The 60,948-nt window shown below is 46.5% G+C and overlaps 1 protein-coding gene across 1 annotated transcript; it reads left to right on the top strand.

Annotated features, from left to right (window-relative positions):
- Positions 1-21,731: 21,731 nt before the first annotated feature.
- On the top strand, positions 21,732-40,906 carry LOC127046408 (5-hydroxytryptamine receptor 7-like). Its single transcript, XM_050943405.1, has 3 exons — positions 21,732-21,853; positions 22,775-23,346; positions 38,558-40,906. The coding sequence occupies exons 2-3, from the start codon at positions 22,838-22,840 to the stop codon at positions 39,327-39,329; spliced, it is 1,281 nt and encodes a 426-aa protein (XP_050799362.1). The 5' UTR covers positions 21,732-21,853; positions 22,775-22,837; the 3' UTR covers positions 39,330-40,906.
- The last annotated feature ends 20,042 nt before the right edge of the window (positions 40,907-60,948 follow it).

Genomic DNA, 60,948 nt, shown 5'->3' with positions numbered 1-60,948 from the left:
TGGCGAGTGAGCATGTCAGGCAGTGCCCCCTGGGCAGAAAGGGAAGATCCAGAGTGGTCAGGGAAGCTGAGCCCAGAAGCAAGAGGGTTGTTGCGGGAGGGTGGCTCTCCCTGACAGGCCTGGAGGAGAGGAACATTATAGGAGGGGGAGCCCTTGGGGCAGAGAGCTGCAGGAAGACTGGTCAAGTTCAGGCAGGGAGGGTTGGGGAGTGGTACCCTGGAATCAGGGTGATGCTATTAATTCTCAGGGGGGTGACCTGGAGGTGGTATCCCCAGAGAGGGCAATGGAAAATCTGCTGTACTTCGCATGATTACTGTGGAAAATTGTTCTACCAGGCTTCCAGGGAACTGCTGAACTGGTGTGTACCAATAAATTACACCCAGAGGTGGGCTTTGAGTCTGACACTGAGAGTATTCTTTTCAGGGGAGGACAAAGGGAAACTGAGACAGGCTCTGTCACAACCTGACTCCTGACTGCGACTCCAACACCACCCCCAGCTCCGACCACTAGGTAAGACTGCCCTGTTATGGGCCCTGAGAGCTCCAGAGAGATCTATTATGCATTCACTGGCAGGACAAATGCAGCTCCTAGCTGAGTTCTTCTGAGTGCCAGGGATTTGTAGTTGAATTCTTCTGTGCCTAGGCTCCATGGAAATGAGACCTTGCCACCAAGCTTCATCCCAGGCTGCCTTTGTCCTCTGCCCGACATTCCCCAACAGGATTTTCTCCTCCCTAGTGCATCACCCCGCCTGCCATTAGGCACTGCCATGTCTTTACTACCCGTAACCCTCCTTTGTTCTGAATCCGAGATCCGTTGACGTCAGTGTTGGGGGGCTTTATTCTTTGCATCTTGCAGAAGGCCCCTATATTAAATTGTTGCTCTAAACCTATTTACCATCGTGGGTTGCATCCAATACTATCTGTATGGCCCTGAGGATGCCACATGGGCCGCAGCTGTGCTCTGACTGGGCCACAGGTTGAGAACCGCTGCTCTAAAATATTTCTCTTACTCCCACCAGTGCAGGCGGAGAAAGGTAGAGAAAACTATCAAGGCAAATGTTTGCCTTAAGGGTGCAAGGTCGGGCTCTAAATGCCTAGGTTACATATAACGAACAAGCTAAGGAAGACAGGGTTGGGTTGGAAGGGAGGCAGGGTTGGGTTGGAAGGGCTCTTGGATGTGTGACCTCTAAGAACCATTGAGGTTCTGCAGGAATTTGGTACAGGTAGTGCAACAGCTGGCATTCTTCTCTCTGAATCAGCACTCAGAGCTCCAGCTTTGGGCCAGTGGAGGGGCTGCCTTTCAGACGAGTCATTAAGCTGTGGTCCTGACCAGTTGTCCTCAAAGACCCCTGGGCAATGTTTGTAAGAGTACAAATATGAACTAGCACTCTTAGTCACATTCCAGTGCAGGTGATTCACGGCATACAGTCTGTTATAATTCCCCTGGCAGTTTCAGCTGGACACAACACTAGTCTTTCGTTTCTATCCTGACCTATTGTATAGTGTCGCTCGGCTTTATTGACCCCAGTGCTGGGCAAAATGATTGCTTTTATCACTTGCCTTGTAGGTTTAGCTTTAACCTGCTTTCAAAGTGGGTGAAGCTGAACAGGAACAAGACACTGTTATTCTGGAATCAGAGTGTCCACACATGAAATTAATCAGGAACAGTGAAGCAGGAATAATGCCATATGTAAAGGAGCCCGTAGGGCCTGTCTATGCAAGACAGGCGTTGCAAATTCCATTGTGGTGTGAATTTGACGTGTAATAGCTATTTCCTACTAACTCCCTGTGGGGACACTCTTATTCTGCTCGCCGACTGCTTTTGAGCTTAATCTGCTTCCAAAGCAGACAAGCCCTTGGTTAATGTCAGCAAAGCGCTTTGAGATCCTCACTTCAGAAGTGTTATAGAAATGCAAAGTAGGAGTAGATCAAAGGCAGTGGAAATGAGACGCTTGGTAAATTTCAGGGAGAGGCTCCTCTGTCTGGAAAAAATGCCATCAAATGGGGAGACAGAGAAGATTGCTTTTGAAGACTAATCCTAAAAACGTTGGGAGGTTAAAGACTTGGGAGTTAATGAGATTTTTTTCAGAATTTGCATATTAATAACTATGCACATGACTTTGTCATTAAAATGGCTAAACCCTATTACCTCTAATGTATTTATTTATCTAAAGTGTAACAAGGGGACTGCACGGAAAGAACCAATGCTGGCAGAAGACCGCATCTCCTGGAGGATGCCCCATTTGTGTAGCAAGAGCTCTCAACTCTTATCCGAAAATGAACACAGGAACCAGCATTTGCTGAAGAGTCTGATTCTGCCCACCCTGTGGCACGAGGCTGCTGCAGAGTAGAAAAGACTACAGACTAAACCGGAATCAATCAGGATTAGTGCCACTTGGTGGGCCCGTGAGATAATTGACTTGGTAACATGGCAGGAACAGGCAGTAATGGAGATAGTGAGCTGGATGGAGGAGGGAAGCTGCAGGCTATGTTCTGCCCTGTTTGGAAGCCTAGGATTGAAGGTCCTGTGGTGGAAAAGAAACAGAATGTGTGCATTTGGGACAATTCCTTTCAGTGGAAGGTGAAAAGATCACCCAGACAGTCCTCTTACGCTGTTTATCTTAGTTAGTGTGAGTTGTGGCCTAATGGATAAATCATAGAATATTAGGTTTGGAAGAGACCTCAGGAGGTCATCTAGTCCAACCCCCGGTTCAAAGCAGGACCAGGACCAACCCCAACTAAATCATCCCAGCCAGGGCTTTGTCAAGCCTGAGGCCATGTCTACATCTAAAATTTTGCAGCGCTGGTTGTTACAGCTGTATTAGTACAGCTGTATAGGGCCAGCGCTGCAGAGTGGCCACACTTACAGCAACCAGCGCTGCAAGTGGTGTTAGATGTGGCCACACTGCAGCGCTGTTGGGCGGCTTCAAGGGAGGTTCGGGGAACGCGAGAGCAAACCACGGGGAAGCTGGTCTCCTTTCCCGGTTTGCTCTCTCGTTCCCCGAACCCCCGAGCAAGCAGGTCTCCTTCCCTGCGGTTTGCAGGGTGGTTCGGCGAACGCAAGAGCAAACCGGGAAAGGAGACCAGCTTCGCCGCGGTTTGCTCTCGCGTTCCCCGAACAAGCAGGTCTCCTTCCCTGCGGTTTGCAGGGTGGTTCGGGGAACGCGAGAGCAAACCGCGGCGAAGCTGGTCTCCTTCCCCGGTTTGCTCTCGCGTTCGCCGAACCACCCAGCAAACCGCAGGGAAGGAGACCTGCTTGCTCGGGGGTTCCGGGAACGCGAGAGCAAACCGGGAAAGGAGACCAGCTTCGCCGCGGTTTGCTCTCGCGTTCCCGGAACCCCCCTGCAAACCGCAGGGAAGGAGACCTGCTTGCTCGGGGTTCGGGGAACGCGAGAGCAAACCGGGGAAGGAGACCAGCTTGATTACCAGAGGCTTCCTCAGGTATGCTGGGATACCTGCTTATTCCACGGAGGTCAAGAAAAGCGCTGGTAAGTGTCTACACTTGATTACCAGCGCTGGATCACCAGCGCTGGATCCTCTACACCCGAGACAAAACGGGAGTACGGCCAGCGCTGCAAACAGGGAGTTGCAGCGCTGGTGGTGCCCTGCAGATGTGTACACCTCCTAAGTTGCAGCTCTGTAACTCCCTCACCAGCGCTGCAACTTTCTGATGTAGACAAGCCCTGAGCTTAAAAACCTCTAAGGATGGAGATTCCACCATTTTCCTAGGTAACCCATTCTAGTGCCTCACCACCCTCCTAGTGAAAAAGTGTTTCCTAATATCCAACCTAGACCTCCCCAACTGCAACTTGAGACCATTGCTCCTTGTTCTGTCATCTGCCACCACTGAGAACAGCCAAGCTCCATCCTCTTTGGAACCCCCCCTCCATGTAGCTGAAGGCTGCTATCAAATCCCCCCTCACTCTTCTCTTCTGCAGACTAAACAATCCCAGTTCCCTCAGCCTCTCCTCATAAGTCATGTTCCCCAGCCCCCTAATCATTTTTGTTGCCCTCCACTGGTCTCTCTCCAATTTGTCCACATCCCTTCTGGACCCCCGCCCATCCCAAGGGGGAGCTGTGGAGGGACTAGGCCTATGACAGTGCGTGGCACAGCCACCTTGCCCCATCCCATCCCACTTGCTCCTGACCACCTGCCTAGGAGAAGGATGTTGTGGCAACAAGCCTGAGCCTGCTTCTCCTTGTCCCTGCCTGCAGGTATATGGGATCTTGGGGAGCAATTACCATACAGCTGGGGTTCCAATTAATTTCTTTATTAAAGAAAAAAAAGGAAGTGGTGGGAATTTAATAATGAAATACGATGGGATGGGGTGTATAGGGTGTTTACAATAGACAACGATGTGAGGGGGGGTTTCTTATTGAACAGTGTAGGGAGTTCTAATAGTGGGGTACAGCAAGTGGGGTTCAGCACAATGGGATACAGTACAATCAATAAGCAACTCTAGGTACAGTGTGGAAATGCAAAGCGTACCCAAAAGAAATGCAAAATAAAATGGTAGCTTCTATATGAGTTAATAGCTAGATACACAATGTAACACAGTGGCATCAATGTAAATACAAAGTATATCAGAAAAGTGGAGGCAACCAATGGGGTGTTATAATCACAAGTAAAATGTGAGTTACAGTACAACAATACAATATCAATATAAAGGCTGGGTTAAGAAACAGGAGGGGGGGGTGAATGATTAGTGGTATGCAGACGAGCGGCTGGAAGCAGCGAGAGACTCTGAAGCCCTGCAGGGTGAGGACAACGGAGCAGTGTGATGGTGATCTTTGGTAGGGGAGGGGCAGCGGAGAAGCGTAAAGAAGGGCTAGAGAGAGGTTTAAGCAACAAGCGGACACCAAAAACAAAGGTAAAAAAAACAGCAAAGGGTTTGGGAAGTTTCACAGGGGGAGAAGCAGCAAGGGGTTTGGGAAGTTCGGAGGGTGATGCAGACGCGGGGGGGGGGAGCAGCAAGGAGTTGGGAAGTTCGGAGAGAGTGCAGATGCAGGGGGAAAAGCAGCAAAGGGTTGTAACAGGGAGACACGGAGGAGCACACAGAGGGGGAGATTGGAGCGAGGGAAAAACAGACACGGGAAAGTTCAGGGAGAGATCGGGACAGCAGGAAGGCAAATTTAAGCAGCAAAAAACCTTATCTATCTTAACCAACGACTAGGCAAAACAACAAATATCACAATTCTAAGCAAAGCTATAACAAGCAACTATACGGAGCAACAAAACAGTAAACTATAACAAGGCAGTTGAAACTTACAAGCTCTACAATCTTAACAAACTATGACTTATTAAACTAAAAAAACCAAGACGTATGGTGCACCTTATGCTATGGGGAGGTTACAGAGGGCAGAGTGGTATGTGTCCAGGACCCAGCTCCCAAGGAAGCCAAGGGATGGTGGCTACAGCGGTGGATATAGCTGAAAGCAGAGAGCCCCAAGGCAAAGCCCACAGGAGCAGAGCTTAGCAGCGGCACAAACTTATTTTTAGCGGCAAAGAGCCCTGGAGTTTAAGAGAGGTTTTAAGACACAGACCAAGGTTTAGCTTGAGTCTGTGTGCTGGGGAAACAGAGCCAGCAGCTAAAATAATAAAATAAAAGTATAGAAAGTTTTACAGAGGGATTCTTACCAGTCCCCAAGGCAGCAGCAAAGGCAGAAGCAGCAGCAACATCAGAAGAGGCAAGGAGGGCTCGGTACAGTCTCAATAATCAGGAGATCTCTCAGGTAGCAATTCGTTCTTCGTGGGGGGGGGGGCGTTCAAAAAATGAGGGTACCTCAAAAGTAAAAAGAGAGCGGAGAAAGGACCCCTCAGAACCACTGGCTGATCAGACCAGGCAGCAATGCAGGAACCTTTCTGAGGTGTGTTTCAAAAATGTCTCGTTTTAAAGGCAAACTTGGGCTGTTTCCCGCCAGTAATCCTGATAGGCTCCCTCTGTCACAGGGGAGGGTGCACAGGGAAAAAACTGAAGGTAAGCCCAGAGACATGCCTGGACATAGTCCTGTGCAATAGGTGACTCAAGAGCACATGAGGCCTATGACTCATGCCCAGGATCTTAAAAACACATTAGGTCTTGCAGCTCTGGACATTGCCTACCCTACACCAAGCCCAGGCTTAACGAGGTGATAACAGGACTAACCCTTTGAACAGGGCAGTGGTCCCACTTAGCACGCAGCACAAGTGGCCATCCCTTTGAGAAGGGCAATGGCTCTTGTTAAACAACTTAAGGGGCCCTCCCTTTGAGAAGGGCAGTGGCCCTGGTAAACAACTTAACAGCCAGGGAAGGGCGACCACAGGAGAACAGAAAACAAAATGGAGTCTGGGGACAGCTGTAAGAAACAAAATGGAATAGAGGATAGCTGTAACAGACACTCCTGCTGTGCTGGTGCTCGGGACATGGAAAGCCTATCCCCAAGAGTGAAGAGTGTCTTAGAATCATAGAATGTAGGGCTGGAAGGGACCTCAAGGTCATCTAGACCATCCCTTGCACTGAGGCAGGACCAAGTAAACCTAGATCATCCCTGACAGGTGTTTGTCCCACCTGTTCTTAAAACCTCCAATGACGGGGATTCCACAACCTCCCTTGGAAGCCTATTCCAGAGCTTAACTTCCCTTAGAGTTAGAGAGTTTTCCCTAATATCAAACCTAAATCTCCCTTGCTGCAGATTAAGCCCATTACTTCTTGTCCTACCTTCAGTGCTATGGAGAACAAGTGATCCTCATCCTCTTTATAACAGCCCTGAACATACTTGAAGACTGTTATCAGGTACCCTCCAGTTTCCTTTTCTCAAGACCAAACTTGACCAAGGTTTTTAACCTTTCTTCAGAAGCCAGGATTTCTAAACTTTATTCTAAACTTTATTTCTCTAATGAGGAGAGAAATTAAGACAAAGAAGAGAGATGTCCAAATGAGGTTTGAAAATTGATGGAAAGAGACCAGTGCTGCTGCTTAGAAGAATTCTGGAAAACAGAGCCATGCCCTGCACTGCCAATGCTATAATGTTGCTTTGCAATGGCTGTTCGGTGGATTAGATGAGATGATTTGTGGGGGGTCTCAGGTAAGTACCTAACTGTGGACAGGTGTCTGGAGTGCCAAAAATAATCCCAACCTCACCACCAGTATAGCATCATTACTGGCATTCTCAGCAGAGGCGCAGAGGACTGAATGGGTCACAGAAATCAAATCCTGCTCTTGTGTTGGTAGTGCAGGAGATGCTTGCTGTATTGAGGCCTACGCTGTTCCTGTTCTGTGGGATAAATACAGGACACCAGCTCCCTGGGGCTGTCAATCTGACTCCATTAAAGATGATGAAAATTTGCAGTAAAAACATGCCCCCCCCGCCCCCAGCCATTTATCTACAGTTCAGAAAATAGCAATCAAACTGATTGCAGCCTCACTATGCTGGTCTTCGCAAAGGGAATACACAGAGGTCTGTCCCGTGTTCCTGTTCAGCCCGCTATGTGCGTGTCACATGCTTTTTATTATGCACCAAAATCCCTTCAATGGACTCTTTTGAAAAGAGCTCTTCCTAAAAGTCATTTACATACAATTATGCGTAGTTCAGACAGTGGACAATGTGGACGTTGAGAGTAGTTTTGCTTCATGAAAGGCAATAATGGGGAAGCATTTACCTTCCTTTATGGAGACTGAGAGCCTATTCTTCAGGGATGCAGGGCCAGATTCTGCAATCTAGCGGTTACATTACCCTCGAGTTAACAAGTGAATTTGTATAAGTAATACTGGGTGCAGAAATGGTGAAATGCGCCTGTCCTTGCCCAGTATATGCAGGAAATGGATATTCTCGAATGAGGATTTTTATTTTTTTTCTTTTTACTGTGCTATCAGAGGCCTTTCTGTAGGTTGTGACAGACCCAGGCCAGCTGGAAACAGCAGAGTAGTAGAAGGGAGATATACTGGCCACCGGATAAGCAGTTTTCTGTTCCCTGATTGACCAGAGCAGGGGCTGCTCCAGGCTAATGAGAACACCTGACTCCAATTAACCTGCTAAGAGTCAGATGAGGCCGTTAAGCACCTGACTCTAATTAAGGCCCCTCTGATGCTATAAAAGGGCTCACTCCAGTCAGGCCAGAACGGGCCAGAGGAGAAGAAGTGTGTGTGAGGAACTGGGTGCAAGAGGCACAAGAAGCTGAGAGTGAGTAGACACACTTCAGGAGGACTGAGAAGTACAAGCGTTATCAGACATCAGGAGGAAGGTTCTGTGGTGAGGACAAAGAAGGTGTTGGGAGGAGGCCATAGGGAAGTAGCCCAGGGAGTTGTAGCTGTCATGCAGCTGTTACAGGAGGCACTCTAGACAGCTGCAATTCACAGGGCCCTGGGCTGGAACCAGGAGTAGAAGGTGGGCCCGGGTTCCCCCCAAACCTCCCGACTCCTCATCAAACACAGTCATGAGGATTCTCATCCTTGGTTGTTTATTTTTCTATTACAGTGGCACCTAGAGGCAGGAATTTACCAGGGAAGGCCACTTCATGGCCAGTGATCACATGGTCTCCAGAAAATTTGGTGGCATAAGATTGCCAATGATCAACATAAATTAGATATCCAACCAGAGCACCTTAAGGATCTAACTAGAGATGGAGCTGGGTTGCACACAATTTTCAGAGAGTCTTTGGCCCTTTAGGGTTTGCATGATGATGATGGTGAGCACATAGAAGCCTTAACTGTGATCAGGGCCATATGGCGCCGTATAAACCCAGTGTGTGAGGCAGTCCATGTCTTGTCAAGCTGATGATCTAAATAGACTAGAGGGATGCAGGAAGGATGTACTGTCTCCATTTTACTGCTGGAGAATGGAGGCTCAGGCAAGATTGTGATTGGCCCAAGGTCAGACAGGGAGTCTGTTCCAGAGCTTGGAATAGAAGCCAGATCTTCTGTATCCAGTGTCTTAACCATAAGGCTGTCCTTCCTCTCACCTCTAATGAATGCCTCTTTTCTATATCACTTGTAGCTGCTGATCATCTCTGCCAGTTTTCCAGGATTACACCGCCCTTCTGATTCCATGTCAGAGAAAGTTCACACTGTGCAACCATCTCCATTGTGTAGATTCCTTCTCCTTACATTGCTCCCAATGACCCTTCTATTCTGGCTAGTCATCCTGGAAGCTGGGCCAGCTTGAAAGTTGAACCTGCCATGAACATAGTTTCCAATATCCCCCTGGGACTGCAACTCAGCTTAATGGGCTTTGCTTTAGTAAATGTACCGTAAAGTTCACCAGTTTTTAAAAACAACTCTTTCCTCCTGCCTTTTCTGTGAGATGCTGACAGCTTTACTTCACGCCATGAACTCTGCAGCCTTGAGCTACCTGGAATCACAGCTGTTGTTTGCAAATGGTGCATTTAAAAAAAAAAATAATCCACAGCCACTCAATGTGTAGTCCCCTCAAAATACAGGCAGTGCTGTCTCCTCCAATACTACATTGGCTGCAATAGGAGACTCCAAGGCTCTGGGGGATGGGAGGAGATGGAATATTATTCTGAGCATCCTATAAACCTCTGGCCAAAAATAATCTCACAAGAGAAAAGCAAAGCGGAAGCTTGCATTGTGTATGTGTGAGACTTTGTCCTGTTCTTTTCATCATTGGTGAAGTCAGAGCCTTTGCCACCTGCTCTCACTCTCTCCTAACATCACCACTAAAACAACCCTTCCTAGAACTTCAGGGAAGCAGAACAGAACCCGGTGTGGCTGTGCCTTTCATGGAGAATGTTGTGCATGTAGCATGTTCAAATGACAAGCTGTCACTTTTATTCGTAAGTGGTTTCCTGGTCCTGCTTGCAGGCAGGGGCCTGTGTAGGGAAGCCTGCAATTAGAATCAGTTCTGCAGAGAGCCAGCTTCAAGTAAAGTGGGGGTGAGTTGTACCTCTGTTTTAGGGAGCAGTCTGCTTTGTCTCTCTCTGCTTATTGTTCTGAATTCTATGAAATAAAGTGGTGTTATGGCCAGGGCGGGCACAACCCATTAGGCGACCTAGGTGGTTGCCTAGGGCACTAACATTTGGGGAGCAGTGACCGTGGCGGCCAGATCTTTGGCCGCCCCATTTGTCATCAGTATTTCGGGGGTGGGACCTTCCGCCGCTTCTGTCGGGGGCACCATTTTGGGGGCGGGACCTTCCGCCGCCTAGGGCACCAAAAAAGCTGGCGGCGCTCCTGGTTATGGCACAAGCTTTCAGCAAGAATAGTTTGTTTTTATCTAACTACTTGGTGTGTATACTGTGAATGTAACAATGTGAATGTGAGCAGCTATAATCTTGGGCCTGGATAAAGCCGGCATGAACACTTAAGGGACAGATTTGTGAATACCTTTGTGAACTAATGCGTTGAGTTTGATTTGCGGATCTTCACAGGGTCATTTTTACCGCTAGCGAATATTAGGAAAATGTTTGTGAAACCCCCAAGTTATATCTGGAAGAGCATCATTTTCTATTTATCAGTCATTATTCTCATGTTTGGAAAAATTTCTTCTGCCTCGTTGGAGAGCAGGAAATATAACCTGTGACCAATCACCCACCACAGACCATGACTATTAGAAATGAACTGTTTGGGAAACAGCCAATAGCATGGAATGTACATAGTCAAGTTAGTTAGCACATACTTCTGAATAACAAATACAGTCACAGGAATGGCTCATGAGCCAAAAGCAAGGCCTAAATTTCTCAAATGTTCAACAATACTGTTTGACCAGCTTTACCTCTTCCATGCATTAGCGATGGGCACTCTAGACATACGTGTGAATGATGGAAAACCGTTCTCCAGTATGCCAGCCAAACCAGTGCTTAGGAGCACTTTCTATCTACTATAAGTATAATCAACTTAGGTAGAGAGATTAAATGTTTGACCATCGTTAGTGTGCCAGACTGCTAGGCGTGCTTACAGCAAGCTGCATCTTTAGGCAATGTTAATGGAAAACTCCACTGTCCTGAGAAGCTGAAGTAAAATAGAACTTTCTCTGCTTTGTGAAGGAAAGATACACCCCCTGAAAGAGGATCTGCCCTTGATTCTGTAGGCAATGAGAATGCTACCGAACATCCATGGTGGTGGGGCACGTTGTTTATTCTGCAGAAATGAGGCTGCCGGTTAAGAAAAGCAGGTGTAGTTGCTGATCAGTAGCAGGTCTTTAACTGAGACTGTCTGCTCTTTGCCTGTCTCTAATCAGAGCACAGGAAACACAGGAGACATTGCACAAATAGGTTCCTAGGCAAAATCTTGCAGCAATGAAGAGCCTTCCTGTGGCTTGAAGTCCCACTCTTACAATCTCCTAAGAGGTGAACAACTGCATCTCAGTGATAGCTGGGCCGCCCAGAGGATTCAGGGGGCCTGGGATCTTCAGCAGTGGGGGGCCCTTGCGGCCGAAGACCCAGCACTGCAGCAAGGAGTCCTTCCAAGCTAGGACCCACCGCGGGTCTTTGGGGCACTTCGGCGGCAGGTCCCGGAGTGGAAGGACTGTCCTAGATTGTGTCATGTAACGTGCACTGTTAACCACTCAAACACTATATATGTTCATCATTAGCTGGACATCCATCCAGCACTCCAGCTATTGTTCCCCAGCTATAGGGCAATTGCATGATGCTCTTAAGCTACGATTGTCGCATTGTAAACTGATGTGCATGTCTCTCCCCCTTTTATCCACATGTATTTCTGTGTCCCAAGAATGGTGCTATTGGCTGCTCGGTATATTTTGTCTCCCACATGCTCGCAAAAGCTGTTGGGCTCAGCAAACCTACGAGACAGAAATCCTGTGTGTTTTCACCACAGTGTCCCAGGACAGTCACTAGCAGTGCAGGCTTTTCCACGCCACCCTGTGACTCCACAACCAGCTCTTATGGGGTGGGATTATAGTGTCACTGTGCCAGCATTCGTGACCCAATCCTCCTCCGCCCTGGATGTCTCTGAGGAGACAACCAACGAGGATGATTGTTTTAAGGCTGCAAACCCCTTTTCATTATGAAGTAGGACGAGGGCACCCACTCAGTTAGTGTTCATTTCGCACTCGCCATCATTACCCACACAGGCAGCATTTGAACCAGCCACCATGAGGTGAACACCTCTAATGGCCATGCCCAAACATTTTACCATCCAGTCTTCCAGTAATACGCACCCCGAAGGCGTATTTGATGTGGATTTCAAAGCTGTCCTCTATTTTACATCATCGAAGGGAAGAGCATGTGTCTCACTGTAAAATAGTCAGTGCTCTCCCACGAGAAGCCACCTCTAGCAGGAGGTAGGGCACCGGACCTTCCAAGAAGATGAACAGTAAAATTGCCTCAATGGATCCCACATCTCCTTTGCTCAGATACTTGCACATTCTTGGGGAAAAAGAAGCAGAACACACCCTGGATATTCCCACCATCAGCATGCTTGGTGTGTACAAAAAGCCCAAGCCACGGGAAGTGCACCAGACTCTGTCCACTGCCCTGACATGGCTGGCCAGGAAATGGGTTTCATTGACTTTAAACCCTTCCCCTGCTCAGGATCGTAAAATGACTGAAGACATTGCAGCATGGATCTTCGAAGGTATCCAGGCACCTAACTCCCATTGAAATGGATGGGAATTAGATGCCTAAATACCTTTTGAGGAGCTGGGCCTATTTCTCGAGCCAGGAATCTTTGGAGAGATGGTTGTTCAGTGGCCCTCTGGGCACCTGGTTCTATTATCTAGCTGCTCTTTTTTAGTTTCACAGACAAATCCTGCTCTCAGCTATGCCCCGTCTTTGTTCGGAGTTGCCTGGGTGTAACTGAGTGAGCGTGGTCCATAAAACACTTCCTCCCGTTTAACCTGAATTTTCCCGGCTGCATCTGAAGCCCATTTCAGCTGTGTTTTGTGCACATCTTGCTGAATGACAATAATGGTGCCCTGTCCTCTGTATCACAGCTGGACAGCTTCATGTATCCCCCTCTGTCTTTCTCCAAACTGCACCTGCTCAATTCTTCCTAACCTCCCATGGCAGGTTGTTTTTCCGGCCCCTTGATCATTTTTGTCTCTCGCCTCGGAAACCTCTCCAATTTGTCAGGCTTGTATCTGGTGAGCTGCGGAGCTCCATATTCTAATGGCATCGTAGTGAGGCTGCCTAGAGTGGAATAACTCCCTCACTTGTTTTACACATAATACAACCCAGTGTAGCATTTGCCTTTTTGTGCAGCAGCGTTGCCTGCTTAATGCAACATCCTTTCTGTGGGCCATTTCTCCAGCATTGTTTTCCTTTTCCATTGTCTCCAGTCACACTGACTCCCGTAGTCCATCCAAAGGGCAGCCGTCAACATTATCTTCCTCACCTGTCCATCTGACCACGTCCCACCCCCTCTCTGGATCCTTTCACTTGCATGAGCACTGCTTCCAGGCCAGCTGAAAGTTCTCAGCCTTCTCCCCATTGCCAACAGCTCAGAGCGGGTCTCTCATCAGGTCTCCTCGCCCCCTGAGCCCTCCACTCCATCCCTGATGTTGATCTTAATGCTCAATTTTGTTTTTTCCTCCACACTCATTATTCAAATTCTAGTGGGGCCAGCTGAGGTCCAGGCTCTATTGCACCAGAAGCTGTGCTAACTCATAGTAAAAGACAGCACCTCTCTGCATTTTTTCCGTGCTGTCTTTTAATCTCCTCTCACCCCAGGCCACTGGGCCACCATCCTTCTCCATTCAACTCCCTGCTAGTCATTTAATATTTTTCTTAAAAGACATATGTCGATTGTATGTTCTGTCCTTGTCTCCTCAGACTGTGAGCTCTCAAGGGCAGTGACAATTATCCTGTGTGTGGACAGTATCTAGTAGATTGCGGGTGCAGCTGGAATCCATGGTTAATAGCGCCCTGCAAAAAACAAAGCAGCGTCTTTTGCAATGTTCACCAGCAGCAGCGTTAAAATAAAATAGAAACCCCATCCTAGGGCTTCCCACTTGAGCCTGTCTTCTCCATCTTCGGTCATTCTAAGGAGGCCATTACCAAGGTATTTGAGCACCTCACAATCTTTGATGGCTTTATCCTCATCCACTGTGAGATTTGACAGACGGGAAACTGAGGCACAGAAAAACAGAGTGATTTCTACAAGGTCGCAAAGAAAGTCCCTGGGGCAACAGAGATGAACTGAGATCTCGCAGGCCCTAGACTAGTGCCCTAACCACTGGTCCATCCTTCCTTTGTCTAACTCCTAGGGCTTGTCTGCATGGGGCATTATTCCTGATTGACTCCATAGATGGACGCTGTAATTCCAAAATAAGAGCATCTTATTCTGAACTAGCTTAATCCACAGTGCTTTTACCTAATTCAGAATAAGGCACTCTTATAGACTCATAGACTTTAAGATCAGAAGGGACCATTATAATCATCTAGTCTGACCTCCTGCCCAATGCAGGCCACAGAATCTCACCCACCCACTCCTGTAACAAACCCCTAACCTATGTCTGAGTTACTGAAGTCCTCAAATTGTGGTTTAAAGACCTCAAGCTGCAGAGAATCCTCCAGCAAGTGACCCATGCCCCATGCTGCAGAGGAAGGCGAAAAACCTCCAGGGCCTCTGCCAATCTGCCCTGGAGGAAAATTCCTTCCTGACCCCAAATATGGCGATCAGCTAAATCCTGAGCATGTAGGCAAGACTCACCAGCCAGCACCCAGGAAACAATTCTCTGTAGTAACTCAGATCCCACCCCATCTAACATCCCATCACAGGTCACTGGGCATATTTACCTGCTAATAATCAAAGATCAATTAATTGCCAAAATTAGGCTATCCCATCATACCATCCCTTCCATAAACTTATCAAGTTTAGTCTTAAAGCCAGATATGTCTTTTGCCCCCACCACTCCCCTTGGAAGGCTGTTCCAGAACTTAACTCCTCTGATGGTTAGAAAACTTTGTCTAATTTCAAGTCTAAACTTCCTGATAGCCAGTTTATATTCATTTCTTCTTGTGTCCACGTTGGTACTAAACTTAAATAATTCCTCTCTCTCCCTAATATTTATCCCTCTGATATATTTTATGAAGAGTAATCATATCCCCCCTCAACTTTCTTTTGGTTAGGCTAAACACGCCAAGCTCTTTGGGTCTCATAAGACAGGTTTTCCATTCCTCAGAACATTCTAGTAGCCATTCTCTGTACCTGTTCCAGTTTGAATTCATCCTTCTTAAACATGAGAGACCAGAACTGCACACAGTATTCCAGATGAGGTCTCACTAGTGCCTTGTATAACGATACTAACACCTCCTTATCTCTGCTGGAAATACCTCGCCTGATGCATCCCAAGACCGAATTAGCTTTTTTAATGGTCATATCACATTGGCAGCTCATAGTCATCCTGTGATCAACCAATACTCCAAGGTCCTTCTCCACCTCTGTTACTTCCAACTGATGCCTCCCAAGCTTATAACAATAATTCTTGTTATTAATCCCTAAATGCATGACCTTGCACTTTTCACTATTCAATTTCATCCTATTACTATTACTCCAGTTTACAAGGTCATGCCCAAGCTGTATCAATGGGCAAAAATTGTCTGGGCAGTTTGAGCAACACAAGTGAGTGTTGAAAGAAAGTTCCCAGGCCTCAAAAGTATCTTTTCACTGCTGAGTCCAATAGGAAGAAGCAAATGTTTAAAGATGTTATTTTAGGTGATTCAAACAAATTGCTCATTACAAAAATCATGTTTTTCTGACAACACAAAACACTCGGAAAACTCTCATGTAAAGTTAAAGTTAAAAATAAACAAACAGTCAAAATCAAACCCATTTTCATTTGAAGTTGCAGCTCTCTTTTATCAGTTTACCTCCACCGAGATTAAAATAGGATTTAAACCAGTGCCTGAACTTCTGTTTGTGTTTCTTTGGGTGGCCAGAACTGGAAATGAAACGGAACATATTGAATGTAACTGAATCTGAACCTGAACCAAATCAAAACAACCAGCAGCAGGGCTCCTTGCCTGCTGTTGCTCTCAGTGACTCTGGTGGGACACAGAATCCTGCTCAGTCCTGTCAGCCTCAAACACATCACATTCAGGAGTCAGACCCCAGAATAATGAGATTATCTGGAAAAAAAATCAGAGACTAAACTGGGAGCAGTGAGAGGGGAGGGGGGTGATGGGATATTTGCCTTGTTGGGAATAAGAGCATCCACATGTGACATTAATCAGGAATAGTTAATCTGCTTTAAATTCACACCCTACCTTCCTCTGGAAAATGCCGATGTGTAGACAAGCCCTAGAGAGTAGCCCATTCAGCACACAGCCTACACTAACCAAATCTATAATAGGCTTCACTGAAAGGGAAGGGAATAGTAATTAAAAAAACTGGAGTGGTATCACGGGCCAGTCTCTGTGACCTTGTTCAGCAAGTGCTTCAGTTCATCCCAGTTCAGCAAAGCACTTAAGTATATGTTTAACCTGAAGTCCCATTGAAGTCATTACAACTTAAGCAAAGGCATAAATGCTTTGCTGGATCAAAATTAGATACCTGCCATTGTTGTTTGCAGTGCAGCTGTAGCCCTGCCAGTCCCAGGATATCAAAGAGAAACAATTGTTTCTCTCACCATCAGAAGCTGATCCAATAAAAGCTATTACCTTGCCCACCTTGTCTTGCTGAATCAAGACCCGTAAAACCAAAGGCGTTACCCTGGTCATCAGGCTAAATTATATCTTCCGGCTGTAGCTTCACTAGGATCAAGTGTTCGTAATATCCCAGGGAACTTCCCCCTGCAGCCTGGGGTACAGATAAAAGAGAGACTCCATCCTACAGCTGCTGTCTTCGAGCACAGTATAAATAGAAAGAGAGAGTTTATACCCTGCCCCCCGTGCATGTTGGGATATATCTTTGAGCGTTTGGCTAGTGCAGTGTGAATGCTGCTCACATCTGCACTGCATGAGTATGGCTCAGAGTCTCAGTGCTCGCCTGCTAGTCTTCTTCCCTTTCTGCCCTAAACTCCCTAGGTGGTTTTGCCATGTGCTGTTACGCAGCTGCTGTTTTTCAGCCGCTCTGGACATGGCTCCACTGCAGCAGTGAATGAAGGGATCTCGGTGCACGTCTGGCCAAATGCCACTTTTTTATCAAACTTTTACAGCGCACATGAGGCCTGGTCTACAGGTGGCACATATCTAAAACATAGCTTGAGCTAGCCACATCGCTCAGGGGAGAGAAATTGATACCCCTGAGAGATATAGTTAAGCCCCTGTATAAACACCGGTGGGGCAATGGAAGAATTCTTCCATCAACCTAGCTATCGCTGCTCTAGGGGATGGATTTACTACAGTGGCCAAAAACCCTTCTGGTGCTGTAGCAAATGACTGCAAACAGTCTACACTAAGTAAATCTACAATGGCATAGTTGCAGTCCTGCCACTGTAATGTTTGTAGTACGGATATGCCCTGAGTTTCACCCAGTTTGGTCCAGTGTTTGTACAGCTATTTGTTCTGTTGGCAAAGTGCTGTGGGATTCTTTATGGTTCAGAAGTGTCCCATTTGCACCCCTGGACTGGGCAAGAATCGTACTGCAGTGAATGGGCATGTTGGCTGAGTAAGAACTGCAGGACTGGGCCCATGGATTTCTGATGGAGCTTGACGAGTTTATGAATATGATGGGGTTGCCTGTGATAGTTGGTGCCTGGACTTCTGATGACCTTTCCTGTCCCATGTTCCTAAACGTAAGGTCAGGCTCATTTCCTGGGAAAATGCAGCAGATCCCCAGCTAATCCCACATTAGTTCACTTCCGTAACAATCAACTGCAGCAACAGCTCAAGGGTGCTATGTTCAAGCAGAAAAAGAGTTAAGTTACAGCTGCATTTCTCATGCACTGATTTCTTGCTGTGGTTAAGTACGGTGGCAATCTCAGGCTCAGTCAAAATGCATGTGAAATGTCTGACAGAAAGGGAAGGTGGGTAAATCAGATCTTTATTCACTTGACTGATTCATTTGTTCTACTTGTTAAGATTTAAAGAACACCCATTAACGAGCACCTACCCCAGGCTCTAGATTCCCTTCCCATCTGTTCTCATTACTGGATCAAACCTACAGCACCTTCCCCCACCGCTTCAGTCAAACAATTAAAAACCTTCCAATTCCCATAGGTAACCCCACCCCCAACTCTCTCAACTGTGCAGCTCAACCACAAGGACTATGCAGCACGCGGCGAAGGTCAGCACAGTTGGGCTATTTCTGCCCAGCGTGCAAAATGAAGTACAGAGTGGAGTGGGTCTCATAGCCAATACCTGCCATCATCTCTCCTCTGTGCCAGGGGAGCTCAGGTGCCTCTGCTGTGGCAGCAGGGCAGGGGCAGAAGGGCATCTCTCAGACTATTTTAGGACGTTGTAGGACAATTGCAACACCTTAAACTCCACCTGGAGGCCAGCAAGGCTCCAGGTGGGCTTAGGGTCTGTTAAAATGGGTCTAACTGCAGGAGCAGGGCCTAAATTGAGACAAGATGTAATGACTGGGTGTAACAGACTTGGAAGGCATGGAAGAGGGAGGCCTAGTGGATAGACTCAGGAGAACTGGGTGGATAGACTTAGGAGTACCGGGTTCTACCCCTAGCTCTTCTGCTGCCCTGCTGGGTGATCTTGGGCAACAGGGCCGGCTTTAGGCCAATTCACCCAATTCCCCTGAATCGGGCCCCGCGCTGCTGCCTAAAAGGGCCCCACGCTGGTGCCTTTTTAATTTTTACTCACCTGGTGGTGCTCCAGGTCTTCGGCAGCACTTCGGCGATGGTCCCTTCACTCTCTCCAAGTCTTCGGCAGTGGGTCCTTGAGTGCCACCAAAGATCTGGAGAAAGTGAAGGACCTGCTGCCAAAGTGTCGCCGAAGACCCAGAACGCTGTTGGGTGAGTACAAATTGGGCCCCACACTTGCTAAAGCCGGCCCTGTTGGGCAAGTCACTTCACTGCCTTGTGCCTCAGTTTTCCCATCTGTAAAATGGGGATAATGATACTGAGGACCTTTGCGAGATGCTTTGAGACCTACTGATGAAAAGTGCCGTATAATAGCTAGGTGGTATTATGAGGGTAGCAAGGACAGGAACAACTGGCTACATAGACTCTGCACAATTAGCAGGTTTCAAGTCAGAAGAATTATTTTATAACCAAGAAATATTCAAGTGCTCAGTAAGCCCTACTGGCCGCCAGCCTTGGCAGTGTGGTCCAGGGGCCAGAGCAGTGGTCTGGGATTCAGGAGAGCTGTATTCAGTTCTCACCTCTGCCACTCACCAGCTGGGTGACCTTGGCCAAGTTACTTCTTTTCTCTAGGCCTCTGATGCCCCTCACGTACGTTGCTTACCTTGTCTATTTAAATTTTAAGCTCTTTGGGGCAGGGAGTGTGTCTTACTGGGTGTATGTACAGCACCAAGCACAGTGGGGCCTGTAGGCACTACTGTAATTATCATAAAGGTACCGATTTTAGAATCATCAATGAAATGTGGATGGGTCCTTGAGAGATCATCACATCCGGCCACTTGTGCAGGCCCAAGTAAACCTAGACCATCCCTGACAGGTATTTGTCCAGCCTGTTCTTAAACACTTCCCATGACAGAGATCCCACAACCTCTCTTGGAAGCCTGTTCCAGAGCTTAACTCAGGGCCGCCCAGAGGCGGGGGCAAGTGGGGCAATTTGTCCCGGGCCCCACAGGGGTCCCCATGAGAGTTTTTTGGGGCCCCTGGACCGGGGTCCTTCACTCACTCCGGGGGCCCTGGAAAACTCTCGCAGGGCCCAGGCCTATGGAGCTTCTTCCGATCCAGGTCTTAGGCGGCAATTTGGCGGCAGGGGGTCCTTCTGTTCCGGGATCCCCCATCAAAGTGCCAGGTCTCGGGGTCAATTTGGTGACAGGGAGCCCCCAGGTCCCCTGAATCCTCTGGGCGGCCCTGGCTTAACTCCCCTTACAGTTGGAACGTTTTTCCTAATATCCAGCCTAAATCTCCCTTGTGGTCGGGGAGGCCCATTACTCCTTGTCCTACCTTCACTGGACAGGGAGAAGGATTGATCCCTGTCCTCTTTATAACAGCCCCTACCGTATCTGAAGACTGTCATCAGGTCCCCTCTTGGTCTTTTCTCAAGACTAAAGGCTCAGTTTTTTTAACCTTTCTTCAGAGGTCAGGTCTTCTAAACCTTTTCTCATTTTTCTTGCTCTCCTCCAGATTCGCTCCAGTTTATCCACATCTTTCCTCGAGTGTGGCACTCAGTACTGGACATAGTCCTCCAGCTGTAGCCTCACCAGTGTCAATTACCTTCTATGTCTTGCATACAACATTCCTGTTAACACACCCCAGATTATAAGCCCTTTTCACGGCTGCATCACATTGCTGAGTCTCAGTCATTCCGTGGTCCACTGTAACCCCCAGATCCTTAGCAGTACCACAACCTACCCAATTATTCCCCATGCTGGGGTTGTGCATTTGCTTTTTCCTTCCTAAGGGATTTTGATGCAGAGGTCACGTTTTCAGGGTAAGTGTGAATTTTAATAAAATCTGTGATCCCCGCAGTGGCAGCTCTCGTAGGCCCGGAACCCTGCTCCAAGCATCACAACCTAGCACCTGGGTTGCAACGCCACTCGGGCTTGGCGTGTCCGCCTCTCCATAGATGGGGGCTTTCCCCCCACTCCTCTGCCATGAGGTTTGCATGACAAAATCACAGCCTTAATTATTACATAACACACAGTCAAGTAGTAAAACATACCTAGAAAAGGACAAACACGTTTTAACCTGCACCATCAGTGAGACGCTGTGTCAGTCAGAGCTGCCTGAACTGATTTTCATTTATCTAAACTGGCTTCTGCTTGATCTGCAGTCACTTCCAAGCAGTGATGCTCTCCCACAGAACAGCTAATACTGCCGCACTGATTGTAAGTCTGCTCTTTTCCTAGAGTTGTGTTGGTTTTTTTTTTTTTAAAAAAGACATCATCAAACCCTTCTGGGTCTTGCTTTGCTGGCCCAGGGATTATCCACCAGGATAATGCTCTGAGCCTCCAGCCTTGCTTCTGATGAGATGTCTGCGAGCAGCTTCACTTAACAGACATACGCTGTGCTCCCTGGGGCAGTTTTAGTAAAAGCTTTTCCTTTAATAGTCAAAGAAGCTGCTATTCCTTACGTCCATTGCTTCTTTTACCTTGCTCCTCTTTGCAGCCCCTCCCCACACCCTGCAGGCTTAGAGGTCAAGAAGGGGCTAAAAAACATCCTTAGATACCATCATCCTCATGGCATGATTGTGTCTCTCCCTAGCCTCAGCTAAACCTGCAGCAAACCCAGCCGGATCAGGGATCCACCTGTGTAAGCCTTTCTCCTGCTGCCCCCTCTCTTCAGATCCCAACCGCCCCCAGCTCCCCCAGGCCTGGCCCTTGCAGAGGAACCTGTGCTGGTTTCAAAGCAAGGCACTTTTCTCGGCGTGTTTAAGGAGGGCTGAGGTGGGGAAAGGGAAGAGAGCCTCCCACCTCCCACTCGGATCGCTGGGAAGGCACCGGTAAGAGGGGGGATTTTTTTTTTTTTTGCAAGATCCCCCTCCCTGTACAATGTCTTCCCCTGCTGGGGGGTCCAAGAGGAGGCTGGTAGAGCAGGGGGCGTGGGTGAGGGGGGAGGAGTTTAAGCACCACCCCAGAAGTGCTCTGCAGGGCGGTGAAATTGACACGTCCCCTCGGCTCACCAGCCGCCGCTGGGGCTGGCTCTGGGGCGCGTGGCGGGTTTCTCGGGGGGCTGGAGAGCGCGGCGGGGGCGGCTGCTGAGCGGCGCTCCAGGGTCCCTCGCCCTGCCCGGGGAGCGAGGCTGGGACCAGCCGGGCTGCCCAGCAAGGAGCCGGGGGGACCTGGCAGGCGGCTCCAGCGAGCGTCCGGCCCGTGGCTGGAAGATGTCCCCGGCAGGGGGGCGCAGCAGGCTCGTCTCTCTCCGCAGAGGTAAAGCGCTGGGGCGGGGGTTCAGCCTCTGAGCTGCGCGGGGTGTAGGGGTTGCAAGCTTCACCTGGGGCTGGCACTGTAAGGGGGGAAGGAGGAGGTCTCCCTCCTGGACCCGGGCCCGATCGCAGGGACTGCTCAGCTCAAGCCAAGCCCCCAGGGTTACCCTGGGTGGGGGGGTGTTAACCCGCCGGGGGGGGGTGGTTACCCTGTGGAAAGCAGAGGGAAAGTCAGTAAGTGAGCAGAGGTGCGCGGCAGCGGATGCAAAGCGCTGTGTGTTGGCATAGAGCGCATAGGACTTTGTGTGTGTGTGTGAGAGAGAGAGAGAGAGAGACAAAGATGCGATTTAATCAATCTCCCTCTGTGTAGCACATGGGATTTAATCTGTGTGTGCGTGTGTTAGTGCATAATACTTTTCATATATTTGTACACACACACACACACACACACACAGTGTATTGGTTGCAGTGTCTTTTAGAGACACATTCGAATGCCAGAAATTGACCTATGGAGTAAGAGGTTGACAATTATGCAGCCTTTGCATAGTAAATGGTAAGGTTTCTATTCGTTATTAATTTAGCATTAACAACAAGGAGTCCTTGTGGCACCTTAGAGACTAACAAATGTATTTGGGTATAAGCTTTTGTGGGCTACAGCCCACTTCATCGGATAGAAAATACAGAAGGAAGATAGATATACAGAGTATGTGAAAAGATGGGGGTTTCCTTTAACAATTTTACAGTTTAGCATTAACTCCCGTTCTTGCAGGCTAGCTGGAGGATAACCTTTTCCAAAGCAGGGGATGACTTGGGCTCCCAAGTCCCACTGCAAGTCATTAATCAATACTAGTGAACGTTGCAGATTTAAAGGCAAAGGAGAGATTTTTTTAAAAAATCATGTGGACTAAAATGCTGTGCTTTGTAGGTGATGCCCGTGAGAGCTGTGGGAGAAAATCTGGGTTGCTCCTCCTTGCCATGAGCCGAAAGAATGATGCTGAGGGTCATCCCCAATCAGATGCAGGAGCAGCATCCTCTCTTTGTGGAGAATTCGGAGCACGAGTATCCCACCCCGAAGTCACTCCCAGATCCATCCATGACTGAGGAACCCTCTGCGCCAGCTGAGCCAGACCTGCTGTCCTCCAACCTAACTAACTCTACAGACTGTGGAGAGGAGATCCTGCTCTATGGGGACACTGAGAAAATCGTGATTGGGACAGTGCTCTCCATCATCACCTTACTGACCATCGCTGGCAACGCCTTGGTCATCATCTCGGTGTGCATTGTCAAGAAGCTCCGGCAGCCCTCCAACTACCTGGTGATCTCCTTGGCAGCGGCCGATCTCTCCGTCGCCTTCGCGGTCATGCCCTTCGTGATCATTACGGATCTGGTGGGAGGGGAGTGGCTGTTTGGGAAGGTATTTTGCAATGTGTTCATCGCCATGGATGTTATGTGCTGCACCGCCTCCATCATGACCTTGTGCGTCATCAGCGTGGACAGGTAAGGATGCCCTGGCACCCCTATATGTAGTCATGCCAGCAGTGGGTAGCTGAAGGGCACTCAGCAAGTGCTGAGAATCTGTGTCAAGGTGGGTAAGTGTTGCCATCTCCATCCTACAGCTGGGGAAACTGAGGCACAGAGCAGCTAAGTCAGTTGCTCAAGAGGAGTCAGTGGGGAAAGGACCACGGTCTCCTGCTGCTAACCTCCTCCCAGGTAGCTCCCTAAAAGTGGGGGAGCCATTGGCACCCCAGCCATGGCTCCACCTCCTGTGCTGTCCCTTCTCCCCGAGCCTCCACCCTTGTGCTGACCCAGCCCTGGGCCCCACCCCCACGCCACCTCTTCCCCCCCAAGACCTCACCCCCGATCACTCCTCTCTGCCCCCATGCCCGTTGCTTGCCCTTATGGCAGGTAAAAAGTGGGAGGGTATAACCCTCCCAGTTTTAAAAGTGATGGGGACATGACCCCAGCTCCACCCCATTCTGGCCCCCCTGCCGCCACCTCTATCCAATGGACAAGAGTCACTTAACCTCTGTGCCCTAGTCCAACCAGGTGTGGAATAGTCTGAAAAAGCAGAAAGTTAATTGAAAATCTAGATGATGCATTTGAGCTGATTTTTTTCCTCAGCAAATAAGCAACAACATATATTCTAAAGTCCTCTTTGATATTAACTGGCCACTCATGCTAATTTACCATTGTACCTGACTAACCAGTTTTGCTCAGCATTTCTAACACAGCAAACTGCCCTTATATTAAAAACAAAATGACTAGAAAAGCACTTGTATAAATCGAAATCTTCATTAGTCCCAGCTTCAGTGTGTAAGCGTTGGTTGGTGAAAACGCCAATTAATTAAAGGAAACATATTAAAATACAGAAGCCCACATTGAAAAAGGAAAAAAATCCATATCAAGGGTGTGAAAAAATAAAATGCAATAGTGGAATATATGAATTTTTGCTTTTCAGGGATTATCGACAAGTATGGTAGATCAAATGAAACAGAATTGCCTTTAAAACACACCCACTCTCTCTCTTTCATTAAATAAAGTGGACAAAATGGAATTTGAAAAATGTGTTTTTTAAAGCCACCGTTGCAAGGAGCAGTAGGGATCAAGATATGAAAATGAAAAAGAACAGACCTCTTACTAAAATTAACAGCAATTGATTGCATCCATTAATTATGACCATCTGGGTCAAACTCATGGGTGGCGTAGGCAGGCACGAATCCAGAGCAAGCAATGAATGTGTGGAATTTGGCCTGCTCTCTTTCATCACTGATATATGAGCAGACACAGGATTTCAGGGAAATGTGGATTAATCTGGCCAGAAAGCGTTTAAACCCAGAAAATGCAACAGGGCCAAATCCTGAGAAGGGCTGAGTGCCTGCAACAGCCATTGAAGTCAATGAGGAAACAGTTGCTCAGGATTTGGGCAATGGTGATTATAGAGCAGATTGTGAGTTGCATCTGAGCTCTCTGCACAGCTCGGGTGTAGAGGGCGAAAGGTGCTCGTCCTATCTGCAGTGTAAAATAGAGCAACCTCGGGGCTACTCTAAATTACATTGGTTGTCAGTGGCCCTGAGGGGCCATTCTGGCAATTAGGTTCTCTTATGCACCAGCAGTCCCCTAGTTATTGTCCCTTTCTCCGAACTACTCTCTGCATAGGTGTGGGGGGGAGGAGAGTGGGAAGTTGGTAAATGAGTTGCTGCAGCAGCTCTGCATCGCCTACGCAACTGGGAACAAGCTTTATTTATGTCATGGATGACGCAAAGCTGTCGTAATGCAGGGCAGCACCAGGCCCTGTGATCCATCCATTGAGAAACTCCTGATGCCAAAATCCGTTGGTAAAAACAACCCACCCACCCGTTTCCCTCCACTCCTGCGCCTCGTCCACCTCCCCCCCAAATACATCCTCTCTTTCATCCTCTGCAAAAGTCAACCGCTGACTCTCCTGGTATGGACTGAAAGGAATCACTCATCTAGCCTTGATTGCTCTTTCCCTCATGCGAGGTTGGGAGCTGTGTTTTAGAACAAGAGAGTAGAAGAGAAGAAATAGCAGGTTGCTGATTTGGAGGCTGAAATACTGGGTGATGATCTACATGATTTGACCTCCATGCTTTCAGGTAGTTCAGCTCGGTGGCTGAGTAAAGAGCTGTGACAGTCACATGTGGCAGTTGAGCTAAGCTCTCTTGCCTCTGTCTTCCGAATGCTTAATCAGACGTACTGTACCATTAAGTTGCTGCCTGTTCATGATTATACTCCCCACCCCGTCGCTGCTAATTTGTAAATCACTGGATTTGGGAAATACGGAGTGAAGTGCAGGGGGCTAACAAACCAGGAAGCAATTCAAGGGGGGAAAAACACACCAGGGGTTTAAATTATAACTGGAATGAGCAGCTCACCAGAGAATTGTATTCCTGGAAATAAGCCTCCCGTAGACGTGTATGACAACAGGTGTGGGTCTCACTGCCCATGTGTCAGTGGGGTTTGTAATAAGGTCTATTTCATTATATCCATGAAACACAATTTTAATACATCTATGAACACAGTAACAGCCACCTGTGGGTGTGTGTGTCAAATGTTCCTTCTCTCCTCTGACTACCCCCGTGACTGTTTGATAGCTCTGTCAGTTTCATCCTGAGCTCCTGCCCCTCCCCTGCGTGCAGGAATCAGGTGGGAGAGGGAAGACGTTGGTTACTTTTCCAGGCTCAGCTGATGTGAGTCTTCAAAATGCAATGCTGCTCGCCGCAGAGAGTGCAGATGTTCCCAAGTTGATTGTGCGTCTCCCTGGGCTCCCCTCGGTGGTGCGGCTTGAATGTGCTGATAGGCTCTGCTAGGATCCTTTGCCTCAGCTCCTTCTAGATGGGGGGGGGCGGGGAAATACGTGGTGGTGGAGAATACATGGTGGTGTTTCCCAAATGCCACCTGCCGGTGACACCAAAGGGAGATGTCGCTCACTGTATCTGGCTCAGAGAATTGTGGCCTGCCCCATCCGTCTCTGTGAGGGGTTAACCGGGAAGTGTGGCGATGGCACTGTTAACTATTTCATCCATCATGTACGAAAGGAGTGGGAGGGTCAGAGACTTGCAATATTCTTATGTCATTGGGCTTCTGAGTTAATCTCGTATGAATTGGGCAGTTCACACCTTCCCGATCTATTGCACCAGGCTCTCTGCAGACTCAGGTAGACCTTTCTGCATCACTTAGCCTTGCAAATGGGAACCAAGTGTTTCTTTTCAACCACAACAGCTAGAGACTTCCATTTTGTTTTAGATGACAAAGAAATTAGCAACATCAGGGAGGTGCTGGTGTACTGTATCACTGAGTACCGCTGGATCTGACTTCTCTCTTTGAGTGCCTTTAGTTTAAAATAACTGTGCCCGGTGCTCACTCACATACCATTGAAGGCTCGTACCCTAGTGGCTTGGTTTCCAGGCACTGCTCAATTAGGCTACTTTAGTTCCTGGGGAAATGGTCAGCAATTCCCCTGGCAGCCTCCTTCCTCTGTAGGTTGCCTTCTCTTTACAGATTATTTCATTAGCAATGAAGAGCAGCTGCTTTCAGTGGATCATGTCCACTGGGACCCATATGACTTCTCTCTGGGGTTCTGGCTTCTCCTGGAACTCTCTTGTTCACTAACTAAATCTATGCTGCTTTCCGTGATGGGACATGTCTGTGAAGGTCCATGAATGGGCTGTTTGGTTCACATCCAACTCTCTATTACATACAGAAATTCTTCAGTTCCAGTCCTAAATGCTGTGTTGCTGTGCACTGTTAGTCAGCTGCCCCACTCCTCCAAAGAGGTGGCTGCATTTCATGGATACATATAAGCTAACAAAACATGCAAAGGACTTTCAGATCCTTCAAGATGGAATGTGCTATAAAAATATAGGGTGGTATTATTGATTACTAATGCATACTTTTTTTAAAAAAAGCCTCTTGGGTGCAGCTGGTGGGCATTTCTGTCCTGAAATTCTTTTTTTTATGGAACGTGTTTTTTTTCATTCAAACTACTTCCCCTGCGCTCACTCCTCTCAGAGTTCAGAGGATCCCTCTCTCCAGGTGGGCCTCTGTAGTTATTACATAAAGTCAGAAGATCTGTAGCAAACTGAGGGGCAATCTGGCTAATTCCTAGTAATGGCTCAGAACAGCCTTGCTAATTTCAACATCTGTCTGCATCCCCCTAGAAATTGCAGCCTAATAATGTTAGCAATTGAGATAGGATTTTTTTGTAGCTGTGATTCCCAGGACTATTTTGACTAAAAAATCATGTTGTTTAGCACCCCAACCAGCCCTGTGCTGATCAAGCCTTCTCCATGGGAGGCAGGGAGGTCTTGTGGTGAAAGAGCTAGCCTGGGGTTCAATTCACTATCCTGTATGACCTGGGACAAGTCACTTTAATTGCTCAGTGCCTTGGTTTCCCCATCAGTAAGACAGAATTAACATCATTTCCCTACCTATCAGAAGCGCTCTGAGGAAAAAAACATTAATGTTTATGAGATGCTCAGATATGGTATGGTAATAGAGACCATATAAGTACCTGCATAAAAGAAACTTTACAAATTTGTTTCTCTGTTTGTTCAGTCTCCAGGCATATGACCTGGTCTTTTAAATAGCTTTAAATCCTCAGTTAAATATTAAGTGGCTGTAATATAAAGGAAACTTAATCTTAACTCTGACCCAAACATTTACAAATACTTTCCACATCTACACCACTAATACATGTATATCTCAGACTAGGGAATCAGTGATGCATATGTTGAAATAATTCCAATGTATGTTTTGTAGGCAGACTCCAGTCTGTTCCTGAAATAGACAAGGTGAATTTTTACAAAATAAGACTCTTAATGAAGCTCTGGTTTCAACTTTAGCTCTGGAGTTTGAGACCCAGCGCCCCCACAACATGCACTATCGATAAATACAAAAGGGCTTTTACTTTAAATGCTCAATGGCTTTTCCTTGGGTAGCCTCTGCTGCTTGCACCACATTGCTAAATAAGCCTTTAGAATTATATTGACTTTTATTAAAGGAAAGAAATAGATTTTTTTGGAGGGGGTGAAAAAGAGAAACAAATTACCCCTTTTATTGGCCAGCAACAATATAAGCCGGACACTTGGGAATTTGGGACGCTAAGGACTGAATGTGAAATTCGCTCCTATGCAGAGACACAGCCAAGGCATGTGTGATGAGTGCTGTCCCCCACTATGCACCCCTTTAAACAGTGCCTAGGCCTCGTTCTGACCCTCATTTCGAAGTGTTGAAATCCCCTGCAATGCACACAGACTCATGTGCATATATGTAAAGGCATCAACAACAATCTTGAATATGTCTGGATTTTCCTCCGCATATATACATGACGTGATAAGCTGAATGGGTAGTAACACCTCTAGGCCTTGTCTACCCTTGTGATGGCGCATAGGCTATGTGTAGCTACACACGGCGGGGAAAGGCTCTGGCACTGGGACGCTATATGGCTAAAAATAGCAGTGTAGAGATGCTGCTCGGGCATGTAGAGAGGTGGGTGAGGAACATACGTTCAGGCATGTTTATACTCTGCTCACCTAAGCTATGCCTCACTGTCTACAGTGCTAGGGAGGGACAGCTCAGTGGTTTGAGCATTAGCCTGCTAAACCCAGGGTTGTGAGTTCAATCCTTGAGGGGGCCATTTAGGGATCTGGGGCAAAAATCTGTCTGGGGATTGGTCCTGCTTTGAGCAGGGGCTTGGACTAGATGACCTCCTGAGGTCCCTCCCAATCTTGATATTCTATGATTCTATTTAGACCCTTGCTAGCTGGACATCCCTGGCTTGTACTCTGTACACCATGGTAAGTGTAGACCTATCAAAAGTTAAGGTTACCTGGGGCTCAAGGGATAGACAAAGGGGAAACTAAGGCACAGTGGGGAAGTGGTTTGCTCAGGGTCAACCTAGCAGGCTAATGGTAGAGCTGGGACTAAACCCCAGTCTTTTGACTCCCAGTTCAGCACACTAGCTACTAGACCAGTGGTTCTCAAACTTTTTTTCCCCGCAGACCCACTTGAAAATTACTGAGGGTCTCGGCAGACCACTTCATGATCTTTCCAAATGTTGTTTGTACCATTAACCAACTATTGTAAAGCACTTTGGATAAAAGCACTATATAGAAAAAACCTTAATAATAATTAACTTCTTTGTTCTACAAATAAAAGCACACAACTCATATTTTCATATCAGTACTTTTACCTTTCTAATGCGATGGATGTGTCCTCTCCCCACCACCGTGGCAGCCCCCGAGCTGGGGCTGGGAGGAGGGGAGTGTCTCCCCCTGTCACAGAAGCCAGGGAGCTGAGGCAGGGAAGGAGGGCCGTCTCTCCCTGGCAGCCACAGTCCTGGAGCCAGAGCCATCCTTACCCATACGCAAAGTATGTATGCTGCATAGGGCACCAGGAAATTGGGTGCCCCAAGGTTTACTTTATTTATAGGCATTGAAGTGGGTGTGTGAGAGAGAAGGAATAAGTGATGCTGGGGGAAAACAGGACAGGCAACAAAGGCTTCTCTTGTGCCTGAAGATACTAATTATTGCACTTCATTGTTATGCAGATTGCTATCGACCTGACTAATGCAGTCTGAACAGTAACTCGAGAAGGCAGTCATCCCCGGAGAAGCCTGCAGCTTAGACAATACCTGAGGCCTGGGCACACTGGGGAGGGGTTCAAACTAAGCTACGCCACTTCAGCTATGTGGAAGTATCTTAGTTCGACTTACCTGGCCGTCCTCATGGCAGTGAGTCGACTGCCATGGCTCCCCCCGTCAACTCCGCTTACCCCTCCTGCCGAGGTGGAGTACAGGCATCGATTCAGGGATCGATTTATCGCGTCCAGATGAGACACGATAAATCAATCCCCAATACATCAAACGCTACCCGCCAATCTGACGGGTAGTGTAGATGTATCCTGAGAGACTGGTGTAGGTGGATTCATAGACCTGTATAACACAAGCCATAGATCTTACTCAAAATAATTCCTAGAGCAGAGATATTAGAAAAACACCCGATCTTGATTTAAAAATGGTCAGGGATGGATAATCCACCACAAGTGCGGTAAATTATTCCAGTGATTAATTACTCTCACTGTTAAAAATTTACACCTTATTTCTGGTCTGAACATGTCGAGCTTCAACTGCCAGGCATAGAGTCATGTTATGCCGTTCTCAGATAGATTTAAGAGATCTTCATTAAATATTTGTTCCCCACATAGGTGCTTATAGACTGTAACCAAGTCACCCCTTAACCTTCCCTTTGTTAAGCTAAATAGATTGAGCTCCTTGAGTCTATGACCTTAAGACATGTTTTCTAAACCTTTAATCATTCTCGTGGCTCTTCTCTGAACCCTCTCCAATGTATCAACATCATTCTTGAATTGTGGACACTACAGCTGGATAGTGTATTCCAGGAGTGGTCACCAAATACAGAGGCAAAAGAACCTCTCTACTCCTATTCGAGATTCCCCTGTTTATGCACCCAAGGATTTCATTCGCCTTTCTGACCACAGCGTTGCAGTGGGAGCTCATGTTCAGCTGATTACCCACTATGAGCTTCCAAATCTTTTTCAAAGTCCCTGTTTCCCAGGATAGAGTCCCTTGTTGTGTGAGTGTGGCCTATATTTTTGTTCCTAGATGTATACGTTTACATTTAGCCATATTAAAACACTTATTGATCACTCTGCATTAGTGATCTGTCCTCTTCATTATTTACCAATCCCTGATTTTTGTGCCATCTGGAAACTTTATCAGTGATTTATTTAGTTTTCTTATAGGTCACTTATCAAAATGTTAAATAGCATAGGGGAAAGAACCGATCCCTGTGGGACCCTACTAGAAAAGTACCTACTTGATGGTTCCCCATTTAAAATTACATTTTGAGATCTATCAGTTAGTTAGTTTTTAATCCATTTAATATGTGCCATATTACTTTTATATTTTTCTAGTTTTTTTAATCAAAATGTCATGTGATATCAAGTCAAATGCTTTAAATACATAACATTAACACTATTACCTTTATTAACCAATTTGTAATCTCATCAGAAAAAGATATCATGTTAGTTTGACAGAAGCTGTTGTCCATAAACTCATGTTTATTGACCTCAATTAAATTACTCTCCTTTAATTCTTTATTAGTCAAGTACCATAACAGCTGTTCCATTATCTTGCCTGGGATCAATGTCAGACTGACAGGCCTTTAATTACCTGAGTCACCCCATTTACCCTTTTAAAATATTGGCACAACATTAGCTATTTTCTTCAAGTCTTCTGCAACTTTCTCACTGTTCCAAGACTTAATGAAAATCAATATTAATGATCCAGCAAGCTCCTCGGCCAGCTCTTTTAGAACTCTTGGATGTAAGTTATCCAGTCCTGCTGGTTTGAAAATGTCTAGCTTCAGTAGCTTCTATTTAACGTCTTCCTGAGATACTAATGAAAAGCAGCAAAGAATCCTGTGGCACCTTACAGACTAACAGACGTTTTGGAGCATGAGCTTTCGTGGGTGAATACCCACTTCGTCAGATGCATCTGACGAAGTAGGTATTCACCCACGAAAGCTCATGCTCCAAAACGTCTGTTAGTCTATAAGGCGCCACAGGATTCTTTGCTGCTTTTACAGATCCAGACTAACACGGCTACCCCTCTGATAGTGAAACGGAAAGAGTGTTATCATCATCATATGATGACAGTACATCATCTTTCTTCCCCTTCCTCCCCCTTAAGTTGGCTCTGTTCCTTCCCTCCAGTGAAGGGTCACAGGGGAAAGCCTTTGATTGTGGTTCAACCACTCTCCAGCCAAGACAGCTCTTTGTCATTGCGTTATGTCATGCAAAGGCTGAGGGAGTTACAGCCTATAACTGTGCTGTGGTGCCATCAGCAGTCTAATAGCACTCAGCTCTGTATCTCTCTTGAGTCAGAGACAAAGAGAGCTGCTTTCCCAGAACCTCGCCAGGGCTGTGTCTACACTTGATCCATGGCAGTACTGCAGCTGCACTGCTGTTGTGAATCCATATAGCAACTCACTACCATGAGGTGTTCTCCCATCGCTGTAGTTAGTCCACCTCTGTGAGAGGTAGTAGCTGTCTACGCTGAGGGTTAACTGCATTGCTCAGGGGTATGGATTTTTCACACCCCTGAGTGATGTAGCTGGGTCAACTTAACTTTTTAGAGTAGACCTGGCCTGGAACAGGGGAATGGATGAGAGCAAATGGGCTGAATCTCAGCACAGACCAGGTGGAGGCGATGCCAGTGGTTACAATGATACTTCTGTTGACATTGGGTTGTGCTCACCGGTTCTCAGTGAATCTTTTGCTAGAGCTCCCAGATTCTCAGGTAGCAGTGGTGGGCATCTGCAATTTGCTAGGTGGTTGTGACTACTGCTGGCTGAAAAAATAATTCCATTACCAAGAAAAAATTCCAAAGAAATTACCACTTTCATTTTGGGTTGAAACATTTTCTTTGTGGACTTTTGAGTTTATTTAAAAGGTTTTCTCGGGTATGGGGGAGGAAGGCTTGTTTTTCCCCCATGTTCTATCACTTCCCCTCCCCTCCCCTTTTTATTTCTGTGCTGCACTGGAAAAGGAGGAAATGTGAAGCCCCACAAACTTTTTGAACAACAACAAAATTTTTATTTAAAATGTTGCAGTCAAAACCCCCTAAAATTTCACCCACTGTGAAAATTCTTTACAGACATTTTCCTTCTGGTGGGAAAAAACATTGTTCATCAAAAGATCTTTTCAGTGAAATTTTTTTCTCCTGCTCTAGTGATGCCTTTTCCCCTCGGGTGGAGAGTTTGCCAAGATTGACAAAAGGAGCACCATCTATTTAGTGTATCAAAGAGAAGGTTAAGAGGTGACCTCATCTCGGGCTATGAATATGTACACAGCGAAGAGACGTCTGACAGCAGATAGCTCTTTAATCTAACAGAAAAAAGCATAATAAGAGCCAGTGGCTGGAAACTGAAGTTAGACAAATACAGACTAGAAATAAGATTCACATTTTTAACAGTGATGGGTAATTATCTGCTGGAACAACATACCTAGGGATGTGGTGGGTTCTCCATCATGTGACATCTTTAAGTCGAAACTGGATGTCTTTCTAAAAAATCTGCTATAGCTCCAACAGAAGTTATGGGCTTGATGCAGAAATTATTGGGTGAGGCCAGAGGCCTGTGTTATGCAGAGGGTCAGCCTAGATGATAATTATGGTCCCTTCAGCCCTTTAAACCTATGAATTCATCAATTATCCAGGCCGTTGGGAGCTCCCAGTTGGAACGTCTAGAATATGACTCACGTGGGGATACCACATGGAAGCTCCCTATCGCATAGAACAGAGTTTCCTGATTAGCCAGCAAGCATTGGATTGCTTGATGCATATAGCACCAGTCCTCTGTGGGGTGCTCTTGCTTCAGTTGTGTTTCTGGGCACAATTTAAGATGTTGGCATAGATCCATAGAATCCCTACAAGTTTTGGTTCCTTAGAGAATGCAGGCTAATTTGAGAGGTGAGTGGTTAGGTGGTAGATGTTTCACATAGGTATGTGGGGGCAGGGGCTAAAAGGTGGTGTAAAATAAAGGGCTTGTTTACACTACCGGCCGGATCGACGGGCAGCGATCGATCCAGGAGGGGTCGACTTATATCTAGTGTAGACATGATAAATCAACCACTGATCGCTCTAGCGTCGACTGCGGTACTCCACCTCAATGAGAAGTGCAAGGGGAATCGACGAGAGAGCGTCTCCCGTCGAAACACTACGTTATTCACATAGCTGAAGTTTCATAACTTAGGTCGATTCACCCCCCGCCCCACCATAGTGTAGACCAGCCCATGTAGGAAAGGCTATTTAATCCTGCGCTTTCTTCCACCATCCTATTAATAGCATTTTCTGCCCCACCTCTTTTTTTCAATCCCTTGGCATATAAATCTCACCAGTACTCACCAGACTCTCTTACATTCACTTGCCAGATGTGGGCCTGCCCCTCTGTGATGGGTTGGATCACAGAAACCCCCTTGGGACTGCCACCTGATGTGCCAAGACTACCTCTGAGCCCGTTTTCCCTGCCAGCCTGGGACTCCAGCACCTCGCCCTGGTTAAGCCTGCTGCAAACACAGATCCAAGTCTGAACCACGTCCCGCACAAGCTGCAGGCTTAACTGAAAATGGCTTAAGAAGTGCTCCTGTCTCCAACACTCAGATACCCAGCTCCCAATGGGGTCAAAACCCCAAATAAATCCGTTTTACCCTGTATAAAGCTTGTACAGGGTAAACTCATAAATTGTTCACCCTCTATAACACTGATAGAAAGAGATGCACAGCTGTTCCCCTAGGTATTAATACGTATTCTGGGTTAATAAGTAAAAAGTGATTTTGTTAACTACAAAAGGTAGGATTTATGTAGTCCCAAGTAATAACAGAGAGAACAAAGTGAATTACCAAGCAAAATAAAATAAAACACACAAGTCTAAGCCTAATACAATAAAAAACTCAATGCAGGTAAATCTCATCCTCAGAGATGTTCCAATAAGTTTCTTAGATAGACTAGCCTCCTTTTAGTCTGGGCCCAGCAATCACTCACACCCCTGTAGTTAGCCCTTTGTTCCAGTTTCTTTCAGGCATCCTTTGGGGTGGAGAGGCTATCTCTTGAGCCAGCTGAAGACAAAATGGAGGGGTTCCAGGGGCTTAAATAGACTTTTTCTTGTGGATGGAAATCCCTTTTCCTCTCCTATGCAAAATCCAGCTCCAAGATGGAGTTTTGGCATCACATGGGCAAGTCACATGTCCATGCATGACTCAGTTCCCTACAGGCCGACGCCACATTCCCAGGAAAGCTCAGATGTGGATTGGCATCTCTCAAAGTCCATTGTTAGCTTAAGTGTTTCTCGATTGGGCACTTACTGCGAATAGTCTTTTCTCAAGGAGCTGGCTATCTGCTTCACTGAGGCTACTTAAAATCAAACAAGTATGCAGCCAGTATTCATAACTTTGAATATACAAATGATGTATGCATACAAATAGGATGAATATATCCAATAGATCATAACCTTTGCAGAGATATGTTACATGGTATATCTAGCATAAAACATATTCCAGTATGTCATATTTACACTCATAAGCATATTTCTATAAAGCATTATGGGGTGCAACATCACACACTCCTCCCCTGCACTGTGTTGAGAGTTGAGAGCTGGGGCGCTTTTGCCAGTCATCTGTAGATTTGAACTTTGGGGGCCTGAAGGGATCTTAGTTCTGGAGATCTCTTCCATTGTGGGTTAGGCAAAGCCTGAGGGCTGAATTCTGCTCTCCGTGACACATGGGTGCAATGCCGTAGGGTATGTCTACACTATGAAATTAGGTTGAATTTATAGAAGTCGATTTTTTAGAAATCGATTTTATACAGTTGATTGTGTGCGTCCCCACTTAATATCATTAAGACCATTAACTCAGTGGAGTGCGTCCACAGTACCGAGGCTAACATCAACTTCCAGAGCATTGCACTGTGGGTAGCTATCCCACAGGTCCTGCAGTCTCTGCCACCCATTAGAATTCTGGGTTGAGATCCCAGTGCCTGATGGGTCAAAAACATTGTCACGGGTGGTTCTGGGTACATGTCGTCAGACCCCCCTCCCTCTCTCCATTCCACCGTGAAAGCAATGGCAAACAATCATTTCTCACCTTCTTTCCTGGATTACCCATGTAGATTCCATACCATGGCAAGCAAGGAGCCCACTCAGCTCACCGTCACCGTATGTCTCCTGCGTGCTGGCAGACGTGGTACTGCATTGCTACACAGCAGCAGCTCATTGCCTTGTGGCAGCAGACAGTGCTTTGTGATTGGTAGCCATCATTGTCGTCTCCTGGGTGCTTTTTGAGCCAACCTCAGTGAGGTCGGTCGGGGTACCTGGGCAAACATGGGTGCTCCTGGCAGACCTCATGAGGGCTGTCAGGGGTGCCTGGACATAAATGGGAGTGACTCCAGGTCATTCTCTTTTTAAGTTTCTTCTCCTGGAGATTCAGCCCTGCCTGCAGTCGTACTGCACCGTCTTCTGGCGAGCAGCCAGGAGACGACAATGGCTAGCAGTCGTACTGCACCGTCTGCTGCCAACCTAAGATGTATAAGAGATATGGAGTGGATAAAAGCAAGAAAGAGACCAGATTTGTTTTGTATCAGAGGGGTAGCCGTGTTAGTCTGGATCTGTAAAAGCAGCAAAGAATCCTGTGGCACCTTATAGACTAACAGACGTTTTGGAGCATGAGCTTTCATGGGTGAATACCCACTTCTTCAGAGGCATGTGGTGGAAATATCCAGGGGCAGGACCAGACTTCAAAGAGAAACTGCTGAGCTTCAGTTTATCTGCAAATTTGACACCATCAGCTCAGGATTGAACAAAGACTGTGAATGGCTTGCCAACTACAGAACCAGTTTCTCCTCTCTTGGTTTTCACACCTCAACTGCTAGAACAGGGCCTCATCCTCCCTGATTGAACTGACCTCGTTATCTCTAGCTTGCTTGCTAGCATATATATATTTCCACCACATGCATCTGAAGAAGTGGGTATTCACCCACGAAAGCTCATGCTCCAAAATGTCTGTTAGTCTATAAGGTGCCACAGGATTCTTTGCTGCTTTTACAGATTTGTTTTGTATTCATTTGCTGCCCCCTCCCTCCCTCCGTGAAATAAACGGCAGACAATCGTTTTGATGAGGTCTGCCAGGGGCACCTTGAAATGTTTAATAGAGATTCAGTCCTACCTGGAATAGTTTGGGGAGGGCTAGCTCAAGGGTTTGAGCATTGGCCTACTAAACCCAAGGTTGTGAGTTCAATCCTTAAGCAGGCCCTTCTTTGTGACAGTTGTGTGTGTTTCTCCTTGATGCAAAAACCCACCCTTTTTGTTGATTTAATTCCCTGTAAGCCATGTAGTCAGTCAACCCTCCCTTGGCACTGTTGCAGGTACCTATTATTGTCTCTGTCCTTCACACCCTTGGAGATTTTTTCAAATGTTTGGGCATTTCATTTTTGGAACAGAGTTCTGATAGCACAGATTCCTCTTCCCATACAGTGATCAGATTCCGTACCTCCTGTTCGGTCCATGCTGGAGCACTTTTGCGATTCTGACCCTCCATCATGGTCATCTCTGCTGATGAGATCTGCACTCACCTGCAGATTGCCATGCTGGTCAAACAAGAAATGAGATTCAAGAGTTCACGGGCCTTTTCCTTTCTACCTGGCCAGTGCATCTGAGTTGAGAGTGCTGTCCAGAGCAGTCACAATGGAGAACTCTGGGATAGCTCCCGGAGGCCAATACCGTTGAATTGCGACCACACTACCTCACACTACGCCAAATTCAACCCGGCAAGGTCGATATCAGCGCTAATCCCCTTGTCAGGGGAGGAGTACAGAAATCAATTTTAAGAGCCCTTTAAGTCGAAAAAACCAGCTTTGTCATGTGGACGGGTGCAGGGTTAAATCGATGTACAGCTGCTAAATTTGACCGAAACTTGTAGTGTAGACCAGGGTGTTGACTTCACTTAGCATTATTTCTGATTTACATTGCTGTAATGAAAGAGCAGAATTTGGCCCTGTGTCTGATGACTTTCTAGTCATTTTTGACTTGGGTTTTTGCTTGCTGGGGTGATTAGATGGTCTGAATAGTTGTGATTAGAGCTGGTTGAAAATTGTCCATGAAAAAAAGTTCAGTGGAAAATTGGGGTTTTGATTAAATGAAATTTTTTACAAAGTCTTGATTTCCAGCTGAGTCAGAAATTGAACTACAGTTTCCATGATGCACCTTGTCAATGTGATTCTTATGTACATCATGGTGAATATTCTGGTGAAAGGTTGGAAGTGTAGTCCAACTAGGGACCCTGGCCTATAGAGGAGAAGTGAGCGCACGAGACACCCAGACTACAACTCCCATGAGGTATTGCACTGGCATTTCTGAACTGACAGATTGGGACGTGGGCTGAAATATTTTGATTTTTTTTCCCCCGCAAAGCTGGAATTTTGCATGGAAAATCTCAACAAACATGGAAGAATTTTCCTTTTGGGGCAAAATATACCATAGGGGAGCAAAAAAACATTTTCCAACCAATTCTCCTTATGACTGAGGTGACACTTACAATAGCATTTCTGTAAACGTATGACAACCTTCACCTTCCTGTGAACCGAAAAGCAAACCTGACCAGCTTTGAAACTGTTTTGCAGGTACTTGGGGATCACACGGCCGCTGACATACCCCGTGAGACAAAACGGGAAACTAATGGCCAAGATGGTGTTCATAGTTTGGCTTCTTTCTGCCTCCATAACTCTTCCTCCGCTCTTTGGCTGGGCCAAGAACGTCAACATTGAAAGGGTCTGCCTCATCAGCCAGGACTTCGGATACACTGTCTACTCCACTGGGGTCGCCTTTTACATTCCCATGACAGTCATGCTCATCATGTACAGCCGGATCTACAAAGCCGCCAAGGTCAGTGCAGAGAAACACCGGTTCATGAACTTCCCCAGACACCAGGAGCAGGAGGGGGTGTACTGCATGGACGTCAGCGTCCGAGGCCATCACGGCTCCAAACGCAGCAAAGCAGTGGAGGAGTGTGCCACCTTGTCCAAACTGCTGAGGCAAGATCGAAAGAACATTTCCATCTTCAAAAGGGAGCAGAAAGCAGCCAGGACCCTCGGCATTATTGTGGGGGCCTTTACCTTTTGCTGGTTTCCCTTCTTCCTGATGTCCACAGCCCGGCCTTTCATTTGTGGCATCCAGTGCAGCTGCATGCCTCTGCGGCTGGAGCGGACTCTGCTGTGGCTGGGTTACACCAACTCCCTTATCAACCCATTGATCTATGCTTTCTTCAACCGTGATCTAAGGACTACTTTTTGGAACCTTCTGCGGTGCAGGTACAGGAACATCAATAGGAGGCTGTCTGCAGCCAGCATGCACGAGGCCTTGAAAGTCACTGAAAGACATGAGGGCATCTTGTAAATCTCCAAGAAGGTCACGTTCCTTAGCCTAATGCAAGTGCTGCGTGCCTAATTAAAGAACTCCTGCCCATCCATCTAGCCTACTGCAGGGTTCCTTTTTCAGTTGCCTGTCAGGCATGGCAAATATGTGCATTTTTGTTCCTCTGCCAGAGCTAACCGTCGCCAAAATTGCACAAGTGCTTGTCGCCCAAGAGATGCTCAAGCTTTGAGTAGCTGAGGGCCACACCTACAGGAGAAGAGATCATAGCCCTTCCTTTTTCATCTTTGATAGGGAGAGGCAGCCCATGGAGACAGCAGTTCACACCAGTGTGTGGTGCATGAGAAGGCAAGTCAGGATCTCCTGGGTTCTCTTCCAAGCTCTGCCACTGACTGACTGTGTGACCTTGGGCAAGTCATCTATGGCTCCGTGCCTCTGTTTCCCAATCTGTGAAAACAAGACTACTACTCACCTTCGTAAAAGGCTTTGAGATCTGCGGAGGGGGAAAGCACTATGGATCATCTCATAGGCTGCATTTCCATAGCAAACAAGAGAGCAGCTACAGACTGCATTATAGATGTCAATGTAACGCATTGGAAGCCCTACACTTTGCATCCCTGCTTATAAACTGTTGCAGCTGGCTTGGTTCCATTGTAGACTCTCAAGCCAGTTCTCAGTTTGCATGGCAGGGTACCATACCAATGACCCTCTTCTGCAAGCCCTTGTTGTTACAGTACCTGAAACTGGCATGCTTAAAAACAACAATGCAAAACCTTGTTTAACAGCCTATTTATATCAGAGAAGTGAGGAGCAAGTAAAGACTGCTGTATTTACTGGGATATATTATAGAGTTCATTCACAGCCAAGTGATGTGTTTTCCTAATTTTGTGGCTCATTGATTAATCAAGGCAGTACATAAAAGCACGCTTTTGTCAACAAGAGACAAAAATGTATTATTTCACTGACTGCTATTCAGTGCTGCTCTATAATGTATGGCAAACGGGAAAAATATCATACTGAACAATGTGTCATTCTTTTCAAAAGTTTCTTTATTTCAATCTAGATTTTTTTTTTACGTATTAAGACTTTTGGTGCATTTTTTTCCACCCTTTGATGTAGCTCTGTTTGACTCTGATCCCAGACCTACTGAAGTCAATAGAAAGAACATCCACTGATTTCCGTGGGCTTTGGATCAGGTCCCCTTGTGAATTTAAAATTATTCCTGTCAAGGCTGAAGAAGAGATTGTACTAACACAAGGGGGGTCATGGGCTCTTCTTTCACAGGGATTTCCTTTAAGCCCTACAAAAAGGCAAGGCTGGAGTATGAAATAAAGGAGCTCCTATTACTTTGAGAGACAGAAAATAATTTCAACAATTCCCATAAGTCAAGATGAGTTTCCTTAAGGCTCATTGCCATCCTAGCCGTTAAGTCAATGGAAGTATAGTCAATGAACCTGATGGATCATTGTAGCACATGATCTGCTCTGAACATGACAGGCATTCACAACTGGGCTTAGAAGGATCTTTCAAAAAGTACCCACAAAATACAAAGAATGATATCCTGGCCTGACTGAAATCAGTGGGAGTTTTTCACTGACTCGGGGGGGCACAGTGTGAGTGAGAGAGAAGTCCTCCCCTACCCCAATACCAGCTCAGATTACCAGCCCCACACATTCCGTGTCCAGCCTCTAGCATTGGCTGATAATTATTTAGATACTGAGGGCTCCCAAAGTGGGCTAGTAAGCAGGCCCAGTCCCTGCCCCAAGTGCAAACAGTCCACAATGACAAAGGTGAATGAAGGACAGAGGAGACACAATATATAAATGAAGCCATGTGGATATTGACAGGCAGGGGACTAATTAGTTACACGTGTGTGTTTCTTTTAACATCAAATGCACTGTGCTCCCCGCTCATCAACCACTCTCCACAATTTGGGCCACTTATCTTTTTGCTTCCCCTGGTCCCCCATGCATCCTTACATGTCTTACCCCTTCCCTCCAGCAGTTCACTCTCAAGATACATACCTGAAATAGCTACATAGATGACTTACTGATGTAAGATGTGAAAGTGCCCCTGTGATGGGCACCAAAGGCAGGCCAAGATCCAGCTCTTCTGTAGCTGTTCTGGAGTTTTAAAAAGACAAGGGATCCTCTTTCATTGTAGAGCCACATTGTACATCAACTTGACCAGTGGTTCTCAAACTTTGTACTGGTGCCCCCTTTCACATAGCAAACCTCTGAGTGCCACCTCCTCGCCCCCCTCCAATTAAAAACCCTTTTTTATACACCTCTGCCTCAATATAACCACCCTCCCCTCCCCAGAGCACTGCTTTACCGTGTTATATCCAAATTCGTGTTATATCAGGGTAGAGGTGTATATTTAACACTATTATAAATGCTGGAGGCAAAGCAGGGTTTGGGGTGGAGGCTGACAGCTCGCGACCCCCATGTAATAACCTCACGACCCCCTGAGAGGTCCTGATCCCCAGTTTGAAAACCCCTGATCTTGACTGTTAAGCAGATGTGCTGGCTGGGTTGTGTGTTGGGTCCAGTGGTGTTTTATGGTACAGTAGGGTGTATAGTATAATATGTGGGTGTGGCCAGGCCCTCAGCCCAGCTGTGTGCTTGGCTTAGAATATATGGCTGGGTAAAAACACAGCCTCACTCCGAGGTTTTACAATCTCATCCAGACAAGGACAGTTCAATCCACACACACCCAATGCTATAATTTGGCAGCAAACTCCGAACAGAAAAATAAATGTGATGTAACTGACTGTTGTTTTCTGTTCTGCTTTCCACCTGAATCTTGTGCACACGTTGTATTTTCCTCACCTTACAAATCATCTCTGAAAACATCTTGCTTTTGCCACATGTTTCTTCCAGAGAGAGACAGGGCAAGAATTCATTAGGCTGGGAATTCTGCATGGTGTCCACACTGACAGGAGTGGGAGGTATTCCCTTTATTGCTTTTCCCAGCACTTCCACTTTCACACCATTGATTCTAGGACACGAGGAATTTTAGAGAGGCAGAGTGGGCTGTGACTGCCCAGTTGGGAATTGGTTGCAATATCAGTGATGCCAACACATCAATTCTGGAAGAAAATAAAAGAGTCGTGGAATTTTCAGTGATCATAAATATTCAGGTTCCTGGTTTTGTGTCTTACCCCAGGGATGACTCCACCAGCCAGTGAAGTGATGCAACAATTTTAACACAGAATCCATTATTATTAGTTATTTTTATTATGATAGCACTAAGCAGTCCTAGTCATTGATCAGGCCCGTATTGGGCTAGGTGTGGTAAAAACCCAGAACAGATGGTCCCTGCCCCGTAGAGCTCCTGAGAACAAGGAAATCACTGGTCAGCATGATAGTCAGCGGTCTCAGCACACCAGCAGCTTAACTCTCGTCATTAAAAATATTGCCTTGGTCATGAGCCACTCCCTGATTCATTCACCCCTCAAAATCCATCAGTTCCAGATGCTCCCCAGTCCGTAAATCCTTGTCCCATGTAACCCTGTCTCAAGCCGTTTCCCCTTCTCCAGCACCTCCTGGGAGATCCTCTAGGGGTCAGCACAACCTGGCAGCAGTGCCCTCTGGTTATGGGGTGGTGGGTCAGGTGTGACTCTCATCTCCTGTGGTGATGAGCTGAATGGGAATTCCCTTCTGCTCTAGAAGTCGGTTAGGGTGACCAGATGTCCCGATTTTATAGGAACAGTTCTGATATTTGGGGCTTTGTCTTATATAGGCTCCTATTACTCCCTTCCAGTAGGTCCACTGAAGGTTTCTCCTAGCTCGTGTGGGGCAGAAGGTCTGCCCTGGATGCACGGGAGGGTGGTTGGAGGAGTTACAAGTCTCTAGCGAGTGTAGGTGAACAGGGCCACCTGCAAGCCCCTTCCCAGAACCAGCTCAGCTCGCAGGCTCTGGTAGAGACCGGCAGGCTGCCAGCTTCCTAACTGTATAATAGCAGCTTGGCCCTGGCTCTCTCCAGCACTTGTGCTGTTGGAGTAGGGTGACCAGATGTCCCAATTTTATAGGGACAGTCCCGATTTTTGCTTCTTATATAGGCTCCTATTACCCCCCACCCCGTCTCGATTTTTCACAATTGCTGTCTGGTCTCCCTATGTTGGAGAAGTGGCAGTAGGGTGGCGGGTGGGAGAGGATGGGGTGTACCCCTAGTGGCTCTGGGGTACGCGACATTCAGATACAATCACAATGCATGGAACGGTCTGTCTCTCTCACACACACACACACTCTGCTGCTTTGGTTAGGTACCTATATTCAGGAAGTTAATTAGTGAAATAGCAGGGTCCTCACCCAAGGGCAAGAACCTAGACACTCTTCACCACAGGCTGCTTAGCTATTGGCTTTCAGATTCACTTAGCGCTTCTCTGCTCACAGCTGGAGTCAGTGCCGCAAACACAAACAGGGCTGGTAATTATAGTCTTTATGCAGGCGTCTTCAGTAGGCATTGCTTATAGGCAGGAAAATGAAGAGATCAGCTAACAAGAACCTATCTGAGATGAGGCCTTGATGCTAATCTGAAAGAAACTAGCAGGAGGCCACACTGGAGGGGTCCAATGTCTTCTGATCTCCTATCCAGGCGTTTTTTGGATTACAGCAAGTGATTCTGCAGAGCTGGCCCAGGTTTTTTATTTGATCTCTGTTACCTGCAGCTGTAACTCCCTGTTAGCATGTGCTGTATGTGCCCACTGCACCGAGGAGATGAGTCTGTTACAGACTGTGCTACAGAGCTAGGATCTTTCACTGGCGCTGTAGTCTTGGGTCTCTAGCTGGAAGAATTCCCAGTTTGATCACTGGTGTCAACCAGATTTGTATTACTGTAGCAGGTATGAGCCCCAGTCAGAGACCAAGACCCCAATGTGCTAAATACCCATTTCCACTAGAGCGGGGCAAATACTGGAGTCTTTTTGGGTCACTGGCGATTCCAAAATATCAAGGGGTGAGGGGAAATCATTTGGGTTGAATCAAAACCAACCTGTTTTGCAATTTTCAGCAAAGCAAAAGAAGTTGAAAAAAAATGTTTCAACACAAAGCAAAAATGCTTCATTTTGCTTTTTCAGCATTTTTTACGTTTTTGAACCACATGGAAGGAAATTTCAAAACAGCCATTTTGCCTCGAAAAGGCTGAATTTTGGGGGGATTTTTTTTCCCAAGAAAGAATTCAGTAAAATATTTCAGTGTGTCAAGATCTGCATTCCCCCTGTCCCCTCAAAATGTCTCCAAACATTAGCTGCCATGTTTTCTTGCAGATGTTAATTTAGCACTCATGCTTCCTGGCCAAAGTGCCCTAGACAAGTGGGATTAGCATGACCATGTGCAAAATGGGTTGTATTTTACCCATGGGTTGTGTTCAGGGCCTGTCCCAGTTACTTCTGCCTTTAAAGCAGTCTTGTCCTGGTTCTGCTAAGCCCCTGAAGCCCCCATGAGGACCCCTTGTTGAACTCCCCTCAGTCAGCACCAAGCTGCCAGCCAGTCCTCCTCAAGTCACAAGGGGAAGGGGAAGGAGTGGGAGGCATAGAATCCTACAGTCATAGAATATCAGGGTTGGAAGGGACCTCAGGAGATCATCTAGTCCAACCCCCTGCTCAAGCAGGACCAATCCCCAACTAACGTGCATTTCTTCTCTTGCAAATCTTTTTGCAAACCCTTTGTTTCCCCACCATTATCACCACCCCTCTGGCAGCTGTACTGGTCATTCTCTTTGAATACCCAACTCACTCTAAGCAGAACAATCACTTAGTGGGGTTTTTTGGTAAAAGTTTGCCCTTTCCAGAGCAGCTGCACTTCAATGAATCACTAGCATCTTCACTGCCAAGTGACTCGCGATAGGGGGTTTTTTCACTCCAAATTTCTCTTGGGCCACAAGCCAGCTGCTCATCTTTGGACCTTCTTATAAAAAACGGCCTCGCTGCTTGGCTAACATAGTGCTGATCTTTCACAGTATTTTATCAAATGCTATCCTTCACTTCAAGCATGGTACAGAGTGGCCCAGTTGGTTTTGGCTAACACAAGGTTATGCAGCCATTTGGGCCATTTTTCTTTCAATGGTGTTACTTGAAACTGAACTTAAGGACTACTGCTTTTGACAGTCACTCCAAGACGCAAAAGGGGCAAGCTAAGACATTCAACACACAGCTGGTCTGACATCACTGCATGCACACATGGCTTTGTTAACACAGTTTTATTATGTACCACATTACAGGGTCTTTATTTACCTTTGAAATATGTCACATTTTTAAATGCTGCTTTGTATTATTAACATCCAGATTTTGTTGGTGTTTTGCCTACAGCAGCCTAGAATGCAGCTGGGACCAGACCTCACATCTCCAACAGGGTAGGATCATAGAATATCAGGGTTGGAAGGGACCTGAAGAGATCACATAGTCCAACCCCCTGCTCAAAGCAAGGCCACTCCCCAGACAGATTTTTTGCCCCAGATGCCTAAATGGCCCCATCAAGGATTGAACTTCCAAACCCTCAATTTAGCAGGCCAATGCTCAAACCACTGAGCTATCCCTCCTTGGGTTGTCCCTTAGCCACAAAACCATCCAGCCTCCTGTGATTAGGTTACGTTTAGAGAAAATGAAAGATATGTACGCAAAGAAATGAACTGCTTGTCCACACACAAGCTAGCACCTAGCGATTAGTTGAGCTCATGAAAATTTGAGTCCTTACCTTCTTTGTAAAGCACTTTGAGATCTAGTCTTAAAAACTGGATGAAACAAAATAAGAATTAACCTGCAAAGGGTTCACATTCCTTTCCTTGCCAAAAACCTGAGCCCTGCAACATAAGCTGGGGCATCCATGCATTTGGCTTGAATAACTACTGCAATGCTATTTCTTGCCTGGCTTGAAATGTCCCACAGCAATCAAATCAAGCACACAGTTTCTAGGCTGGGAAGTTGGCAGACTGGTTACTGGAACAAGGGGAAAATGGCACATGTTGCTGCTGTGGAGAATGACACAGATGAGCATTTCTGTGCTGACCCTTCCTTGAGGGTGGAGACAGAAAGCAGTATTGAAAGCAGAGGACTGGGAGCCTAGACTCCTCAAGACCAGATTCATCCACCATAGGACATGAGTAACTCCCATTCCTCCAAAGGAAGTTATGTTGTCTCAATGGGTAGCGATCAATGGCTCCATGTCTAGTTGGCAGCTGGTATCAAGCGGAGTGCCCCAAGGGTCGGTCCTGGGGCCAGTTTTGTTCAATATCTTCATTAATGATCTGAAGGATAGCATGGACTGCACTCTCAGCAAGTTTGCAGATGACAGTAAACTGGGAGGAGAGGTAGATATACTGGAGGGATAGGATACAGAGGGACCTAGACAAATTAGAGGATTGGGCCAAAAGAAACCTGATGAGGTTCAACAAGGACAGGTGCAGAGTCCTGCACTTAGGACAGAAGAATCCCATACACTGCTACAGACTAGGGACCGAATGGCTAGGCAGCAGTTCTCCAGAAAAGGACCTAGGGGTTACAGTGGACGAGAAGCTGCATATGAGTCAACAGTGTGCCCTTGTTGCCAAGAAGGCTAATGGCATTTTAGGCTGTATAAGTAGGGGCATTGCCAGCAGATTGAGGGATGTGATCATTCCCCTCTATTCAACATTAGTGAGGCCTCATCTGGAGTACTGTGTCTAGTGTGGGGCCCTATACTACAAGAAGCATGTAGAAAAATTGGAAAAAGTCCAGCGGAGGGCAACAAAAATGATTAGGGGCTGGAGCACATGACTTATGAGGAGAGGCTGAGGGAACTGGGATTGTTTTGTCTGTGGAAGAGAAGAATGAGGAAGAGGTTTAGGTTGGATATTAGGAAAAACTTGTTCACTAGGAGGGCGGTGAAGCACTGGAATGGGTTCCCTGGAGAGGTGGTGGAATCTCCTTTCCTTAGAGGTTTTTAAGGTCAGGCTTGACAAAGCCCTGTCTGGGATGATTTAGTTGGGAATTGGTCCTGCTTTGAGCAGGGGGTTGGACTAGATGACCTCCTGAGGTCCCTTCCAACCCTGACATTCTATGATTCTATGACAGAAGTTACTCGTACATTGCAGAGGCTGGATTCTTTTCCCAGTTCCCACTCAGTCTTTCTGTGTGTAACTGACTGAAAGGTAGAGACATCAGCCAAGGGCTGGAAGGTAGGCAAGGCTGGCCATGAAAGCCCTCAACTCCCTTGCTTTAAAAGGAAGCTAAGGATGCTCAGCACTTATAGGAGCTAGACCTTGGGTCCTGACCCTACTCCCACTGAAGCAAAACACCCATTGCTAGTGGTGGGACAAGTTCAACCCTTAAACTCTGTGGGTAATGGGGCCTACTATCTCCTTGGTGTTGAGTCCACTCAGTCTAATGCTCCCTAGCAGAGATGACCTGTACCTGCCGATAGTAGGAGAGCAGAGTGAGGGCAGTGGCTTCAGCAGATGTTGCTGAGCATGCTCAGTCTGTGTGAGCATGCTCAGTACAAGCCAAGCAGGACATCTGGGGGGGCAAAGTAACCCTGATACACCCCCAACACACGTCGCCTGGCTCCCTAGCTTCCTGACGATCATAATAATGCTGCCTCTAATAAAAACAAGGGCCCATAGCAGTGCATGTAGGCTGGAATTATTGTATTCATTGTTTAAATTCTGGTGGCATAAGTATTTCATGTAACTTGAGAACAAAGACAGGGCCTCCCCTTTCTCCTTGTCGTATCCTGTATGCCTATAGTGGAAATAGCCACAGTCACCCACAGTACCTGTTCCAAAGTCCTTCCACTTTGCCTGAGCAACATTCCCTCTTATGCTAACCAATGAACTACAGACTGGCTTTTTAAAGGAACGTGGACATAGCGATGGAAGTTGGGCACCAAACTTTCCCAGGTTCCTTTGCAAAGCCCTAAATCCCACCCCTAATCACCTCTCCCAGACTTGAAGCAGGATCCGTCAATCATGCTTGACCAATATTGTCTCCTTGTTTCCTATACTCCTATCTCTGTCTGGCTCTACCTACCGTCTCTTGTCTCATACTTAGATCGGAAGCTCTCTGCAGTAGGTGCAATTTTATTTGGTTCTGTGTTTGTACAGCTACTAGCACAGGGAGGGGCCTGATCCAGGCTTGGGCTTCTTGATGCTACAGCAATCCAGATACATTGTAATATTTGTTATGTATGCTAAGTTTGGAAGCCAAGATGGGCACGTGACACTTCCGGGGGGTTCCCAGGGTTCCTTTAGCAGGAGGAAGCCATGTTTGTGCCTGCCGAGAGTCAGCTCCCTGACTCCGCTGGCCATGGGCAACACAAGCATGCCCCTCTCTCTACAGGTTATCAATAGGCATGCTCCAACCCCTGAGCCCTCCAATCATCTCCCTGGGATGTTCAGCCCCTGCTCACTTGCAGCATTCCCAGAGTTGCTGCTTCCAAAGAAGCCATGCACCCCAACGGACCCATTCCACCTCAGATCACCACTCCGCTTAACAAACAGCGCTTATAAGTGTATTTAACAAAGCAGAGAGATTCCAGTAATAGCAAGCAGGAATATTAGAAACAAATGGTTATATGTCAAATAAAATCATAACATACATGCTAGAGCCTAGACTTCATTAACTAGATACTCTCATGTCTTGTGGGATAAGCTCAGCTGAAAGCCTTGCAGCGTTTTACAGCCAGTCTGGCTGGGCTCCTCCTTTCATGAGACAGGAATGCTGTCAGCCGGCCTCCCCGCTGAAGGATGCCTCTTTGCCCCCACAAGATAGTTCCGTTCCAGCCTTTGTCTTTATTGCTAAACAGGACACACCCTTGCTGTTTGTTTCAGCCTGTGAACTTCCTCTCTTGTAGATTTTGCAAGTGCCTCTTTTGCTTGGGGCTCAGCGTGAGGCACACAATACATAGTCACCAATGACCAGACAAGGAGCCAGGTGTCTATCACTGGCCTGTAAGGAACAGTTCTGAGCTCACAATTTGCATATAGAGATATCGCTCCTTAAATAGTCTCTGTACATATATTGTGCAATGATTATGATGCCCAGTGGGCTACCGGCTCTTGGTACAGCCCTCACATTCAACCTGTCGGTGAACTGTTATGCCCACATCCAAGTTAGGGATCCCCGTAAAACTCCTGCACCAGCTGTGCCACTGCCAGTTGGCACCGAGGAGTCGCAGGGTCACTGCTCCTGAGGTCACAGGGCAGAGGCTGCTAGTGTGCACTCTCCACTCCCTTCCTGATGGCATATTGCCCTTCCCGTTCGCTCCCTCAATTGCTGCTCTGGGGCTGTACACCTTCGTTTATTCACCGTCGAATGTCTCTGTCGTCTCTAAGCCGACCACCGTCTGTTGTCCGCTGTCTTGTAAGTAATTCAGTGACGCATTCTGGGCTACGGTTTCTGCCACGGATAATAACGCCAAATAAATGGGCAAGCTACCACCCTACATTTGTCTTGTGGCGAACTATTAACTTAATGAGATGCTGCTTCCTGTGCTGCTCGGCACTGACACATGGGAAGGAAATGAACTGTGTGCAGAGGTTCTTTGAGCCTTCTTTTTAACGGGCGCTAATGCTTTGATGCATCACATATGCAATAAAAGGGAAAAAGTATAGACTGTACAAACGAAGGGCTGGATCCAGGGGAAGGATGGGATGCAGAATGCCTCTTGTGAGAGGTCAAATGCCCTCAGTGTGCATTGAGATTAGTGGGAGTGGAAGGAGCTCAGTGCCTTGAATTCAATTGTATGATTTGAGTGGCCACATTACTAATCCCATCAGGTAGGTACTATGCAGGGAGAAGCATGTTTCCTAGCTACACCCTGCTATGGGCATATGTTCCTCACTACACAATAAGGACGGGCCAGCGAAAACAAATCACGCTCTATACAGAGAGTAAGAGAGACAGAGATTGGGCACACCCAGCCACCAGCAAGCAGGGTAATTTAGGAGTGGTGGGGCCTGGCTCCTCATGTGCCCAAGATCTGGCTTTCAGCCAGCACTATCATTTGGTTTAATTAGAGTGACCAGATGTCCTGTTTTTAAAGGGACAGTCCCTTTTTGGGACTTTTTCTTATGTAGGCGCCTATTACCTCCAAACCCTCGTCCCGTTTTTTTTTTTCACAGTTGCTATCTGGTCACCCTAGGTTTAATGCCATTGCTTCTGTGTACGAGCGCTCCTCTGACCCTTCTCTGCCTGACTAATCACTAGCTAGATTTTTGAAAGTAGAGTGGCTGTTCATTCTAAGCCATTTGCAGCGAGCCTCTCCCAGCTTGCTGAAGTGATACTATTTCTGGATCCCAGTTTTGGAGAATTCAGGGTGGTTTCTGTGTTGCTGCAGTCAGGGAGAGTACACAGGAATTGCTAGACTGGCTCAGACCCGTGGTCTGTCCAGCAGTGGGCAGCTGCCAGAGCCTTTCCTCTCCATTGGAGCCTTTCACTGCTGTGTGTAACTCCACACCACAGGGACCATGGATGCAACCTGCCTTTCTCTGCAGTGTGTAGCTACCTCATGTTATACCAATATATAAAAACCAGCAGGATCTTATTAAGAGGGATAAGGCAAAGATGCCACATTTATTGTAAATATAATAATAAAGCAAAAGATAAAAGTAAACAACGTTGTTTGACTACTTATTCCTATGACTACTTATTCCTTACACACACACACACACATACACACACATATTCATTCACACAATCATTCATTCAAGTTCTGCATATGTGTTATAGTTACCAGCCTAGAAGTTGCTCATGCCAAGTTACTGGCCAGATATCTTGGTCATGAGGATGGAGCCGAGTCTGTCTCAGATGCACGTGATGCTCCTGGAGGTTGGCAGCAGAACCAGAGACTCAAAGTCCTTAGTCTTTGGAGTTCATTCTTATAGGAATTAATTCCTGTGTTAGTCTATGGGAGCTGTTTCATCCTGCTGTTACTGACTCAATCAGCAGATGGCACATTTCTGGTGGCTTCACACTGTTTAAAGTTTGTGTTTCTCATCCTTCCAGGTTTTGGGGTGGGTCCTGGTTTACACTCCGGTTGTCTGGTGATCCACTTGACACATTCTTCGGCTGATGGATACTCCCTTTCTAGGCTGGCACATCCCTAACCATTCATGTATATCAAGCATTCGTTAACATACATTCCAAATTAATGGCTTAAGGCTCACAGCAGGGATGGTAACATAGTGTTTACTTTAAGAACAAAGTCAATTAATTTGTTTGTAAGTTTTACATAGTAATAGAGTAGCTTTCACAGGACAGATACAATCAATGTTTTCTGCAGACAGGAGACTAAAAGATTTTTGTACTTGATGAAACTGGGGGGTCACTGTCACTTGAGGGAATCACTGTTAGTACCTTCTTTAATATCCCTACATACATACCACTGCAAGTGTGGACAAGGCCTTTGTGGAGCTAGCCCTGGGTGATTTGCCCCAGAACATCTGGGGTAGAGGGGAGAATTGATGCTAGGTTTTATGAGTCCTAAGTTAGCGTCCTAACGGCTGAACTAGCCTTCCTCCTCACACAGTAGAAATCAGGACTGTTTCCTGAGATCAAGGAGCCTGTTGCATCCAGACCAGCTGTTACCTGTCATCACCTACTTTATCTTGGATTGGAAGTGGCACAACTAGATTAGTTCCCAAGGATGATGTTTGAGTACATAGTTTTGGATGTAAGGTCATCCTTTCATTTCAAGATGCCCATGGACTTTTCATTTAAACGGTATCCTGTGTAATGCATCTGCCTTTCCTGGTGTGTTTTTTCAACCAGGAGAACTGCAGGAAAACATGCCTAATTTCCAAATAAAATCCTTTGCCTCACTGAAGATTAACATGTAATTAACACCTTTTAGAGAGAGTTTCATCGATATGCAAATGAACAGCTCGTCCTGTTCTGTGATGCTGGGTCTCTAGTGCTCACTCCCATCTGTGCTGTGAAAAGAACACCTCTTCCAGAGTGGAGAAATAGACAATTAAAACTAATAAGCATAGATACTACATAAAGTGCCACAAGACTAGTGCGTGAGCCAGTGGCTAGGTCAGAGAGCCATAACTCAAGACAGCTGGATTCTAGTCCTGGTTCTGCCACTGACCTACTATACAGGGTGGGGGCCAGGCCCTTCTTCCTCTGTTTTCCTTGCACTCTTTATCTGTCTTTTCTATTTACACTATCAGCTTTCCAGGGCAGAGGTTGTGCTTAGCACAACGGATCTCAAGGTGCTATTGATGAACACAATAATGTGTGATTAGATGGGAGTTTGGGGCCCAAAAGGAATCAGGATTAGACCCTAAAACACAAAGTTCCAAATTCATGCTTGGTGTACATTAATGGAGTTACATCTGAAACTAATAGATTTACTGCAGGGATGCTTTTTCCCACACCCCCATCTAAGCATTCCTCATGATCACCAACCCGGCTACCCTCCTTTGGCCTATTAGTTATGTTGGGACCAGGGGACAGAATCATTACTTCTCATACCGTATCGCTATATGCAGTTGACATGCTGAGATTCAAACCGAAAGATAGATGTTTTGAGAACAAATAAAACAAGGGTTACATTAACCGGCAAGCAGAATAATCTAATGGTTTTACTAACCAGTAAAAAAAAAGAAAAGAAAAGAAAAGAAAAGAAAAATTATACACTCTAAAGAAACAAGACACCTCAACGCTCAGCATCTCCCTGCCTAAATGTAGTTCTATCTGGTCAGCTTTTTACAGGCATTCATTCGCTTTGCTGTACAAAACACGGAGGCTACTCAATCTCCAGGTTAAATCACATGTGTCTTTTCACTGGGACTAGCCTTATGTCACTTTGGAATAAAACAAAAAGAAAGAAAAAAACATTTGAGACCAGTCCTCTAGCAAATGAAGACAGGCTACATCCCTCAAACCAGATACTAGTGAATGTGTTGGATGGGACTAGGTGAAAGGGAACGTCTCTGTTTTGTTATTAAAACCGCTCCATTGATTGAAGCTTGCAGTGACTGATGTGCTAATTGACTGGCACAATTTCATGCCACAATAACTCCAGGCCCTTCAGATCAGCCATGAATAAATTTGACCATTAAGTCCTTGTGTATAAATCCTTAAAGTCCCTAGCCACCGTTCAAAATGGAAACGTGGGTTGGAGAATCCGGATAATCCATCCTGAGCCCAGCAGTTTAATCTACATGATCCACCCTTGAATATACAGAGTAGCTGTCATAGACCCCGTTCAGCTTCCTTCATTCACCAGCTCCTCTGGCTGCTCAGATATAGCACTACATGAGATTTAGCTGCATCCCTGTCTGACGGGTGCTTCCATACCAAGTATTGAGCACCAGATTGATAGCTAGATAGAAACTAGTAAAAGAAGTGTGCACACTCAGAGGCAGAAACTTAGGCATCTAGGGGACTTTTAGAGTGAACATGTAGGCACCTATAAGGTTAGGCATCAGCCAAGCAGTAGTTTTATGGATCATAGCAGTGTCTATATCTGGGGTTTGGATGCCTAAGACCCTTTGTGGATCTGGGCCATAATCAGTATATAGTTATAATGGTGCTAAGCCCAACAGCAAAGCAACCTCCTGCCCAAAAAATCTTCCTTGGGGAGTTTTAGGCCCCTGTGTACTCTTCCCAGTGTAAGGATAAGGGTAAGGATTCCCTTTCCCCATCTCCCAGAATGCCTTGCTGGGTCTGTCCTTTTAAATTTGGCAGAGTCAAACAGCTGCTGCCCTAAAGTGGCCATTTTGCAAGCAGCAGTTGCTGGCTCCTTTTCATTCTCTTCCAGATGGTCAGTCCTTGTTACGTTTTCCCTTTCTCATTGCTGAGGAGATGGTACATTCTCTCAGATATCCCCTAGTAATTCACATGGGTTTTATTTAAACCCTTATGGGGTGTCTAAATGGGTAGTTATATGATTTCAAACTGGCGGCTGCCTCCTGTCCAATTCGTTTCTCTTACTCGATTACCACAACTGTGCGTGTCCAATAATCTATGTGATCCTGGACTACATGACTATGAGGTCTTTGGATTCAAGGCGCTGATGGTTGTGAAGAATATATTTTTATACTGATCCCCACATCAGAAGGCACATGGGATCAGCCTTAAGGTTGTTTGTGCAACCTTAATGCTGAATTGGCAGACTTTCATAACTATGTTTAAAAAAAAAATCCAGGTTTTTCAAACATTTGTGTTTGACTTTAAATTGCTATGTTCTAATTATATTTGTCCTGGAGCAATTGGTGCTGTATGTATTTATAACCTTATCTCTCTGTTTTAAAAGGGCTTTGTCTGAGAATAATCTCTGTTTAAAATGTTAACATAGATCCTGGTTAAAGGTGCAGCCTTAAAAAGTATAGTTAGGTTCTATGGTTCAGGCAGCCATGGGACAGCATTTCGAGCTTTCTCAGCCTAAATCTTTGTACATGCTCAATCACTTAGCCTAATGTGGTGGTCCTCAAACTTTTCCTCTTGTTCCCGCCCTTACCAGGAATAGAATGTGTTTGGTAACACCCCCCCCCCCCCAGGCTGTGGAGTGAAGTCACGGCAGGGCTGTGACAGGAGCAGGAGCCAGGAGCCAGGACCACAGCTGCAGCTGGGGGCTTGGGACCAGGGCAGAGCTGAGGACAGAATGGGGCTGGGCAGTGCTCCCTCCCTGTGTCCTTGTGGGGGCTGGCCCGGGCCCCACTGTCCGCCCAGACATTCTTCTGTGCCCCCACTAGGAGGATGTGCCACACAGTTGGAGGACCACTGGTCTAATGAGTACAGCGGGTATGCTGCTTTCTGATTTCTACTGCAACTTTCCCCAGAAATGTCCACTGCTCACCGAGCTGAGCGAGGGATTTTAGGCTACCTCCAAGCCCAAAACAAAAGAAAACTCCAGCCAAAAATTTGGGCAAGGTTCTGAGCCCAGTATTACTGGTGTAAATTCATTGATTTTAATGGTGTTTCTCTGGATTTACACTGGCATAGAAGAGAATACATTCTGATCCTATTTTCAAAAAGTGACTAGTGATTTTTGGTGCTCAATTTGAGAATCCTTAACAGGATCTAATTTTCAGAAATTTGCTGAGTGCCACCCTCTGAAAAGCAGGCCCCTTCAAGGATGTCACCTTCTGAGTCACCCAAAATCTGCTAGTTGCTTTTGAAAATCATAGAATCATAGAATATCAGGGTTGGAAGGGACCTCAGGAGGTCATCTAGTCCAACCCCCTGCTCAAAGCAGGACCAATTTCTAACTAACTAAATCATCCCAGACAGGGCTTTGTCAAGCCTGACCTTAAAAACCTCTAAGGAAGGAGATTCCACCACCTCCCTAGGGAACCCATTCCAGTGCTTCACCACTCTCTGAGTGAAAATGTTTTTCCTAACATCCAAACTAAACTTCTCCCACTGTAACTTGAGACCATTGCTTCTTGTTCTGTCATCTGGTGCCACTGAGAACAGTCTAGATCCATCCTCTTTGGAACCCTCTTTCAGGTAGTTGAAAGCAGCTATCAAATCCACCCCCATTCTTCTCTTCTGCAGACTAAACAATCCCAGTTACCTCAGCCTCTCCTCACAAGTCATATGCTCCAGCCCTCTAATCATTTTTGTTGCCCTCCGCTGGACTCTTTCCAATTTTTCCACATCCTTCTTGTAGCGTAGGGCCCAAAACTGGACACAGTACTCCAGATGAGGCCTCACCAATGTTGAATAGAGGGGAATGATCACATCTCTCAATCTGTTGGCAATGCCCCTACTTATACAGCCCAAAATGCCGTTAGCCTTCTTGGCAACAAAGGCACACTGTTGACTCATATGCAGCTTCTCGTCCACTGTAACCCCTAGGTCCTTTTCTGCAGAACTATGCCATTTAGCCCCCAACTGTAGAAATACTTGAGCCCATAAGCAGTTCCACCAAATTCAGTGGGACTTCTCAGGCACATAAAACGAAGCACAAACCTGTTAGCAAGAGTTTGCAGGGTTGGAGTCTTAGTTTGGAAAAGTCGCAGTGTGCAAACGACCTTCACAACAAAAATACAACCACCTGCCAACCCCTAAGACATTTATTGGCACTGTGACAGTGTACCTCATAAGGCTTTATGGGGTGAGGGTGCTCATAAATGTATGTATGATATAACTGGAATACGGTTTTGCTACATATGCCATGTAACATATCTATGTAAAGGTTATGATCTACTGGTTATATTCATCCTAGTTGTATGCAGGCACCATTTGTGTGTTCAAAGTTATGAACACTGGCTGTATAATTGCTTGATTTCTAAGTAGCCTTAGTTAGAACATTTAGTCACTTCTTGGGAAAGGAATGTGCAAATTAGGTGCTCAATCAGGAAGCACTTAACAGACAAAAGAGCTTGGAAGGCTCCAGTCCACATAAGAAGTCTTCCTGGAGACATACAAGATACCACGTGGACAATGGCTTCTGCCTGTAAAGACTGAGTCATGCATGGACCTGTGACTTGCCCAGGTGACTCCAGAACTCCATCTTGGAGCTGGACTTTGCATAGGAGTGAGGAAGGGGGTGTCCACCCACAAGAGAAAGTCTATTTAAACCTGTGGGAGACCCCTCCATTTTGTCTTCAGCTGGCTAAAGAAGGAGCCTCTCCACCCCGCCCCTCGCCCCATACTTAGAGGAAACTGAAACAACGACAGGGGGTGTGAGTAATTGCTGGACCCAGGCTAAAAGAAGATTAGCCTGTAAAAGGGGGCATTCTGGAACTGGTGAGGATCTTATCTGTATTTAATTTAATTAGATTATATTTGTGCATTTTATTTTATTTGGTTTAGTGACTCACTTTGTTCTATCTGTTACTACTTGGAATCACTTAAATCCTACTTTCTGTATTTAATAAAATCACTTTTTACTTATTAATTAACTCGGAGCATGTGTTAATACCTGGGGGAGCAAACAATTGTGCATATCTCTCTATCAGTGTTACAGAGGGCGAACAATTTATGAGTTTACCCTCCATAAGCTTTATACTGGGTAAAACGGATTTATTTGGGTTTAGACCCCCTTTGGAGTTGGGCATCTGAATGCTAAAGACAAGCACACTTCTCTGGGCTGTTTTCAGGTAAACCTGCAGCTTTGGGGCAAGTAATTCAGACCCCGAGTCTGTGTTGGAGCAGACGGAAGTGTCTGGCTCAGCAAGACAGGGTGCTGAAATCCTGAGCTGGCAGGGAAAACAGAAATAGAGGTAGTCATGGCACATTGGCTGGCAGCTCCCAAGGGGGTTTCTGTGATCCAGCCCGTCACAGGCATCATAACCTGCCTACGTTTATTTAGAATAATAGCACCAACTCTTCCACTTCCTTGCATGAATTCCATCAAACCAGGGATGCTCTCCGAGTCCTCTCCCTCCAAAGTGCTCTGTTCGATGCCGTATCTTGTATTGTACCACGTGCTCACATGTCTTTCTTTATGACTTCCCACCATGACTACTTCTTGGGTCAGCCTCTCTGTCTTTTCCCTTCAATCTTGATTGGTTGGACTCTGTCAGCAGTGTGCTTTATATGATCAAACTATCTGACCTTGCACTCCCTTGTTTTTTTCCATTTATGGGTGCTACTTTGAGCATGTTTCTCTCAGACACATGCCTCACATGATCTTTCTTGCTTACACCATTCATCCATTTCAACATTCGCATTTCCGAGAAACTTTTCGTTTGCTCATGTTTCTTCTTTGTTGCCCAGACATTCGAAGTGGACGGATCTCTGTTTATAGATTTTCCCTTGAAGTCTTACAGGTATCCTCCTGTCACATTGTACACTATCTCATTCCATATATTGGCCTTTCTTTAATTTCATGCTCTGTTTCCCCATTTTCCTGGATTCTGGAGCCCAGATACCCAAAACTCTGTATTTTCAAATAGTGTCTGCCTATCTAGTTTCAAGGATAATTCTTCAGTGTTCACATTACTGAAATTACATACCATATACTCTGTTTTTCCTCTCCTTATTTTGAGCCCATGTCTCTCTAACACATCTCCCCATTTATTATGATCCTCTTCTAGGTTAGCTTTCTCCTCACTGCACAGAATGGTATCATCTGCAAACAACATGCTCCAAGGTGCTTCTTTCTGTATGTTCCTTGTGAGATAATCCCAGACGAGGGTAAACAAGAAAGGGGTCAGTGCTGATCCCTGTTGCACTCCCATCATTACCAACGGTTCATCTGTTTCACCACTAGAAGTTCTTACTACTGATGCTGCATCTACATACATGGCTTAAACAAGCTGCACATAAAGTTCTGGTGCCATTTTCTCCCTCATATCTCACCAGATGACATCTCTTGGAACTTGGTCAATGAACACAATGTGAATGTGTTTCCTTTTCCCATCTCATAATTTAATTGAACAGGGAAGTCAGCAGATGGATGCCTCCTATTCCAAGCTTTCCCTATACCTCTCTAGGGAGGAATAGCCCCAGCTATTAATAAAGATAATCTCCCTCTATGTCTCCAACTCCTTGATAAAGTCCTGAAGGCTTATATTCATCCAGTAGTTTTCTTCCAAGACTTTCCATTCACCCTGGCACAGTGATTTCTAATCATATTACACAACATGCGGTGCCTGGCATGTCATCATTCTTATTAAGCTTCAGGCTTCCTGCCATACTCAAGATAAAAAAAACAACTACAATGAATACTCATTTGGGAGCCAGCATTAAAACCCCAAAAAATGACCAAGGCAAAGGCTCTTTTTCAATAAAGTTTTTAGGTTAATAGGGCCTAATCTTATTTCCTGGTTTGATCTTTTATTTAGAAAAAAGATTTCCAGCAGGGAAGCAGTTATTAATGACGCACTATGTAGAAACTAGCATAAGGGTTGTGGGACTAGAGATGCATTGCGGATGGGAATGAATTAAATGATATAGGTACTGAAAGTTCCAAACTCTAATTTCTATTAGATCTGGGAAGCAAGAGTCATAGAGTATTCAAATCAACTGGCTAGCAAGTACATCTGTTTCTGCCCTCTACTGGATGGACACAGAAATGTATTGTTGTCTATCGGGCCCTATGGGTACATCTACACTACAATAAAAGACCTAGAGCGGGGTTCTCAAACTGGGAGTCGGGACCCCTGAGGGGTCATGAGGTTATTACATGGGGGAGTCACAATCTGCCAGCCTCCACCCCAAACCATACTTTGCCTCCAGCATTTATAATGGTGTTAAATTTATAAAAAAGGTGTTTTTAGTTTATTAGGGGGAGTCACACTCAGAAGGTTTATAGGTGAGAGAGGTCACTAGTACAAAACTTTGAGAACCACTGAATGCTTGAAGCTGGCCCAGGTCAGCTGACTTGAGCCCAATAGGGCCCAGGCTATGGGGCTAACATTTTTTTTCTCCTGCTGATGATAGCTCATCTCAATTGATTGGCCTCTTACAGTTGGCTACTTCCACCTTTTCATGTTCTCTGTATATATAAATATCTTCTTGCTGTATGTTCCAGTCTATGAATCTGATGAAGCTTCTGCTCAAATAAATTTGTTAGTCTCTAAGTGCCACAAGTCCTCCTGTTCTTTTTTTTTTAGTGAGAACAATGAAATCTTAGGTGGCCATGGGCTTGATTCAGTGTGCAGGACGGGCAATGGGGTTAGAAGGAACCAGGCCAAAATTTTTCATTTGGAATATTCCTCTGTGTAGTGGGGTGGTTACCCATTCCTGCCCTGCGGGACTTGAAACAGCCCAGGAGAAGGCTGCAGCTGGGGAAGGGAGCAAAGCCCTGCCCTGGCTGATTGGGGAAGTGGCTGCAGCTGGGGCCACACCCCAAACAGACTAACTGGGTCTTATAAGAAGGCCTGGGCAGTCAGAACTCAGGACTCTCTCTCTGCTTGTAGAGAGAGAAGGGTCTGGCTGCTGGGGAGCTGAGCAGGGTACCGAGAGTTGAGCTAGCTGGAGGAAGGCTAGAGGAGCTGGGGGGGCTCCAGCCTGCAAAACCCCCAGGCTGTGGGCCTAGCTGAGGGCCTAAGATCAGTACTGGGGCTGCAGAGGGGCAGCCCAGCTATAGAAAGAGGCAGCAGGTCCAACCCAACCCAACCTTGCCTGTGATCAGTGGCATACGCTGCAGTCTGCCCCAGGGAATGGGGCTAGATAGTGACCGGCAGTAGCCTTACACTAAGGCAAGGTGGGGTTAAGGGGTGAGGGTTCCCCTGGGTGGGAAGACCCAGAATGTGGGGGTACTGCCAAGGGGGCAGCAACCCAGAGAAAGGGGCACTGGGGTCCTGGGAGGGACACAGGGGCCAGCGGTAAGGCGGATAACCAGCCTGCAGGGGGCGCTCCAGGACACTGGAAGAGCTAATTCCCATGGATGACCAGCAGGAGGTGCTGCAGGGGTGAGTCCACTCCCTCCCCTCCACCCCCCAAACACCCACATTTGTGGAGCCCAAATCTCAGCCACTCCTAAGAGAAGAGGGATGACCTTGCGGTTAAGGTACTGCCTCCGGGCTCAGGAGATGTAGATTCAATTCCGCATGTGAGCTTGGGCTAGTCACTTAGTCTCTTTCTGCGTCAGTTCTCCATACAATGGAGATGATAGTGCTTCTTTTTGTGTCTCACCTGCTGTAAGCGACTTGGAGTAGGGGCTTTGGGCGAGATTGACAAAGGGGACATAGGCGGAGCTGTGAAAAGCCTCATGCCCTGCTGCCGAGTGGAATTTGCAAACTTGAGTTGGGTGCCCAAGCT

The sequence above is a fragment of the Gopherus flavomarginatus genome, chromosome 3 (assembly GCF_025201925.1).
Source record: "Gopherus flavomarginatus isolate rGopFla2 chromosome 3, rGopFla2.mat.asm, whole genome shotgun sequence".
NCBI classification, from domain to species: domain Eukaryota; kingdom Metazoa; phylum Chordata; order Testudines; family Testudinidae; genus Gopherus; species Gopherus flavomarginatus.
Note: the sequence above shows the minus strand (reverse complement) of the source record. Positions and strands in the feature narration are given on the sequence as shown.

Excerpts from the sequence above, each read along its gene's own strand:
- LOC127046408 (XM_050943405.1), top strand. The coding sequence starts at position 22,838 with ATGATGCTGAGGGTCATCCCCAATCAGATGCAGGAGCAGCATCCTCTC. Across the intron at positions 23,347-38,557 it reads TGCGTCATCAGCGTGGACAG|GTACTTGGGGATCACACGGC; the intron begins GTAAGGATGCCC and ends ACTGTTTTGCAG.